Source organism: Moschus berezovskii, chromosome 5 (assembly GCF_049115385.1).
Source record: "Moschus berezovskii isolate FMDL1 chromosome 5, NW_MosBer_1.0, whole genome shotgun sequence".
NCBI classification, from domain to species: Eukaryota; Metazoa; Chordata; class Mammalia; order Artiodactyla; family Moschidae; genus Moschus; species Moschus berezovskii.
In genome coordinates this window covers 23,488,408-23,560,496 of record NC_142464.1, presented here as the reverse complement: position 1 = coordinate 23,560,496, position 72,089 = coordinate 23,488,408, and positions in this window count along the sequence as shown.

The following is a 72,089-nucleotide window of genomic DNA, read 5'->3' as shown; positions in this document are numbered from 1 at the left end:
GCCACACACCTCTATTCTTTTCCTCAATAAACAGGTCTCCGAAATTATATGACATTGTGCTGCTGGAAATTTGCATTTAAGCACTGAAAATTTTCCCTTTTCATAACTGTTTATTTAACACAACTCAGAGCAGAAAATGGGAAGGGCAGAGAAAAAACCCCACAAATCTCAGAAGTAGATAATGTTTTAGACCACCATGAACAGAGAGCATGAGAGCTCGGCCCATTCTCAGCTAAAACTTTAACATCTCATATGACCTTTAGTAAGTTAATTTACTTTAGCTCTCTGTGCCTCAGTTCCTTCCTCAGTAAAACGGATATAATCACTCTTGCTTCATGGCTCTTATGGGAATTAGTGAGTTAATGTTTGCTCAGTTCTTTGAGGTCCCTGGATGAAAGGTGTTATATAAATACTAGGTATCATTATTAACATTTAATGACCATATCTATACTTATGATACCAAGTGTCCTAAGAAACAAAAGCTGTTACAGGCCACAGAAAAGCTTTCAAAGACTGTTCACAGTTGTCTATGAAAACATAAGCTAGAATTATTGAGAGAGCTTTGTGTCTTGAGATTAAAAATTGCAGTTCCATGGATTCAACCTGATATTTATTCAACCTGATATTTAGATTTAACGGAGGCTTTAAAAAGCGTTTGTGCAGTATCTCAAACTGGTTTTCATGACTACTTTTAAACTAGCAGTAATTTTGTAATCTTCAAATTATTTCATTTTTGTTATCTAACTCTAGTCTCAGTGGAACCTTCTCAATGCTTGCATATGCTAAATGTGATAGTTTTTAATCTTTTTTTTTTTTCTTCTCTTGTGGACAGAGAAGCAGCTTTTGTCCTTAATGTAGGAAGAACACATAAGAATGGCTGTTGACCATGGTGGAGAAATAAAAATGGCCCCACTTCATCCCCTCTCCTGCTGCTTATAGCTCAAGGCTGCACCATCCTGCTCTAGTCTTCTCACTCCACTCCTTGGAGTTATCCAAGAGAAACAGCAGACGTTGGTGGGGAGTAGGGAAGGGGGAGGCCTTTCTTTGATCTCAGATGACAAACTTCAAAGATAAACATTTAAAGAGAAGGAAAAACAAATATAGAGAAAGGAACAACAACGAGACACTGAATAGCTCAGCTGTCACCTGTATATCTGCTTCAAGAGGACTGGTAGATGAGTCCTTTGTAGGAAAAGGCAAATCTCCCAATAGAAAACCAGGCAAATTGTTATGAACACACATGTCAAGAAAAGAGCCTGACTGATCAATAAATGTGAAAAGATGCCTGGAGAAATGCAAATGAACCAAGAAAGAGACACTTCCACACTTTAGGTTGCAAAACATTTTTGTTTAAAGAATGCTGCATATGGAAAAGAGAGTGAAGCAACGCTGCTGTTGGGATCACACAACTGACAACCCCCCGAGAATAACTGAGCACTCTCTAGGAAAGCTGAAGTGTGTACGTATGAACTCTTAGCCTTCCACTTTCAGACTCACACTCTAGAGAAACTCTTGTACGTGTGCCTGAGGAACTATAAACAAGAATGATTATAGCACCATTTGTTTGTAACGGTTAAGAATCTACCTCAGTTGTGGGAACAATCCAAATGTCCCTCAATACAGAAATGGTGATGTATTCCTGTAACAGTACCGTAGACACTAGACAACAGCACAGCTGAATTAACCAGAGCTATGTGTCTCTCTGATCTCTATGGAGAACTTTCCAGAAGCAACGTTCAGGACAAAAGAGGGAAAATAAGACATAGATGCAGAGAGGAAAAATAGCATTTATATAAAGTTTAAAAATATTCAAAAGAAGACGACTGGTATTATTCTAGAGAAATTCATCCTCAATCTGCATGTAGAGTCTGAATTCCCAGTCTTGGCAGTTTCTGTTAAGCATTTCAGCACGTTCTTCAAATTTTGCCCCTGCTAGTGCCAAGTCTACACTAACGGCTACAACCGAGATTTTTGCAAAATTCAGGGATTCCCCACGTCCCTCCAAAAAATATTTGTTCTAACCCAGAGCTATCCAACAGAAACAAAATGTGAACCACATATGTAATTTAAAATTCTCTAGTAGTCATGTTATAAAAAATTAAACATAAATGAGTGAAATTAATTTTGATAATAGATTTTTTACTAAACATATTCAAAATATCCTATAGGTAAATAAAATATTTTAAATATTTTTTACACTAAGTCTTTAAAATATGGTATGCATTTTACACCTAGAGTGTATCTATGTTTGGTTGATAAATTTTCATTGGAAATATTTGTATTTAGATTTCATAAAATTTAAAGTTGTAAAGATAGGTTTAAAATAACCCAACTTATCTCAAGCATACATGGAAGTTTTTAAATAACTGCATCAAGTGATGGTTTCCAAATACTAGTTTTAAATAATTAGAATTAAATAAAATGATAAATTCAGTTCCTTGGTCTCACTTATTGCATTTCAAGAGCTCACCAGTCACATGTGACTCGGTTGCTATTAATATACTGAACACAGCAGATCTAACCTACATTATGTCCACTTACCTTTCCTCTGCGGGAGTCCTCTTTTCATATAATTGAACTCAAACTAAAAAAGTATACAGTGGCCTTGCTGGACAAAGATAGCCACACAGAACCACCTGCAATGAAAGGTATATGTTGGCCAGCAAGATTCCAAGGCCATTCAATGAGAGAAGTCTAGCCTGATTATGCTCAGCCACCTGCTACCTTACCCTCTCAGCTGTCTGTTAGAGCTCTGGTCTCCCACAGGGCAAAGCTGGGGAGAATTCCCCGATGTTCCATCTGTTTCTGGGGTGTCTGTTTTAAATGGTTAAGTTCCCAAAGTGCGAGTCACTCAGTTTTACTGAAACACCAGCCCCCTCCAATTTTGGTGCTCGGTTGTTCTCTGGGACTCCTTGGTAATTTCTAGATTGGATAATCAAACACACGAATCTACAGAAACTCATCCGAGAGGAAGCACACTGAGGCTCACACAGGAGAGAAGATGGGAACTCAGAGGCTGTGATGGTAAAACAACGCGAGAGGTTGGTAAAGCAACGCGAAAAGTGGTCGAAGGAAAAAGGGGCACTAGAGGATTCCAACTGAAATGGAGTCTGTGAAATTTAATTAGTTGTCAGCAGGACGCAATTTGGGCTTCCCTCGTGGCTCAGAGGTTAAAGCGTCTGCCTCCAATGCGGGAGACCCGGCTTCGATCCCTGGGCCAGGAAGATCCCCTGGAGAAGGAAATGGTAACCCACTCCAGTATTCTTGCCTGGAGAATCCCATGGACGGAGAAGCCTGGTAGGCTACAGTCCACGGGGTCGCAGAGTCGAACACGACTGAGCGACGGAACAGAACGGAGGACGCAATTTCGCAGGAAAGGGTGGGAATCACTGGGACAGAGCCTTAGAACCAAAAATTCAAACTGATCAGAACCTGAAGTGAAATAGGGCTGTAGGGTTCTTCTGACTTTGCCACTTGGAGTCTTCTTGTAAGCAGCATGCCTGCTTAGGAGACAGCAACCACAGTGCCAGCGGTTCAAATGAAGGGATACTTGATTCTTAAATGGAGGGCTACCAGACTCCACAGTATCCTAAAGTACCCTCACATATTTTATTACGCTTAATGCCAGCCCATGCACAGAACATATCCACTCACACACACTCACAGAGCTGTAGAAGGGGCAGAGATTGGCTCTTCACGAAAACAACAGAAACAAAGCCTTGGAAACTATTGATAATTAATAAGCTAGGCACCAACAATTAATATGTGCTATGAGGGGATGCCTACTGTTCTCTGAGCCATAGCTCATTTAAAATACTCACCCTGTAATTTATGAGCGATATTTAATACCTCAGTGACCATAAACCTCAATGTTTTATTACCACTGCTTAGCATACCTTTGATGTGCTGCCCAGCACTACACAATCCAAAACAAATTACTTTCAGGAAGCTGGATATTATATAAATGCAGGAAAGTCATAAATAATGCACAGGAGGAACATTTTCGGTGGGTTCTGACATGCCACAATGGGTCTCTGTGAGTGTGATCGCTCTGGCGTCTCACTGGCCCTGGAGGAGGGCTGGAGGGCCGTCCATCTGAGGAGTGTTTGTCAGACAGGGTGGGGAGGCTGACTTCCAGGCACCACTGACTGACTTTTTAAACCTATAGCAGAGGCAGATGTGAATCGCATGAGAACCATTTAGAAAGCTACAGTCTTCTTAATGAACTACAGATGCATATGGAACGACCCTTTCATTCGTGTTTCTGGTGGGCCTCTAACAATCTTCTTCCCTGCTGTCATGGAACGTGTGTCGGCTCCCTTTCCCATTCTCGACAGCAGCTGTTCAAAACTCTCTGCAAGGCCCTGAACCCCCACACCTGCTGTCTTGGAAGATGAGATACTCTACAACCTCATCGGAAAGAACTCCTCCACCTTCCCTTTCCAGTATATCCACACTTTTCTGCATCTTCACATACTACTTTGATCTTGAACAGGACAATTCTCTCCAAAGGTGAGACACCTGAATCTTTGATCACGTGCCCTCCTGTCTCCTCTGGCTCCATGACCTCTAAATTATCCCCTGGCCTCTTCTGTCCTATCCCCTCCCCACTCCTTATTCTTTGGTCCTCACATGGGATCAGATAAACTGTGTCCTACAGCTGAACAAGTGAGTAAAACAAAATCTTCTCCATGACCACATCCCTTGTTTCTGAAGATGCACTTTGGTGCTCTCTGCCCCACATCTGGCTTCTTAAAAAGTGGTTGCCTTTGCCCGATTTGGACTTTGCCATCATTGTCAAGTAGATTCTGTCCTCAACTACCTACTGAGAATGTTATGGTGGCTTTCTACACACCATGACCTCCTTCAGACCCCCTGCAGCATTGGATGTAGTTTCCCTCTCCTACCTGCCTCCTGAAACTTTATCTCCCTGGCTTGTGTGTTCATATTCTTATTCTGTATCCTCGCCTCCTCTCCAGGTCTCTTGCTGGCTCTGCTTCCACTGCCCATGCCTAGCCCTCTTCTCTGTACACCCTTTCTGGACGAGCTCACCTTCTTCACCAGCTTCAGCATCCTTCAAACACCAGTGGCCCCCAGGCATATCTCTGAACCTCAGCTTCCTAAGCTCTGCCAGTTTCCCGCTGGACAATCTACCCCGTGTCCCATGGGTCAGCTTTCCAAAATACAATTTATAATGAAGGATAGATAGGTGCTAAAATATATAACTAGGTGCCAAAATAGCACTTCCACAAACCACTTGCTTTTGCAAAGGGGGAAATATATCTTTACAATGGAGAGTTATGATGGCCACCACCTTAACTAATTAATTGACCAAATGTAATATTGTTCCACTATTTGTTGTTGTTAAGTCGCTAAGTTGTACCCAAATTTTTTGTAACCCTATGGACTGTAGTCCGCCAGGCTCCTCTGTCCATGGGATTTCCCAGGCAAGAATACTGGAGAGGGTTGCCATTTCCTTCTCCAGGGATCTCCCTGACTCAGGAATCAAACCTGTGTCTCCTGCATTGGCAAGCAGATTCTTTTCTGCTGAGCCACCAGGGAAGCCCTATTGTTCCACCATTAGTATCCCACATTATACACTTGCTGATGGGATAAAATACAAAATATATGGCTTTACCTGTAAATCATTCTTGCAAAAAAAAAAAAAAATTAACCTGAATGTAATTAAGCCTTTACACCCAACTTACTGTTATATAAAGCCCTGGGGATAGAGGATCAAATTAAATGATACCAGAAAGTAACAATCAGGCAAATCCAGAATGTAAAACCTAAGAAAAGTGCTTGGTCTCTTCAAAATGACAATAAATAATAATGGTCAATATCATTTAGAAAGTGGAGAATGTTCAAGAATAAAATAACTAAAGAGAGATAACCAAATGCAATACATGAAACTTGACTGATCTTCTTTAAACGAAGAGCTGTAAAAGATATTTTGGGTATGGAAAATTTGAACATGTTTTTTAATTAGATAATATTAAAGAAATACTTTGCTAACAAAGGTCTGTCTAGTCAAGACTATGGTTTTCCCAGTAGTCATGTATGGATGTGAGAATTGGACTATAAAGAAAGCTGAGCACAGAAGAATTAATGCTTTTGAACTGTGCTGTTGGAGAAGGCTCTTGAGAGTCCCTTGGACTGCAAGGAGATCCAACCAGTCCATCCTAAAGGAGATCAGTCCTGGGTGTTCATTTGAAGGACTGATGTTGAGGCTGAAACTCCAATACTTTGGCCACCTGATGCGAAGACCTGATTCATTTGAAAAGACCCTGATCCTGGGAAAGATTGAGGGTAGGATAAGAAGGGGACGACAGGGGATGACATGGTTGGATGGCATCACCGACTCAATGGACATGGGTTTGGGTGGACTCCGGGAGTTGGTGATGGACAGGGAGTCCTAGCGTGCTGCGGTTCAGGGGATCACAAAGAGTCAGATACGACTGAGCGACTGAACTGAACTGAAAGAAATAGTGTTCAGTTCAGTTCAGTTCAGTTCAAGTGTAAAATGTCTTAAATGTGGTCATGGTATTGTGTTTATGAAGGAGAATGTTCTTATTCTTGGGAGATGCATGTTGAATTTAGGGATAAATTTTCATGATGCTTGCAACTTACTTTCAAATGTTTCTGTAAAAACACACACGTGTGTGCAATACAAATGAAAATAAATCAGATATGGCAAGGTATTAATAGCTTTTAAATTTAGATAATAAGTGTAGGAGTATTCAATTTACCTTTTCAATATTTTTCCATGTTTTAAAATTTCCATTTAAGAATCTAGGGAAAAAGTCAAAAAACATAAGTATAATTTAAACCTTGTCTTCACTCTCCCATCTTCTTCTTTTGTATTCACTATTCACTAAGCACCTCAAGCTAAACACCCTGGCATCATCTATAACTTCTCCCTTCTTCCTCACAACTTCTGTCTCCCTCCATCCTGGAGTCTCTCCAGCTGCTGCCCTCATCAGGCCTCCACTGTGAAACACATGGATTCCCCACCCCCCCAGGCGCAAGCCCCTCCCCCATCAGTCCTCCCCAGAGTTCTCCCCAATCACTCCCCTGATGAAACCTTTCGACAGGTCCCCACTGCCTGCAAAATAACATCAAATTCTCTGAAGTACAAATATTAAAGTCTGTCAGTTCAGTTGCTCAGTCATGTCTGACCCTGCAACCCCATGGACTGCAGCACGCCAGGCCTCCCTGTCCATCACCAATTCCCAGAGTTTATTCAAATTCATGTCCATTGAGTCAGTGATGCCATCCAACCATCTCATCATCTGTTGTCCCCTTCTACTGCCTTCAATCTTTCCCAGCATCAGGTTCTATTCCAATGACTCAGTTCTTAGCATCAGGTGGCCAAAGTATTGGAGTTTCAGCTTCAGCATCAGCATCAGTCCTTCCAATAAATATTCAGGACTGATTTCCTTTAAGACAGACTGGTTAGATCTCCTTGCTGTCCAAGAGACTCTCAAGAGTCTCCTCCAACACCTCAGTTCAAAAGCATCAATTCTTCAGCACTCAACTTTCTTTATAGTCCAACTCTCACATCCATACATGACTACTGGAAAAGCCAAAGCTTTGACTAGACCTTTGTTGCAAAGTAATGTCTCTGCTTTTTAATATGTGGTCTAGGTTGGTCATAGGGAGAAGGCAATGGCAACCCACTCCAGTACTCTTGCCTGGAAAATCCCATGGGTGGAGGAGCCTGGTAGGCTGTAGTCCATGGGGTCGCGAAGAGTCGGATATGACTGAAGTGACTTAGCAGCAGCAGGTTGGTCATAACTTTTCTTCCAAGGAGCAAGTGTCTTTTAATTTCATGGCTGCAGTCACCATCTGCGGTGATTTTAGAGCCCCAAAATATAAAGTCTGTCACTGTTTCCACTGTCCCCATCTGTTTCCCATGAAGCGATGGGACCAGATGCCATGATCTTCGTTTTCTGAATGTAGAGTTTTAGGCCAACTTTTTCACTCTCCTCTTTCACTTTCATCAAGAGGCTTTTTAGTTCCTCTTCACTTTCTTCCATAAAGGTATCATCTGCATATCTGAGGTTATTGATATTTCTCCCAGCAATCTTGATTCCAGCTTGTGCTTCATCCAGTCCAGCATTTCTCATGATGTACTCTGCATGTAAGTTAAAATAAGCAGGGTGACAATATACAGCCTTGACAGGCTCCTTTCCCGATTTGGAACCAGTCTGTTCCATGTCCAGTTCTAACTGTTGCTTCTTGACCTGCATACAGATTTCTCAGGAAGCAGGTCAGATGGTCTGGTATTCCCATCTCTTCAAGAATTTCCTATAAAGTCAAAGTCAAAGACTTTGGCATAGTCAATAAATCAGATTTTTTCTGGAACTCTCTTGCTTTTTCGATGATCCAACAGATGTTGGCAATTTGATTTCTGGTTCCTCTGCTTTTTCTAAATCCAGCTTGAACATCTGGAAGTTCATGGTTCATGTACTGTTGAAGCCTGACCTGGAGAATTTTGAGCATTATTTGCTAGCATGTGAGATGAATGCAATTGTGCAGTAGTTTGAGCATTCTTTGGCATTGCCCTTTTTTTGGATTGGAATGAAAACCGACCTTTTCCAGTCCTGTGGCCACTGCTGAGTTTTCCAAATCTGCTGGCATTTTGAGGATAACACAAATGGAAGCTGGAGCTGAGGACATGGTGGAGGTCAAACTGACATCCACAGACACCCTCAGGCCTTTGACTTCTAACCTAGAGTTCTGATCCCTATACTGCCCCACTCTAAGCTTCACATTTGTGCTGAGATAGCGAAGATGGGCCTAAGAAAAAGTACAGTGCTCCCTGTGGGGCCTTAAGCTGTCTGCTTGAGAAAGAGTTCACTTACACATCAGCAAGTAGTCTATAGTTTTTTAGGTCTATAAAAGAGAATCTTTTAAATTTCACATTCATGACCTCAGAGGTTCAATGAAAGACTCACTTTGTCAACTCCATAAGTGGTTTATAACACTCTGTAGGGGAAGCAGGCATTCTCATATGTTGTTAGCATGAGTGTAAACTGGCATAGTCCCTATGGAAGGCAATTTGGCACCATCTAAATGAGTATATCCTTCAGTTCAGTTCAGTTCAGTCACTCAGTCGTGTCCGACTCTTTGTGACCCCATGAATCACAGCACGCCAGGCCTCCCTGTCCATCACCAACTCCCGGAGTTCACTCAAACTCATGTCCATCGAGTCGGTGATGCCATCCATCCATCTCATTCTCTGTCGTCCCCGTCTCCTCCTGCCCCCAATCCCTCCCAGCATCAGTCTTTTCCAGTAAGTCAACTCGTCGCATGAAGTGGCCAAAGTATTGGAGTTTCAGCTTTAGCATCAGTCCTTCCAGTGAACACCCAGGATTGATCTCCTCTAGAATGGACTGGTTGGATCTCCTTGCAGTCCCTAGCAATGTCACTTCAGAAAATGTGTCCCACAGATATACTGACACGAATGCGAAATGATGTGTGGGGTATGGAATGTGAAGCATTGTTTGAATTGGCAAAATATTGAAATAAGCCAAAAGTCCACCAAGAAGGGACTAGTTAAATAATGAACACATCAACCTACAGAAATACAATGTAGCTAAGATAACAGATGGGGAAGATCTCTGGGCACAAGTGTCTCCAAAGTATTATATATTGTAACAGGAGAAAACAACATGCATCAGGGCGTGTTCAGGAGTCTATGGGTTCAGGAACTATAATGTCAAGAAGAAAGCACCAAGATAATGCAGCAAATAATTACTTGTAGATAATTCACTGCAAAAAGCACCCATCGTTTCTAAGGTTCAGAAAACATGGGGAGGACACAGGGTTATCAGAACCTGTGAAGCTGGGATGCAGACATCTGAGAAGGGGCACCGCCTGGCTGGGGCTGCTGTCTCTGTGAGGGAGGAGGGGCAGACACTGAGACTGAGGCTGGGGGTGCAGGCCAAGCTGGAGTTGGGAGCCAGTTGCACTGCCTGCTCTCCTCTTCTTGTCTTCCTATCTTCGTTTTCCCTATTGGCTGATTCTTACAGAGAGCCAGCTGACAAAGGAAGCACATGGTTTCCAAAGTCCCAGAGTGGAGCTGAGGAGGGCTTTGAAGCTGAGAGACAATAGCTGAGTGACTAGCACACTCGATTCAGTCAGGATGGCCAATTTGGATGCAAAATCCTCCACAGGGCTGTTGGAACTGCTTCTGTGAGTGATGACTGGCTCCCCACCATGTTCTGGAGCCACCCTTCCCCCAATAGTCTGGGGTCGGCCCTGGCACCAGGAGTGAGGTTTAGACTCCGGGCAGCTGATAATGTATCTTTTGGGATCCAGGGTCTTGGTGAATTTTTTTTTTATATGTTTATGCTTCCGATATCATTTGTGAGTAATAGCATTGTTGTCACACAAATGAGAAAGCTGATTGAGAAAGAGAAATACTTATAAGTAGAGGGTCTCCTTCCCCTTCTCTCCTCCCCCCCCCCATTTTTCCCTCCTACTCATTCTGTCAGATGATGGGGGGTTCGTTGAACTAAACAAATGAGTGGTTTTAGCCACTCACCTGAAAGCACCCCTGGTGCTTACTGGGGATGGGTGAGGAGGCAACTGTGCCCTGCCTGGGCTGTGGCACAGTCGTGGGGAGACCGATCCTTTCATCTTCAAGCACCTGGCCCTGGGGAGGCTGACTTCTCAAATGTCTGCCTGTCTGCGCTTTCCTGTATCCTCCTTTCCACATCCATCTTCAAGTGCCCAGTCCTGAAAGATGGCACAGGAGCCAGACAAGCTTTGCGACAGGAAAGACAACAGTTGACACATCTCCTTGAGTCAACAGCTGTGGCCGAGAGTAAATAAGTAGATAGCCCTGTGGTGTGGTTCCGAAGGAAATGCTCTGAGGAGTGGGTCTCCTGAGTCTCCTTCCCCAAAGCAGGCTCTGTCTGTCACAAGCTCTTGGCCTGTGTTTTTAATCAGGCCCAGGCTTGGCCAGATCCTCCTTCCCTTGTGTTTTCTATTGAGGCCGGAGAACATCCCCCCAACACGCTTCTCTGTGATGGTGTTTGGAGGGAAGGCTGATTGAAGTGTTTGTCCTCTTATTTTGAGGCCATGCTCCACAAAGGAAATTCTTAAAAATCAAAAATAAACTTATTTATGCAATAGCTGTGATGCCAAATGAATAGCTAGCAGCTCTTAACTGGGTTTTGTAAATAGAGTAGAAAGAATATCTTCACAGAAAAGATAAACAGTAATAAATTAACCAAGATATAAGCTTTGCCTTTCAAGTGGCTCACTTGGATACATAAACAACAGTTGTGCCATCTTTAAGAAATCTTATAAGAATATTCAGACTTCCAAAATAACCAAATTAGCCAGTGATTATTTGCTATCCCAAGGAATCTCTGCAAAATAACCCTAAGGATGCTTTCTGTTGCTTCCCAAATAAGAACCCCTTTCCTCTAGTCCCTTTCCATTCAGGTATACGCAAGTTCTTAGAAATAAATTTGTTTTGTGAAGTGAAGGGCACCAATACTCACTATGCATACATGCATGCTCAGTCGCTTCAGTTGTACCCGACTCTATGCAAACCTATGGACTGTAGCCCACCAGGCTCCTCTGTCCACAGGATTCTCTAGGCAAGAATACTGGAGTGGATTGCTATGCCCCCCTCCAGAATACCCACTGTGTGTGTGTGTGTTAGTTGCTCAGTCATGTCCAACTCTTTGCAAACTCATGGACTGTAGCCCACCAGGCTTCTCTGTCCATGGAATTCATCAGGTAAGAATACCGAATGGGTTGCCATTCCCTTCTCCAGGGTATCTTCCTGATCCAGGGATTGAACTTGGGTCTCCTGCATTGCAGGCGGATTCTTTACTGTCTGAGTCATCAGGGAAGCCCAGAATACTCACTGTAAGCGATTTTAATTTTGCCAGGGAAGGCTCTGTCTGAATCCTAGTGTTGAGCTCGGTCTCCAGGTCTATTTCGTACTTTGGTTTCACTACTCTCTACTTCCTGTGGAAACCTAGACCCATTCATGGAATGGGTCAGTCACTTCTGGGTAGGATCCCAAGACTCTTGCCATGGATCTACCGGCCTGTGGTGCTCTCCTGAATCTTGCCATTCTTGAGACATCTCTGAGTGACCACAGTCAGAGTGCACATAATTATCCGTCGCTTGATTACATAGGTTAAACATGAGTGACTCCACTTACCACCTAGCATGTCTAAGGCAACCTGAGTTGTTTCACTTTCCATTGCAGTGTTACTTTAGACAAGAACTAAGACTGTCTGAACTTGTGAAAAACTGGAATCACCTTTTTTTCCCCTTAATATATTTGGATCCCTATTCTTTCTTTCGCATAACATTTTTACATGAAAATATATGTATTGAGCTGGAGAAGGCAATGGCACCCCACTCCAGTATTCTTGCCTGGAAAATCCCATGGATGGAGGAGCCTGGTGGGCTGCAGTCCATGGGGTCGCCAAGAGTCGGACATGACTGAGTGACTTCACTTTCAGTTTTCACTTTCATGCATTGGAGAAGGAAATGGCAACCCACTCCAGTGTTCTTGCCTGGAGAATCCCAGTGACGGGGGAGCCTGGTAGGCTGACGTCTATGGGGTCACACAGAGTTGGACACGACTGAAGTGACTTAGCAGCAGCAGCATATGTATTGAGACAATAGCACAGATTTCTCTGACATTTTTCAAACCCGCTAGCCTCAAAACTGGGGGAAAAAAAAGAGAAAAACCTAGCAAAATTCGATAGTCTTGGTGGATTTCTAAAGTTTCAGGTTTCTAACCAAGCTAGAAATGGCATCAGGGAAAATCTTCAGTGTGATATGATGGCTCAGATACGATTCCTAAGTCACCCTTTAATAAGGTTAAGGTTTGAAAAAGTTGCAATAAAAAATGTTAACTAAATAGATTAAATTTTTAGAAATTGAAATAGTGTTTGAATTGTGTTAAAGATCTGTGTTGTCTTTTATTTTACCTTTATTAATTATTCCCCTTCCCCCAGCTAAAATGAATTTGCCCAGTAAATATAGGTGCTTCATGCCACTGTCTGTTGATAGAAACAGCTAAGGAGCCAGTGAAGCCCAGTGGAAAAGACCAGCTTCTTCTACTTTTTGGAAATGTTCAGTAAGATGGTCAAGTATATACTTGCTACCACCTACTTGTGATAAGGGACAAAAATGGTTTTAACATAATTTTTTCTACATTTCCAGTTTCCCCATTTGTTTCTCTCTCTCTCTCTCTCTCTGTGTATATGTGTATATACGTGTATTTAACAACATTTAAATTTCCTGAGAGGTACTGTGGAAGGAAGTCCTATTATTAATCTGCAAGTGGAAATTTGATTACTTAAAAGTAATCTCTCTCCTAAGACCTGAGTGGGCCCTGTCCAAGTCTGAGGAGACATTCAGACCACCCAAAAGCAACCGTAATGTGAATATATTTTGAATATGAATGTAAAGTAAATGTTAGCTTTCCCATGATTCCAGCTAATCACATAAACAAGTGAGTCCAGAAAAATCATAGGAGCTTTAAGAATTTTGCTTCAATACTATCAGCAATCAAAGATATCAGACTCACTTCCCGTATGAACAATTATATATTCCTCTTCCCTCAAGTTGAGTCTATCCACACAGGATGTTAGAAAGACCCTCAGTTGTCCTCTCAGCATAGGCAGAACCAGCTGCCAATGGCAAATAAGACACACCTCTCTGCAAGTAGGCAGAGTTCCACAGCTGGGCAAGAGAGCTTATCCTGATCTATTTGTTATCTCACGTACACTAATCTGCCTCAATCATCTATTTTTCCACTCTGTCTGAATGAGATATTAATACTAACTCCTGAGTAGAGACCATATTCAGCTCTGTTTGCCCCAACTACATAGGATCTGTGGGAAAATGTAGGTCCTGTGATGACATCTGACTCCAAGGAACTAGAGTACCAACAGACTGTGGGGCCACAAATTAGAAGATCAGAGGAAACCGGAACAATAGCAGAAAGACTGCAGAGAAGTGAAGGTGACCTCTCATGGTGTCAAGCCAGTGAGTAGGGGCCCTAAGACAGAAGTCAGAGGCTTCATGGCACATAGAGGCAATTTAATGAATGAAGAGCAATCTGGATGGAAACTGATGAGCTGGAAAGCAAAGGCTTTGTCTAAATGGGGCGGAGCTGCCGCACTCCAGGGTATTGATGTCTGCAGGAACACTGATCCAACGTAGAGAACTGATCTTCAGGAGAAGTTGGAGTTCAAAAAATTATGAGGACTCTGCCAGTTTTTTTTTTTTTTATATATTTTCTTCGCTACAGCATGCAGGCTGTCAGTTCCCCAACCAGGAATCAAACCCTCACTTCTTGCATTGCAAGCGTAAAGTCTTAACCCCTGGACTTCCAGGGAATGTTTTAAAATGTTTTTAAATGTTACAAGGTAAATTTTAAAAACATCTAAACACCAAGCAAGCTGAACAAAGCACTCAGTGGGCTGCCCGTGTGTAGTTACTGTTGTATGGAATGGACACCTTGGGGGAGGCAAGGAGGGATGGCAGCTTGTCTGAGTAAGCAGGCAGGACAGTAAAGTAGCGGTTAGATGTTACAACTCTTAGGGCCCTCGCTCACTCTGAGATTCTCATCCAGGACGATAAACCCAGACTTGGGGTCAACTGTGCTGGTGACAACTGATTCTGCTCCTCACTCCCGCCGTACTGAGTAGCACAAGCATCTCTGTCCGTCTTTGTGATTCTTCAAGAATTTCTTATAGGTTTCTAAGGAAGCCCATGAGAACAAAATTAAAATCAAGTCAAATGTTTGTGATACTTGACAAACACCAGAGGCACATCTTTGTCTTCCATAGACAAAACTCAGAAAATTATACTCAGAGGCTTTTAATAACAGAAATCATTTACCCAAAATGATTTCCCTTTACATGTCCATGACATGTAGACATGTTTCTGACGACTGAGACTGTGAATGGAGTCACAAACCAGGTACTTGATCTATTTGTTATCTCACGTACACTAATCTGCCTCAATCATCTATTTTTCCACTTTGTCTAAATGAGATATTAATACTAACTCCTAAGTAGAGATCATATTCAGCTCTGTGTCTTCCAGGGCTCCTGCATTGCAGGTGGATTCTTCATCGCTGAGCCACCAGGGAAGCTCCACTTACAAAGCAGCAAGTCCCAAACCCTTCTCAGACACCTGCTGCTGCTGCTAAGTCGCATCAGTTGTGTCCGATTCTGTGCGACCCCATAGACGGCAGCCCACCAGGCTCCTCTGTCCCTGGGATTCTCCAGACAAGAATACTGGAGTGGGTTGCCATTTCCTTGTCCAATGCATGAAAGTGAAAAGTGAAAGTGAAGTCGCTCAGTCATGTCCGACTCTAGAACCAGATTAAATCTGTAGAACAACAACAAAAATAATGTTATTATTTAAAGACCAGGTGTTTGTGGAATCAAAGAACCAAGACAGAAGACCACAAGCAAGAGAAAGCTGTGGCCTGAAGTCTTTTTCATGAACCATGACCAGTGCTTGCTTTCTCAGTGCACACCCTCTGGGCCTCTGATATGCAAAATCCCCAAGGCCCTGGCCTAGTGGAAAGAAGAGGTTACCCCTCTCATCACCATCATGGGTCATATACGTTCTGAATATGGGTAGAGGCAGAATGTGATTCAGAAAAGAGGTATGGGTAGCTGCGTAGGGACTTTCAAATTATGAGACATGGGACATTTGTCCTGCTCTGTTCTAAGGCCTCTTTACATCCTGGGCCACATAGATATACTTTCTGCATGTGTTTATGTGTGTGCTCATTTGCTCAGTTGTGTCTGACTCTTTTGCAGCCCCATGGACTACAGCCTGCCAGGCTCCTCTGTCCATGGGATTTCCCAAGCAAGAATACTGGAGTGGGTTGCCATTTCTTCCTCCAGGGGATCTTCCCGACCCAGGGATCAAATCTGCGTCTCCTGTATTGGTAGGCGGATTCTTTACCACTGAGCCATACTTTTTGTATAGGTAGCTGTAATTCATATATTGAGAAATGCGTTGTTTTTTCCCTTTTACCAGAGAAGAGCTCTTTTTTTTCATTATTTATTTCAGTTTTAAATTGGCTTTGCCATTCTTGAGTATGAAATGGTATATAATCCTTTTATTCTTTTATTGAATAAATACTGTGGGCGCTGGAAATACAGTCAAGCTAACCTAAACTGGTAAAATCCTTGCCCTTAAGGGGCTTATGTTCAAGTGGCTGACAGGGTGCTATTATTTTCTGTGTCTCAGAAGATGACACAGAAACTTGTCCTGAATATCTAGCTTCAGTGGAGCAGTTGATGTTTCTGACTGTGTTCTAAGGAGCAAAGAAAAGAATGGTTTCCTAGTTCATGGTGTTAGCAGCCGGGCTTCCATGGGGTCCCAAAAGGAAGTCGGATTTTAAGGGACAAGCTTATGTTTTTGGAATCTTGGGAAAGCAAATTGATTGATGCTCCCACAAACTTCCTATGGGAGTTGAGGGACTGGATTGTACTGAGAATCTGGCAAAACTAAGGTACATTATCTTCTGAATTGATTCAAATATTTGTAGCAAGCCCTTCTATGCAAATTTTCACAACTTCTTTATGGTAATTAGTTTCATGGAATATTGCCAAATGGCATATTTTTCTACTCCGAGCCTCTTTCTAAGCACTCCTGGGAATGTCTGAAATAGGAGATAAGCACTCTTAACCCAAAGTTTTATTAAAAACTTTAATTAACACAAATGCCAAATGACATATTGATTGCTATTAAGAGGGTAGACGACACGTAAATCTATGAACTACCAAGTGACTATCAAACCCATTTCCCTCAAAAACCACAGAGCTTTATTTCCCTTCCTGAGCAGGGAGGAGGGCCCTGGGGATGCTCGACCCCATCCTCAGCCTCACAGCTTCTCAGAACCTCAATGTGCAATGAAACCTGCTATGGCAGGGAATTATTTTTTACTTAAATGTTAACATATTGGTGTATAGTTGATCTACAGTATCACGTAGTCTCAGGTGTACAGCACCGCAGTTCACATTGTTGTGTTGTGAGTCGCAACACAACATTTACTTATGCATACGTTGCTGAGTTGCCAAGTTGTGTCCAACTCTTTGCTATCCTATGGACTGTAGCCCACCAGGCTCCCCTGTCTGGGATTTTACTGGCAAGAATACTGGAATGGGTTGCCATTTCCTTCTCTAGGAGATATATAATATTATATATTTATAATATATATATTCCAGAGTATTTTCCTTTATCAGTTCAGTTCAGTTGCTCAGTTGTGTCCGACTCTTTGTGACCCCATGGACTGCAGCACGCCAGGCCTCCCTGTCCATCACCAACTCTCGGAGTTTACCCAAACTCATGTCCATTGAGTCTGTGATGCCATCCAACCATCTCATCCTCTGTCATCCCCTTCTCCTCCTGCCTTCAATCTTTCCCAGCATCAGGGTCTTTTCCAATGACTCAGTTCTTCGCATCAGGTGGCCAAAGTATTGGAGTTTCAGCTTCAACATCAGTCCTTCCAATGAACACTCAGGACCGATCTCCCCTAGGATGGACTGGTTGGATCTCCTTGCAGTACAAGGGACTCTCAAGAGTCTTCTCCAACAGCACAGTTCAAAAGCATCAATTCTTCGGTGCTCAGGTTTCTTTATAGTCCAACTCTCACATCCATACATGACTACTGGAAAAACCATAGCCTTGACTAGACGGACCTTTGTTGGCAAAGTAATGTCTCTGCTTTTTAATATGCTGTCTAGGTTGGTCATAACTTTCCTTCCAAGGCGTAAATGTCTTTTAATTTCATGGCTGCAGTCACCATCTGCAGTGATTTTCCTTTATAGGTTATTACATAGTATCGAGCAGAGTTCCCTGTGCTATACAATGGGTGCTTATCTATTTTGAACACTGTAATGTGTATATGTTAATTTATCAAGCTCCTAATTTATCTCACCCCCTCTTTCCACTCTGGTAACCACAAGTTTGTTTTCCATGTCTGTGAGTTTTGGAAATATGTTCCTTTGTGTCTTATATATATTTATATATATATGAATGATATCGCTGTGATTCATGGGGTCGCGGAGAGTCGGACACGACTGAGCGACTGAACTGAACTGAACTGAAAAGATAAAAAAAGAAATTCTTCTTATCCAGGTGTCTGTCACCCTCCCTTGGGATGGGCCCCACCCTGCCGGTCCTCTGGACTTTGATATTCTTCAAGCTCCCTGCTAGGAAGCCACTGCCACAGAGGAACTCCATGCTCCTCTGAACATTGTCCCCACCTGAGAAATTCACACTTACCAAATCCTCTTTCAAGCCTCCAGAAAATGGGGAATTACTTAACTTTGGTGTTTTTTTTTTCCTAGTTTTCCCTCGACTAGAACTTTAGTTCTTCAAGGGCAGAAGCCATGTTTTCATACACCCTCACGTCCCCAGCACCTAATAGTGCATGGCACATCGTGAGGGCTCATTTACAGAATGAAAAAAAATGAAAGCATCATCTTGTTTCCCTGCTTTTCTTTTCTGATTTAAAAATCTTCTTGGAGCAAATCTTCCTTTCCCATTGTCCTCTGAAAACCTCTCCGTGCCCCAGCCCTGCACTCTCTAGATGATTCCTTATATTACTGTGTTAAACAAGAATATCCTAGGTACTCAACTTAATAAGCAGAGTAACTGAAGGAAAGATCTAAAAAGATTCCCTGGGATTTTAGGTTACAGTAAGATTGACAGCAAGGCCCCCTACACATTGCTGAGCATTTCCAGCTTGACCAGTGATCAGAAAAAAATCATAATATATTTATAAACACTAGCAGAGAGGAATGGGAAAAATGAATATGTACAAAAACAGTGTGGTGAAAGGAAGGAAGCGGAAAGAACAGAAATCAGAAGGGCTTGCAGTAACTGCATCAGTGACCTATGCCATAGAAGTGCCGCAGAGCCAAGAACAGTGGCGTTCAACAGCAATATTTATTTTTGTCCCATGTCTCTGGGTCTGCTGAGTGGTTATGCTAATCTGGGCCAGGCTTGGCTGAGAGTGGTTGGACTCGCTCGGGTTATCTGTGGTTGGCAGGGGCACCAGCCAGGTGCGGGCTGCTCTCTGGTGGCTTCAACCTCTAGGGAGCTCTGCTCCATGCCCCACAGCACACTAGCCTAGACTTGTTTAAAATGGGGTAGCAGACATCTGAGAGAGAGCATCCAAGTGTGTGCATGAGTGTGTGTGTGTGTGCGTGAGAGAGAGCAGAAGCCCACAAAGCCTCTTGGAGCCTAGACTCAACCCAGCACACTCACTTCCACCTCACTCTATCGGTCAAAGCACATATCAAGGTCAACAGAGATTCAGGAGATAGAGAAATACACTCCATCTCGTGATAGGAGAAGCTAAACATTCACATTAAAAAGGCTGTGGAAACAGAGAGGGCTGCAGAAATGGGGCCGTTTAGTCATCAAACCATCAGTGTCAGCTCAGCCCACACCTCCACTTATGAGTAACAAGGCATGCATACAACTGCCTTACTTCGAGTTCCTCCGGAAGCTGATCCTGAGATAAGGGTCCAAGTGCAAGTTATCTGGATAGCGCTGCGGGGAAACGCTGGGAGAGAAGTGGAGAAAGGAGAGAGAGAAGGAAAGAATCTTCTTTAGTTGTCAAGTTCCTGCTATGGACAACTGAAGCATATTTTAGCTGAGGACCTCAGTGCCAGTGTAGAAGACGTGACTTCGAGTGGTCCCACCTGACGGATGCATTGATAGGCCAGGCCCTCTCAGTCCTTGGTTAGCATCTGCTTGGGGGAAGTGGAGCACTTACGCGCGGACAACGTGCTGCAGGAGTAGAATGAGCGTCCAGGTCAACCAGAGAAAGTCTTTGGGCAAAGAACTGCCAACTTAGAGGCTGGGCAGCCTGCATGTAAGCGGTAAAGCCAGGAAGATGTGGAGGACCAAGAGTGTCTGTTGTCACATCCAACAGCTGCTGACTGCAGCAAAGTCTGCCGGAGTTTACAGGCTGTCAAAATGAAAAGATCATGGGTAAATTCAGTTTTCAGCCATGAGCAAATTCCCTGACATCACTGAAGCTCATTTTCCTCAATGATAGGTACTACGTAAGCATTTTATGAAGATAAAAGTAAGATAATGTGTTTACAGGGCCCAGTTGGTAAACAAAATGGTCAAGCTAATATCAACATATTTTTATTACCTTTCATTCATTGTTCAATAATTTGAGCGGAAACCAACATATCCTTTGAAATGTTGGCTTGGGCCCCCTGTTTTTTACACTTTGACCTTTCTTTGGCATCTACAACAGGCTTGCAACAGCAAAGGACAGAATGGAACTTGGAAGTTCAAGAAACTGTAACATCTTTTACATAGCTTAAAAACACGGTAAGTGTTCCCACATTCAACTTTTCTTCCTCAGAGAGACCAATCAAATGCCTGCAGTAGAGAAGTGCTCTGCTCCAGTAATTTTGCCTGGACAATTTCAAGGACAGAGGAGCCTAGTAGGCTACAGCCCATGGGGTGGCAAAAAGTCAGACCCAGCTAAGCACCCTGCTGCTTGCAGACAGGACTGAAAGGGCGCCCGCAGCAGTCAGCGCACACTCCACTATACCATGCTTTGCTCTGAGGCCACACCTTCCTCAGCCTTCCCGGAAGGCATCCAGACCAATGCTTATCTTGTTCGCTGACCTTTCAATGTTCATCCAAGTTTAATGAAATTAAAATGTTAAAATAGAATCCCCTTTGAAGTCTGTGTTTTAGACTTTTTGCTTCTTTCAAGGAACCCAATGTCACCCTGGGTATGAGGACTGCTGCTGCTGCTAAGTCACGTGAGACCACAAATGCATGCCGACTGCTCACACTCTGGGGAGAGGGCAAGGCGGAAGCATGGGGTGGGCAGGTTCTCAGAGGTTTATCTACTGATCATTCCACTAACTACCTGGAGGCTTCGTTTGACTGTATAAGTGTCATCAGTTTGCTTGAAGACACTAATTTAGTTTCACTGGAGGACTAGAAAAAGGCTTTTTCACAGCCTCAAAACCTGCAAGAGACTTGAACAGATTATTTGGGTCATTATATCGCTTCTAGGCAAGTCTTCCTGGAAGCCATCTGTGTTACATGAGAACCACCTCTACTGAGGGCCAGGGGCCTTGCTGAGTGTCCTGTAGACCACACTGTGGGGGCACTGTTTCTTTGGTCTAAATGAAACCCCTGCTGTTATTCTATAATTATTTTTTAAAAATCTATTTTTTGTCCCTTTCCTTGGTAGAAAGAGTACCAGCTCCTCCAAAAAATCTATGGTGTTTTTGAAATTTTTTTCCATATGTTCACAGCGTTCTTCTACCAGCATTTCTACAAAGCTCTAATTTTTCTATTTGTATTTTAACATAGCTCTTTCAAAATTTGCTTCAAGTACTTGGTAAACTTTCAATTTATTATTTTTTAAAAATTTTGGCCACACCAAGACATGTGGGATCTTAATTCCCCATCCAGGGATTGAACCTGGGCCCCCTCCAGGGGAAGGACAGAGTCTAAACCACTGGATTTGCAGGGAAGTTCCAGTACTTTTTAAATGTGAAGCCCAGCTCTGGACCTCAGGGGAACCTTGGGTGTAGATGAAAGTACATGGGTATCAGGGCATGAAATCTTCCAGGTCGATTTTTTTTTTTTAGAATTTAGAAGGAAGTTCTTCTCCACCTCTTTACACACCCACTTACAACCTCTCCCCACCAACACCACTGGGAACAAGAAAGTCTTTGACAGGGAAGAAAGCCTTTCTTCCATCCCATTATTATTATTAGAGATCAGATAGAGTGTGCATGTTCCAGGGAGTGATAATACCAGAATTTTGAATTCCCATAGACATACAGATGATGGACAACACAACTTGTCCAGTTAGTTTTTATTGAGTGGTTGCATACAAGGGTACCTCTGGGAAGCAAAAGGAAAGAGCACAACAGGGTGTTTGTCATTCTTAGAGGCCATTCTATATCTTTTAAACATCTTTCCTATGTCTTAGAAATTTCTCATAACATCTGTCTTGCTTTCTTAGTGTTAAAAAAAAAAAATCACTCAGTTTCCCAGCCAGGCTTGCAGCTGCGTATATTTTTACACAATGTCAAGATCTCCACTCAGAAAAGAGCACCTCGAGAATGGACATCATTTAGCAAACTTGTTGGTGAAGGCATCCACTGGGGGTGGGCTTAGGTTCTCACAGAACTTCAAGGGCTCCAGCCCCAGATCCTCAATGTGAGTTGTCCGGTCTGGCCCTCCAGTGGCAATAACAGGGGCTTCATAGAAAAGATCACAGGGCAGGAAAGTGAAAGTGTGAGTCCCTCAGTCGTGTCCAACTTTTTTCGACCCCATGGACTGTAGCCTGCCAGGCTCCTCTGTCCATGGGATTCTCCACGCAAGAATATTGGAGTGGGTAGCCATCCCCTTCTCCAGGTGATCTTCCCTGACCCAGGGATGGAACTCAGGTCTTTTGCATTCAGATTCTTTACCATCTGAGCCACCAGGGAAGGCTTCACAGGGTTTGGGCACAATTCCTTCCTGCAATCTATTCCTTCATAATTTATTTTTCTGCTTAGACTAGCGTTAGTGTGACCTCTTTACATCTGGATAGATTGACTGATACAATGTTGTTTCAACCACAGTATTCCACTGTGGACTTGCTTCAATTCCACTAATACTCAATGAACTTTTCCTTCTGTTGAAACTCCTACCAGACTCTTCAAAAATACCATAGCCATCTCCCTGTGGAGACAAACCCATGAGATCTGGGCATTGAAATGGTCCTTTTAGGAACTATAAATAATTCTTTCTGATATATTGCTTTCTGAATTTGAAGAATTAACACAACAGAGAAAATATCCCCCCAAAAAGTTCAAGTTTTGAACACTAAGTTAGTGTGACCTAAATCACAGACCAGGTTCCCATAAGTTTTCCACAAGTGTAAGAGAGAGAGAAGTCTGATGACAACAGGGTGTGGAGCAGGACAGCTGGTGCCTCCAGAGGTTCTGCGAAAACTGTGGCTTTCAACCTCAGCTGCACACTAGAATCATCTGGAAAAATTTTTTAAATCCCAGTGCTTGGGACCCACCCTTAGGGATTATGTTCCAATTGGTCTGGAGTGGGGCCTGGGCATCTGTATCTTTTAAAAGCTTGTCAAACTAATTCTAAGACCATGGTTGAGACCTCTACATTAATGCAAATTCAGGCCATATATATAAGCTTGTATTCTTTGGTGATCATTAGCATGACTACTTGCCATGACCTGGTATAGATGTGTCTCCGTTTATACAATAGAAATGTTTATACATGAGAATATATAGCCAATGATATGTTAATTGCCACTGGGAGTGACAAAGCCTCAGGTTTCCAAGGTGGCGCTAGTGGTAAAGAACCTGCCTGTCAATGCAGGAGACACAAGAGATGCTAGTTCAATCCCTGCGTTGGGAAGATCCCCTGGAGAAGGAAATGGCAACCCACTCCAGTAGGTTTGCCTGGAGAATCTCATGGACAGAGGAGCCTAGTGGGTTACTGTCCATGGGGTCGCAAAGAGCTGGACATGACTGCAGCAAATTAGCACGCACACTCACATGTGGCAAAGCCAACAACAATAACCCTTTCTGCAGCATCCACCATAGCCTAAGGAGCACTGCTCACCTGAACTGCCCAGTGTACTTGCTAGGAGAGTGATGGCATATGTTAACTGGATCCACTTGGTTCAGATAAGCCTCCTCAATAATACCTGCAGCACTTCATTTAACATAGGACTTTATAAAATAAACAGGAGGGTTAGTAAGAAGTGACCCTGCCCTGTGGTATGCATTTGATATCTCTTAGTACACAGTTAATGTGGAAACACACATACCCAGGAATAATTAAAATTAGCTACCAATAGGAACTAGAACCATAATGAGTCACGGGGAAGACAAAAGCACTGGGTTAGCTTGTAGTCTTGCCCAAGAAGCCAGCAGAGAGATGTTCCTGGGGAATAAATGATTGTCAGAGCAGCTAGAAGACCCAGGAACGGAAAGCCAGAAGGCAAAATGGCCCCAATTGAGATCATTCTAATATAAAATCAGAGATTAGAATCGTGTAGGACATTCACATAATCCAAATAAACCATTTCAAATAAACACAGGCACAAAAACGAATGCAAGGGTAAGAAGCAAGTAACAAAAATAAGGGATGCTGGGCTGAATCAATAGGTACACATTAGCCAGAAAGGGGGAAGCCGAGATTTGAAAGGAGGCAGAAATAAGGGGAAAGTAGAAGGATCAGTTTTATCCAAATCAAACCCCAAAACTTGTGTAACCCAATAGGATGGTGCTGCAGTCCCTGCCCCAGGGGCACCTTCAGACCCCTCTCCAGGGGCTGCTGACAACACCAAAGGCAGCTCAGACCATCTTGCTCCTGGCCTGAGCCCAGGTGCTTGATAAAATTGCCTGGCTCTCTGTTCTCTTCTTCCCAGCCCTGCCCACCCTGTCTGGTTTGGCTACATACCTGTCAATCAATCCACGTACCAAGGAGGACGGGGAAATGATAGAACACTCTCAGGCTCTTGTCTGCGCGATTGCTTACAGCTTAGTCCTTCATGCTTTCACTACACAGGCTACAGCCTATTTGCTATGTTAGAAATCAGTGACATGTAGCTTGTTTTTAAAAACCATTACGAAAACGTTCAAGACCTAGGAAGAAAACTATACGTTTTTATTAAAAGATATAAGACAAAATCTGGACAAAGACTTTCCTAGTGGAGAAGATACAGTATTGCAAAGATTCATGGAGAAACAGACAAATAGGTTTAACGAAACAGAAGTGAAAATCTACAGACTAACTCATGGGCATATGGAAAGTTCATATATGATAAACGTGACACTTCTGACCAGTGCCAAAAAGACTGTTTACCCAAAGTGTTAGGACGATTATTTATCCAGTTGCAGAAGTAGTAAGATCCCTGCCTTAAGGTCAGATCAGCCATTGCAGACAGACAGAGGCCTGTCTAGGACACCTGCAAGATCACTGTGTGCTGGCACCAGCTTACACTGCAGAGACGCCTGCTGTTGAAACAGGGAGAGAGGGGTGAGAGCAACCCAAGCCTGGGGCTTCGACACTGTTGTGTAAGGCTGGGCTCAATGAGGAGGGCCTCAGAAAAGTTAGAAGAGTGCTCAGAGAAAATACACACCTGACGTGGGGAGCTGGTCAATTTTCCCATAGAAACATCCTTATGACAACTGGAAATGTTGGTTTAGGTTAAAGGTTCCTTAATAATTATGGAAAAAATTACAGAGACCAGGGTCAGCAAATTATCATAGGCAGTCAAATCTGGCCCTTCAATTTGTAAACAAGTTCACTGGAATGCAGGCATACTCACTTGTAGAAGCATCCTCTATGGCTGCTTTTGAACTACAACCATGGACACTGAGTAGCTGCAAGAAAGACCTTATGGCCTAAACGGCCAAGAATATTTACTATCTGTCCCTCTATAGGAAAAGTGTGCGGAGCTCTGATACAGACCAAACCTTTCAAGAACTAACCTCCCAGCAAAAAAGCAAGGAAGCTCAGTGGAAAGGGTTCTGAGCTGGGAAGAAGAGAAGTGATCTGGTCTCTAGAATCAGATCTGCTTTCATTAACTAGGCCAGTAGCCAAGTGAAAACCTCACTTCACCCTCTCAGGACTCAGTTTCTTCATTTCTAATGATGGCATTAGAATAAGATTATTTGGGGACTTCCCTGGTTGTCCAGTGATTAAGACTCTGCACCCTCCATACAGGGTGTTTGGGTTTAGTCCCTGGTTGGGGAACTAGATCCCACATGCCTTACAGCCAAAAAAGTAAAAGGATAAGATTCTTTTGAGATCTGAAGATTATAAAATGGTCACAATGAGTTAAAAATGGAAATCTTTGTGAAATTTGTTGCACGCTCTTACATGTCATTTAAAAAAATGTACCTTCTTATTGTCAAAGAACAAAACTGTTTTGTAAGATTACTGTGAAGGCAAGAAAAGAATTTAAAAGACAGAAATCCTCAAATCAGAGCACAGATGAGAAAGAAAATCACACCTCACATTTTTCAAGGCTTTGATTTTAACTCTTCACCTACATCAGTAAGCTGACTCTTTGCCATAGAGAGACAATTGCATGTATTTGCATTTTTTCCTGTGTGTGAGAATTTAATTTTTTACAACCCGCTGTGTTTTTCAGGCCCTTTAACTAATAGGCTTTTATCACCTTATGATTGCCTGATTTTCTCTTAATTGCTTTATGACAATACAATTTATTTTGATGGCTCCCACCCTGCAGTTTTACTTTCTAATGAGGACTTTATAAATGTATTTGTGCAACTATGCATCTCCTTCATTTTTCAATCCTTCTTCTTCCCTGTAAGTGGAGAGTGGAACTGGGATATGACGCAGAGCCTGAAAAGCCCTTCCTGCTTCCCACGCGGGGAGATGCCTGCACATGGAGCTTCCCTTGTCCCAGTGAGCCTCACCCCTGTGCACGGGTGTGGGGAGGTATTTTCAGTCACCTCCACATGGCTCTTAGAGGCGTTTACACACACACACACACACTCATACACACATACACGTTGTATCTGCAGGAGACAACCTGGCTTGAGGCCATTTAGAGACAAAACCACCCCCCACCCCGGTCTGTAATTTGGACTTTATCTTCCCATACACAGCGTTTCTCAGATTTTTAACTTGGATAAGTGTAAGAGTTCATTGTTTTGAAACCAACCTGAATACGTTCAGAACTGATTTTCAAAACAGCCATTTTTTTTTCCCTTCATAAATTCTGCAGTTAAGGTTTCTTTAACAAGCCATTTGATAAGCATAAACACATTCCGGTTCACTCAGTTGAGCTCACCATGAATAGCATCACGCATCTCTAATTATTGACAGTGACCAGTTTCTAGAGTTGAAGGCACACAGGATCACAGACCCTGAAATCCACGAAGCTGGGGGAGTGATGGGACAGCACAAGGGCCCACATCCCTATTAATACAAAGCAGGTTACCATCCACTGTTTTTGTAAAGCATCTTAATGATCTGATAGCAGGTAGCATTTCTTGTTGAAGGCAAAAGGAGTAGAGGGCAGCAGAGGATAGATGGTTGGATGGGACCACTGATTCAATGGACATGAACTTGAGCAAACTCCGGGACATAGCGAGGGACAGGGAGGTCTGGCGTGCTGCAGTCCATGGGATTGCAAAGAGCTGGACATAACTTAGTGACTGAAAAACAACGATAACCATTTCTTGAGAGTCCACCTTGTATCTAGTACTTTATATACCGTTTCCTGAAATCTTTGAGCAGATTTAATAAGATGATAGGCTTTATTCCCACTTAAGAACTGCATTGACCAAGGGTCAACATATGGCAGAGCTGTATGACAAGTATGTTTTGATCCCCAAGCCCAGCTCTTACAATGGTCCGTTTGATCTTTCTTTCAGAGTCGTTTCTTCTTTATTGGGTCATCTGATTCTGTGGCAACCCTGCTAAGATGGCAGGGTGGGCACCCTGTTCTCCCTTTCACAGACAAAGATGGGGGAATAAGTATTGTTCCCAAGCCTGTAAGGGATAGCATCAGAAAACCTCGGCTTCCAGGTCCCTCATCTAGTGCTCATTCCATAAACACATTTTAAAAAATAAACACCTGTAATCAAAGTAGAAAGTTTAGTGGGAAATGTGCTTACAGACAAGTCAGAGGACTGAGCTCTCCCAAATCTTAACTCAGAAACCAACAGGTGGGGGAAGCCCCATGAGCAGTCATCAGCTCTATGGTCTCAGACAAGTGGCTTAACTTCCTTCGGTCTCCTCATCCTCACCTGGCAAAATGATGAGGCTGAACTAGTGGCCCCTGAGGGTCCTTCCGAATCTGGGGGCCTGTGAGTCTATGACCCACCACCATGGTGGAATGATCATGACTAACGTGGCCTGGAGATAAAAACTATTTTCTCAGATCATACCACAATGCAGAGAGAACACAAGGAATAGTTTACAGTCAAGAGTGGTGGTTGGATCCATCGGGACCGCACGTGCAATTACCTAATGAATTTGAGCTGTACAGATAGCTCATAGAAGTCACTGAAGAAGTTTAATGTGAGGATCAAATGAGATAGCAGATGCCCTTTAGGCAATGCTGCTTGAAGAGTTAAGGAATCACATCTAGTCTCAATTTGAGAAACTGGAATGGTATTTCAACTCTGCTTTGTCCTATTTGTAATGTCACAACATGACACTGAAGACTCCTATTCCTTTTAACTTTCTGTGGATCATGTTAGAGTGTCAGGCAACCTTTTCCACCAACTCTACCACAGGGGCTGGTGGAGGTTCCCAGGTAAAGATTATGGATGACTTTGTCAGCTCAGCCACAATGATAACTTTCTCAGCTTAGCCACAGTGATAACAACTACCAACTTTTAATTGAGCACTTAGTATATCGTAGTCCTTCTGCTTAGCTAACTTCATCTAATCTTCACAATCCTGGGAAGTCAGCAAGTGTCTTTCTTTCTTTTCTTTTAATGAGCTCACTAAGGTTTTAAACTGGAGCGTTTGAGTAACTTTCTCACCATCATACAGACCAGCAAAACCAGAATTTGAGCCCTTGGAAGCTGGCCCCTGGAGCACATGCTTTTAAGTGGAGAAGGCAGCTGTGGCCATCTCTAGGGAACACTGTTCACCAATCTCCAGGGAAGAGCATGAGGCAAGACAGGCATGGGGGCCCTAGTCTCAGGAGCTTACCAGCTAGTGGGGAAAAAGACTGACTTGGGTCATTATAAGCAGGATGACTACGATCAAAGGGAAGCATGGGTGGGAGATTAGTGGTTTAACTGGCTTGGGGTGCGTGGGAGGGGAGCAGTGAGAGCAGAAAACAGAGCAAGCTGTGTGGGAGAAGACAAAGAACACCCCACCTTCTTCAACAGGCCCACAAAGTAATGGGCAGGCGATGGGGCGATGGGGCGCAGAAGGAAGATGTCTGCTAAAGGCTCAAGGCAAACAGCAGTGCCCCCTGCAGGGCAGGTGGTTAGCTCGCTTGGGGCCCAGAGCGCATCACCTTGCCATCACTGAAGTCCCCAGTGATGACCCAGAGTCTGAAGGAAAAGGCCAAGTAATATTTAATGAGTATAATTTCAAAAGCACTAACATTTTAGGGAAATGTTAATAATTGTAGTTGGCGTTTATTAAGTCACTACCCAGCACTGTTCTAAGCACCGGTATGTGTTAAAACCCCCCAAGTCCCAGATACCATTAAAACCCTCAGGTGACACAGGAGAAATCGAAGCACAGAGAAATGTCCCAGCCAAGTTTCCTGGCAGGTGAGTGACAGAACTGGGATTTGAATCCAAGCAGTCTGACCCACAGCCTTCCCTGTTAACTACCACTTTGGGTCAGGTTTTCATTCAGCAAGGATGCCTACGTGCATTATAGAGTAAACCTTTCTGGATAACTAAGCAATTCCTTTATTAATACTTTGAATTTATGATTTTTGAAACGCTATTTACAAAGCCATCAGGGCACACATGGATGAAATTGTTTCTGACTTCATTGAATGCATACATGTTCTCAGACACCAATAAAGTCACTCCAACTTTCACCACTGCAGTTTAGTCAGATTTAAAGGAAGCAATCATATAGTAATAGTAGGAGTCCGTTGGTGTAGAAGCAATTATATCGTATTATTGCTGAAAAGAAGTGAAATGTGTATTTCCTGTGAAACACAGATCCTTTCATACATCCTCAGTTTGTAAATCTGGGTTGAAAAGCAGTGAAATACAATACATGATACCACATTAAAACAAAACCATAATGACCAGTGTTTGGTTCCTAGAAGAAAGTGGTGCTGTTATCAGTCAGAAATGATAAATAATGCAAACAGAAAGCTTTGAGATTCTAACCCTTCCAGTCACAGGCCCAGATCTGAAGCAGGAAAACGGGCCCCCTGGTTTGCCCCCCCAAAGCTGGGGGATAATGAGGCTGGCTTGCAGCCACCACTGTGGGTTCCCCCAGTCCCCAAACCCACAAGTCACCACCACAGCTTTTCTCCTGCCTCGAGGCAACCTTCAATTTCAGAAGGGCACAGAATCAAACAAAAAGCAATTAGTGTGGCAAAACCTTGAAAAGAAACCAATAGTCAGGATCTAGAGTTTTTTTACAGAAAGCCAGGATTTCCTTATTTGCAGAGAGAAACAACAAGAACAATTAAAAGTTTCAAATCATATACAATTACTTTCAAGTCGGCTTTGGTGAAACATAAATAAATTTCATATCAGAGCTTTAGCCCAAGTCCGGCGCTGTTTGTTTGTTTTAGGGAACACTGCTTTCATCTTGGAGAAGGATGTCATAAAAGCACATTTCAAAAAATTACCATTGGCACCCAGTTTCCTATTTGATTACATCTTGGCACACAGCCCTGCCAGTATTATAAAGCCCCTATCTTGGTCCCTCTGATTGGAAGATAATCAGAAGCACTACCTACCTTTCACCACTCCCACCCGCTCGGCTGGAACAACCATAAGCTGCGGAAGCTACAAGAAATAACTGAAATTATTTAAGAGAGTCGGTACTTTCCGTTTTAGTTTACCTCAGGCAAATTCAACAGGCCCCCCTTGAAACAGCGACACTAAGAGCTCTAGCAAGTTCGAAACACCAGATAGCAATTACAAGCTGAGAACTAAATGCCGTAATTAACAAGACATACACTTTAATCTAAAACAAGTCAAAAATGTTGCTGGATAAAGAAAAAAGTAAAGTAAAACTCCATAATTATAATAAATTGGTGTACGGTGGATAGATTTCTCCACCTATCAAACAACAAAGAATATTGTGTCTTTGGGAGACTAGTCAAGTGTTCTACAATTAACATTTAACTCTGATATAGATCTCACCCTTTAATAAATACACAAGTCAATTTTACACTTGAACCTCAGAGATTCATGCATATCAATGCTGCCTACCCCATACCCATTTCAAATGGATTCTTGCACGAGTTATATATCCTTTTCATAATCACCACTGGGATTAAATATCTTATGCATATTTTTTCTGGTTTCCTTTGTTCCTTGCAGATGAATTGATGGCTAAATACATTTGATATTTTTCTTATATATTCTTTTGTGCTTTCCCTAGAAATCTTTTAATTTCAACAAATTTGTTTCTGAAAATCAATCCTATATGCATTGACTTTTCATCAAAAGCAACATGTATTTTTCGTCTGTAGCAGACTTCTAGAATATGTGTAGAAAATACTGTCACACATCCTTGAGGGTTTGTTTTTCTTTGTCTTACTAAAATTGGTGAGTACATTGAGGGGAAGATGTGAAGGAGGAGGAGACAGAGAAACATAGAACCATTCTCTGATCATTTTAAGAGCTTCTGCCAGGATCAGGGCAATATGAAAAGGGGAAAATAGACTGATAGGCGAAAGGCTTTGTGATCATAAAATGAATGTGTCAAGGTTAAAGTATTCCTCTAATCCCAGGCTGCAGGAGGAAAGCCACTGCTAATAAAGTCCTTCCATGCAGTTTTATTCACCAGCTTGCTCTTCACATACAGAGACAGGAGTGCAGTCCGGAGGCCAATTACAAATCACTCTTCTGATTCCTTTAATCCCTTTGTTTCCATTTCTGATCAAAATAACTTTTTTTAGACAGTAAAAGGAAAGAACTTATAAATAGTCTAAATCTTCAGCTTAATAGAAAGGTCTTAGCTAGAGTTGTTTCTCCCCCTCAACCTTTCACGACTCCTGCTGACCCCTCCCACAGCTCCTTCATGATGCTGGGAAGTCAAGTCAAGTCAGTGCTGCGAGCACAGTAAAGCCTGCATTTTCCCTGCGACCGATGAGGTCACCAAATGACCCCAAACCTGAAAATAAGCCCTTGCTCAAATAACTCTTCAAACGTGAACAAAATTGGAGGAAACCATCCATGACTGTTACTATCAATATCTCCAAGGATAATGGTGACAATCACTCACAGCTACTCAGTTCTTATGTACCAGGCACTGTGCTAAGCACAGTATACTCACTCTCATAGCAGCCCTATGGGGTAAGTACTAAACAGTGTTTTTCAAGGAGAACTAGCTTGAAGCTAGCTAGTTGAAGGCCATACAACCAGAACATAAGAACACAGTGGAGCACAGACTTGAGATCTTGGGCAATGCATCGTAAAGCCCTAAGATTTCAAGAGCTTGCCTTAATATCTTTCAGTTTTTCAGGGTTCCAAAGGCCTAAGCAGGATATCCCCCTGTTCTCACCAGATATTATTACCCAGACCTAGTACGAAAGGCTCCCCACCTGAATAGCTTTTTATTAGCTGCACCAGCTTACAGCTGACCTGGTCTTCAACCCAATGGTATTTACCACCCTATCAGCTTACTAAATTAGTCCAACAAGCCAATCACATCCTCCTGTGGGAATCAGGGAACATCACACCCTCTTGTTATTACAAAGCCTGCTGCACAGGCTTCCCCCCGTGGCTCAATGGCAAAGAATCTGGCTGCCAATGGTGAAGACGCAGGAGACGTGGGTTCGATCCCTGAGTCTGGAAGATCCCCTGGAGGAGGAAATGGCAACCTGCTCCAGTATTCTTACCTGGAACATCCCCTGGACTGAGGGGCCTGGCAGGCTGCAGTCCCTGGGGGGTTGCATAAGAGTCGGACACGCGTGAGCAGCTGAGCACACACGCACACCTTCCAAGACCCCTTCTGGTTCACTCTGCTCCCAAGTGCAACTCCCACGTGGCCCTGGTTAGCACCCAGTGTCCTCCTGCCCAGACCTGGAGAAGAAGTGACTAAGGAACTGCCGTCGGTGTCGTGTGTCCAGACATCTTATACTATTTAGGCCAGAGGATCCCTCTGTCACCAACAAAGTGAGCAGGACGCGATTTGAACAGGCAAGTGACTCAAGTCCCTGAGGGAGATTCTTTGCCACCTGGGCCACCAGGGAAGCCAGGTGGAACATGAAGTGGAGGCAAAAATAGTAAGGATCGACCCCTCCCCTTGTAGCCACACTTTATGCTGCCTGCACCCCATACATAATCTTCCCAGCAGCCTTGAAAAGTACCTCATCTCCTTTACAGATGAAGTCACTGAGGCTCAAAGCCATGAGGGAACTGAGTAGCTGAGCTCACTTAGCGAGTGGACGCTCGAGCTGAGACTTGAGCCTGGACCGGGCTCTTTTCTCCGTGTGACTCTCCAGCTCCTGGCTCCGCTCACAACCGCATCGTCTGAGATGCACTCGAGATGCCTCTCAGTTGTGAAGTCTTCAGTTACCCCTGTGGGTGAAGACCTAAGGCCCACCTGGGAGAATCATTCTCCATATGGTAGTGGTTTCTTTCTCCCGAGAAGAGCCAGGGAGGGTATCCCTCACTGTGGATCCCCCAGCATGGGGATAGATCTCCCCAAGAGAAACGACTGTGTTTATTTGAAAGCAGCATCTGGCCTCGTGGCACAGTCGGTTCAGAGCTGTTGGCTTCCGCTCAGTAGCCCCAGCTCTCATCCCACCAGGACTGGTCAGCTCTCCTGGTGGGCTTCCTCGCCTCGTGGGCATGGACCCCATCCCTGAGCAGCACCACCCGGGCGGCAGGATGGGGAAGACTGCCCCTTGCTGAGTGGACACTAGACAGCAACTCTGTTAAAATGTGGAAGGGGTCAAGTTCTAAGATTCAGATGGGTTCAGTCTGGACAGGCAAATTCTCTCCCTCTCATAAGTTTTGGCCAATGTCTATATAACAATACTCCTTTTAATAAAATTAAATTTGGGGTTAGAGGAATTGTTTCATTTTGTGATGTTATATTTTTTGGTGGTTGCTATTTTATTTGTTTTAATGGGTTATATATATATATATACATTTTTTGTTGGGTCTCCCAGGGCCCGGCAGTTTAAGTGTCAGAGTCCTAACCACTGAAGTGCCAGGGAATTCCCTAACAGGGTCTATTTTTGTTTGTTAGTTTGAAAGAGGGATTATTTGTTTCCAGTATGGGACTGTCTTTGCGTTGAAAGGCAGTTCCCACTTTCTGAAGGTCCCAGAGTGGCATACTGATGAGTCATTTGCATATCTTCACGTGTTGGGCCACTTTGATAAAAATGGTGTGACCCTGAGTCCATCGCCATTTTCTTAGCCTTAAATTTGCTGTTATTGGGTTAGATATGCTGTAAGTTCAATGCCAGGGCTTCCCAGGTGGATTTAGTAGTAAAGAACCTGCCTGCCAATGTAGGATACATAAGAGACATGGGCTCAATCCCTGGGTCGGGAAGATCCCTTGGAGGAGGGCATGGCAACCCACTCCAGTATTCTTTCCTGGAGAATCTCATGGACAGAAGAGCCTGGTGGACTATAGTCCATGGGGTCACAAAGAGTTGGACAGGATTGAAGTGACTTAGCATGCACGCATGCAAGTTCAATGCCAGCTCCCTATTGATAGTATTATTGTAGTTATCTCAGGTTTATAAGGAATGCTTCTCTATAGTGTTACAGTGTGGATTTACAGTATCTGATTTCTAAGTATTGGGGTTTCTGATGGTGAACTTTCTGCTTTAAGTAACTTATCTCTTCCCTCAGGCAGAAGTTCCTCCACCCACTGCTGTTCCCCACTTCCATGGGGTGATCAACCTGCCTTACTAAATCTGAACTGACAATGCATTTACTTAACCTCTCATCTCAACCAGATTCCTGATGAAGGTGGGAATTCCTCTGGAAGGACATTCCAGTTGGCTGCCTTCTCTTGAGAGCATTAGGGAAGTTCTAAGTGTTTGGAGACCTTCCAAAGCTTCATGGTGGTAGCAGGACTCACTCAACCTTTCTTGCTGCTGCTTTGGAATAACATAGGCACTGCTGGTTGGTGACTCAGCCCAGCGGCTCTGAGAAGCCAAGTCTGTGTAGCCAAAGCAAGGTCAGGCCATTTCCTCAGAACAGAGTATGCCCTAACAAGCAAAGCAGGTGAGGTAAGCGCCTCTGAAACTCCCAGACAAGAAGCATGGCCTTCTGGTTCCCTCTATCGTTTCTCTGAGTGCTTCTCTTAGTATCACCGGGAGAAACTGGGACTGTTTTCTTTACACAGAATACTCCCTGGTGTTCTGAACGCTCTTTGCAGCAACACACCCCCCCACCTTGCGGACATGTCCCTTCCACACTGTAGCCATTGATCTAGAACATACCATCAGTTCAGGTGAACAGTTTATACTACAAGTCCAGAGAATCTCAAAGTCCAGGTAACGTAGAGATTAGGTGAGTTACAGCCACAAAGCCTCACATTGCTCAATTAGCTTGGCACCAGTTTAAAGCCTTGGGTTCCACTCAACAAACATTAACAGCCCCTCACTGTTTCCTTCTCCCAGGGGTCCCTCCCCCCATCTCAAACCCTAGTCCTTTGTATTCACTATCTTGTCTTTATTCTTGCTGAGGTTTTTAGCCTTTCATCCACAGTGAGGTTTTGTTTCCCGGGAAAACAAGGGTACATTCTGTCAACACATCAGTCCGCTGAGCTTCAGAGCAAACCCTTTTCTTCTTCTGGAAGACCTCATGGACCCTGACTCTGCCTTCTGAAATTGCTCACGGGCCTTTCATGTGTTGGAACAAACCCGGTTATGGAACCAGGTTCATTTGCCTGACACTCATCAAGTCAAATGTGAAAATGAAGAGCAGGGATGTATTCATGAGGCAGTCAAGCAAGTCTCACATCTGCCCCCTCAAAGGAGAGGGGCTTGGGATAGTTACAGATAGAGAAGCAGGGTGGTTTGAAGTTTGGAAAAAGGGGATTGGAGGTCAGGAAAAAGTGAAGTCATTAGTGCGCTGTGGAGGCATATCTAAGTTACATTTTTCTTCATGGGACTCATATTCCAAAAGTGACAGTGCTGGTATGATCTGAGGGTGGAGTTTTAGCCCTCTGACATCAAAAGGTCATCCACTGGACATTTTCACAGACCCAGCTGGAGGGTCAGTGGTCCTAACCAGTCTTAACTAGCTGGAACCTGACCTGGACCAGAGCTGACTCCAAGTTCCTGAAAAACAACTTAAGCAACGGTTACTAAATTGACCCATACGTCAGAGGTGTTTTCTATTCAGGGTGGTTAAAGGAGTCTTGTGACACATTGTCTAAGCTACGTGAAGCTTGGAGGGTATGCAATTGGCCAGAACAATTGAAGAGAGCTTAGTCAGTGAAGGCTGGTTACAGGATATTATTTATTAAACAAGTTACGGTTTAAGGGATCCAACTGATGACTACCTCCATTTCAGGACTCAGAACAGCCTCTTAATCTCTACTGAGCTCTGTCTCGGTCTTGATTATCCTGGATCTTCCCAGCCCACTCTGTTTACTGTTTTTCTTAGCCTGTGGTCCTATGAAAAGCCCCCTGTTTCCAGCCTTATCCCCTGCGTTAGCAGATAGCCCTCTATTTCCACAGGCACGAGTTCCTGACTGCATCCAGTGGCCGTATCCTGCCCTGGCATGTCCTAACAAGGCTGTGTATCTCACAGCCTCACAGACTGAGGCCTCTGCACATCTTGGATTCCCATCAGTCTGGGTCCCCTAAGACTTCTGAAGAAGTAGGAATTAAGAGTTTTACTACAGAATTCAGAGAAGAGAGACATGAAAATATGTAACTCTAACACAAAACTTAAAGAACAAGCAAACAATCCATCCATTGATTTATTCACTCCTTTGCTTACCCCTGCAAGAATCATTCATTCATTTGGCTCTATGCCAGATCCATGCCAGGCCCTGAGTAAGCAAAAGTGCCCAGGAACTCAAGTCCAGCAAGGCACACAGATGGGCTTTGGGTTCAACCATGTGGTAAGTGATCCTTTAGAGGGAGGAGCAGCATGTTCCCAGTGGGGAGAATAAGGAATTCTGTCTAAAGGGAATATTTGAGGACACATTAAAAAAAAAAAAAGCATGTTGCAACTGAATGATGGGAAAAGCAGGGGTGAAATTATACATGAAATCTTTCAAAAATTTTCCTAAATGTCCACATGCATTACGCTGTAGTTAGGAAAAAAGGCATTGTTTCCAAATTAAGATTAAAGTCAACCCTTAATCAACCATTAATGTCATGGGGAGAGGCCGGGTTTTGGTCTCCTGCTCTATGATGTCTTTGCATTCCTCAATAGTCTAATTCCTTTATTTATCCTCTCCTTTATCACCCATTCTGTCGTTTGGCTAAGTAGGTTAATATTTGCTGAGTATTCATGTGCTCTGCTTTACTCCCCAGATTCTCTGAACTGGACTGGAGCAACATGACTGTGAGCAGAAATAGCATGTCACGTCCAGAGTGAGTCACCTGCCCGGGCGCCTTTCCCTTCTCTCTCTTACCAGGCAGCCTCGGGAGCCATGTGTACGGAAAGCATACCAGGAGGTGATGAGAGCCTGTTTTCCTGAATTTCTGGGAAGAGGTGATTCTCCTCCAATGGACTTTGGACTCAGTGTAAGTGAGAAACAAGTTTTCACTCTGTGGAGCCCTGTGGCTTGGGAGCGCATTCATTATCACAGCATGGTCTAGCCTAACCTGAACAACATGAATGACTCTATCTCCACTGCCTTCTGAATATGAAATAGATTTCTGTAAACACTTTGTATGGCTAGTGTCTTGGCAAGATATAAAATTCTTCTTCCACTCTTTCCTTTTGACTGCATTTCTTTTGCTCCTTTTCTCTGTAAATGGGTTTGAGTTGGTTGCTCTCCCATCAGTCAGTCAGTCAACCAAGATGTGGATTTTAATTCACTTGTGCAAATACATGCACCCTACCCGGAAGTGCTGCTCCAGGTAAAACTGAACAAAGATATCTTAGGTCAGTTCGCTCTGCCTATGTGAACCCAGGGTCCTTGCATGCTGTGGACTGTCACTCCTCAGCCCCATCCAGGTGAGAAGTCTCCTGGGAAGACAACGGAATGTAGGTCAGCCTCAGGAGGAGTGCCCGAGTACGACACCTCACAGACAGCAGGTGACACGAGTTAGCCCTCACACCTATTCCCTGCCTGCTCCTGCCCATCCTGGTCCACACACCCGCCTCACACTGAAATTCCCTGAAGCTAATTGAAATGCCCTTAGGAATCTCTACTGGAAGTGATTCCAATGCTGCGTGGTTTCTCTACTGATACGTTCTTCATCCACATTTTTCAAATGTATGTGTGCATATAGGTATGTATGCGTGCACGCTAAGTCACTTCAGTCATATCGACCTCTTTGTGGCCCCATGGATTGCAGTCTGCCAGGCTTCTCTGTCCATGGGATTCTCCAGACACAAATACTGGATTGAGTGGCCATGTCTGCCTCCTGGATCTTCCTGACCCAGGGATCAAACCTGCATCTCTTATATCTCTGCATTGGCAGGTGGGTTCTTTACTACTGGTGCCACCTGGGAAGCCTGTAGATATGCATGAATATATGTAAATACTTTTTACAGTAAGTTTTTTTGTCATGAAAGGGTAGATTAAATCACCTCATTGACCTTGCTGAATAATTTGCTGCAATGTACAGAATTTCACCAGATAATACCTATCTCATAACATCAGGAGTTACCCTCTGAGTTTATATTAAAGAAATGCTTTATTTGCCTTTGAGTAGTCATAATAAATCATATCATACAATGAAATGTGTATCACTGCTTAATAAATGAGTCATCTTTTCCATTTCACTTGCCCAGATTCCAGCATGATCTGGTGCTTAAAATTCAAGTGGAGGGGAGAGAGACATAAATTGGGAGATTGGGATTGACATATACACACTATCCTATATAAAATAGATAACTATTAATAATAAGGACCTACTGTACAGCACAGGGAACTCTACTCGGTAATGGCTTATATGAGAAAAGAATTTTTTTTTAAGTGGATAGATGTATATGTATAACTGATTCACTTTGCTGCACACCTGAAACTAACTCAACATTGTAAATCAACTATATGCCAATGAAATTAATAACAACAACAAAAAAACACCTCAAAGTGAAAGTAATTCATGACTGTAAATGCATGACCAACTATTCATGAGCGACTTCTTAAAAGATATTTTCCTCCAGTCAAAAATTATTTAAATCAAGGGAACTTCCCTGGTGGTGCAATGGCTCAGAATCTACCTGTCAATGCTGGGGACACAGGTTTGATCCCTGGTCGGGGAAGATTCCACGTGCCATGGAGCAACTAAGCCCATGTGCCCCAACTACTGAGCCCAAGTGCCCTAGCACCCGTGCTCTGCAACAAGAGAAACTGCTGCAGTGAGAAGTCCTCACACTGCAAGGAAGAGTAGCCCCTGCTTGCTGCAACTAGAGAAGGCCAGCACAGAGCAGCAAAGAACCAGCACGGCCAAAATAATAAATAAGCATTAAAAAATTTTAAATTGTTTAAGTCAAGGGAAGACCCTTTGACGAGTTCTTCCCTCGTATAGTTAACTTTTGTCACAGGGCTTCTTTTTTATTCTCTTTTGGCCATTAAGTTTTCCCTTTAAAGTGCATTAGTTTCTATAGAAACAAGAATGTCACTAATATGGGAAAAGCTTAGATATGTCCAGACAAATGTAATATACAGTAAATTCCTGCAGTGTCTCAAAATGTAGCTCCTGGTTTGGTTTGGTTTGGTTGATCAAAGGATTTCTAGAAGGTCATTGTCACTACATCTCTGATGTAAAAAATTTATTTGACAGACTACACACTCACCTTTGGGTCTATCCCTAACCTATTTTATAGGTTGATGAAATATTTCCTGAGACCTAAAACTGTTTCTTAAAGTTTGCTTCATTGCTTATTTTGAAAAATGGCAGCTGAATTAAAGGATTGTTTATTCCTAGAGCAAAATGCAATTACTGGTATTCTAGCCACACCTGTGTTTGTTTTATTAGCCTCCAAACACTTTTTTAAAGAGTCACTGAGATTATCTCTAAAGAGTCCCAACTCAGGGCCTATCAGAGGTGAGTGGCAAGAATATAGATGAGAGAATGCAGAGATAACTTGACCTACTATCTTTCTCTATGGCTTCTGAACAAATGAAATCGATACAGCCCATCCAATCTTCAGAGGAATTAGACTTCCCCAAAGCTTAGATCTAGGATGTCTCTGGGTCCTAAGTAAGCTCCCTTAGCTGACCTGAAGCAGAAGACCCTGTGCTATTCTAAATGATAATTTATACACAATCTGCCTCTATTGCAATTTGCTAAGCAAGATTATACTTTATTCATTTGTTTGTCAAATATTTACTGAGTGTTTACTACTTATTAGGAACTGTTCTAGGTGTTGGGAATACAACAATGATTAAAAGAGGTTAAAATCCATAAGCCCATAGAGTTTACAATACTGCATGTATATCCCTGGATAAAATAAGTAAAATAAAATATGTTATATGTTGGTGACCGCTATGGATGAGAATTAAGAAGGGACATTGTTAGAGAATGTTGCAAGGGATGTTATAACTTCAGATAGGATGGTCAGAGTGTGTGTGTGTGTGTGTGTGTGTGCTCAGTCACTTCAGTTGTATCCTATTCTTTACAGTCCTATGAACTATAGCCAGGCTCCTCTGTCCATGGGATTCTCCAGGCAAACATACTACAGTGGATGGCTGTGTCCTCCTCCAGGGGATCTTCCCAACACAGGGATTGAACCTGAGTCTCCTGCATTGCAGGAAGATTCTTTACCACTGGGGAGACCCCATGGTTAGGGCACTTATCTTTATTATGTAACATCCTTCAGGGTAAAAAGGATATCAGGGTTTGTATCCAGAAGAACTTCTGTATATGTATTTAATTGGGTTTCACAAATTCTACTACCAAAATACTTCATTATAAATTGATGGCTTTCTCCAGTTTTGATTTTTCCAATTTTTCTATTTTTAATTCTTGTGAAGTATAGACAAAACAACTATATTTTCAGTCAGTATGAAAATTTCACTGTATAACTGATCAATCGCTCACTCACTTTACAAACTCATCGAATACCTGCTATGTGCCAGACATCATTACAACATACTCATGATGATACTTTCAGTTGCATAGGAAAATAAACGTGACTGAGAACAGCAAGGCCAAACAAGGAACCTATTCTCTTGCCATCTGTTTTTCTACTCTACTTTCTGTCATTTCTTCATAGTACACTACTGGTCCAATGATGGCTGCCCAGAGAAAATGTCATTGCCTCATAACGCCCAGCAAAAATGTGAACGAATGATTGTGACTGAGCCAGCTTGGGTCACATGTTCACTTGCGAGCCAATACCATGACCAGAGGAAGGGGTCCAGTGACTGGCTTGGCCCAGGTCATGCGTGTCTCCCCTCGAACCACAGTTTGTAGCTAGCCTCTCTGGTACCACGTGATCTACAAATGGTAAGTAGACCATTCTCAGAAGAAAGAACTTGGGAATAAATGCCAAGAACATAGTATTCACTACATCCAAATTAAAGATTTAAAGATGAATGAAATTGGCATAGTTCTTGCTTTCAAATAATTTTAAAAAATTTTCCAAACCATTTATTCATGTTGTTCTTTTCATTCTTCTTATTCATTTTTGAATTCAATATAAATATAGTTTTAGGTGGATTCAGTTCAGTTCAGTTCAGTCGCTCAGTCGTGTCCGACTCTTAGTGACCCCATGAATCACAGCACGCCAGGCCTCCCTGTCCATCACCAACTCCCGGAGTTCACTCAAACTCATGTCCATCGAGTTGGTGATGCCATCCAGCCATCTCATTCTCTGTCGCCCCTTCTCCTCCTGCCCCCAATCGCTCCCAGCATCAGAGTCTTTTCCAGTGAGTCAACTCTTCGCATGAGGTCACCAAAGTATTGCAGTTTCAGCTTTAGCATCAGTCCTTCCAATGAACACCCAGGACTGATCTCCTTTAGAATGGACTGGTTGGATCTCCTTGCAGTCCAAGGGACTCTCAAGAGTCTTCTCCAGCACCACAGTTCAAAAGCATCAATTCTTTGGTGATAAGCTTTCTTCACAGTCCAACTCTCACATCCATACATGACCACGGGAAAAACCATAGCCTTGACTAGATGGACCTTGGTTGGCAAAGTAATGTCTCTGCTTTTTAATATGTTATCTAGGCTGGTCATAACTTTCCTTCCAAGGAGTAAGTGTCTTTTAATTTCATGGCTGCAATAAGTATTTAATAAATACATATATAAGAACATATGCACATGGTGTGTTTTCCTGTCCAGAATCTAAGGTATATATACAGCTACCTCTATATGTCCTGGTTCCCTGAAGCCTACCCTATGGGGATGTAAGAAAACAAAGGACCATCATCAGGGAAATGCAAATCAAAACCACAATGAGATTATTACCTCATGCCTGATAGAATGGCTATGATAAAAAAATAAATAACAAGTGTTGGCCAGCATGTGGAAAAAAAGGGAATTCCTGTGCTTTATTGGTGGACATGTAAATTGGTGCAGCCACTCTGGAAAACAATATGGCGATTCCTCAACAAATTAAGAATACAACTACCATACCATCCATCAATTTCATTTCTGGGTATTTATTCAAAGAAAACAAAAACAATAATTTGAAAAGATGTATGTACCCCCATATTCACTGCAGCATTATTTACTATAGCCAATATATGGAAATAGCATAAGTGTCCATTAATAGATGAATGGATAAAAGTATATATGCACTTGCTGTATTTATACACACAGACACACATTCTGGGATAGAGACAGAGATATGTCTAGATATATCTCTATATAACAGAATATGATTTGGCCATAAAGTGGAATCTTGCCATTTACGACAACATAAGTGAACCTCAACAACATCATGCTCAGTGAAATAAGTCAGAGAAAGACAAACTGTAAGATCTCACTTACATGTGGAATCTAAAAATAAATAAATAATCAAGTTCATAGATACAGAGAACAGATTGGTGGTTGTCAGGCAGAGTGGGGTGGGAAAAATAAGTGAAGGGGGTCAAAAGGCAAAATTTCTTTTTATAAAATAAATGTCCTAGAAATGGACTGAATAGCATAGTGACTACAGTAAATAACTCCATACTGCATGTTTGAAAATTGCTAGGAGAGTAGACCCTAAAATTCTCACCACAAAACAACAAAGACCTTCTATGTAACACAGGGAACTATATTTAATCCAACCAGTCCATTCTAGAGGAGATTAGTCCTGGATGTTCATTGGAGGGACTGATGCTAAAGCTGAAGCTGCAATACTTTGGCCACCTCATGCGACGAGTTGACTCACTGGAAAAGACTCTGATGCTGGGAAAGGTTGGGGGCGGGAGGAGAAGGGGACGACCGACAATGAGATGGCTGGATGGCATCACCGACTCTGTGGACATGAGTTTGAGTGAACTCCGGGAGTTGGTGATGGACAGGGAGGCCTGGCGTGCTGTGATTCATGGGGTCGCGGAGAGTCGGACACGACTGAGCGACTGAACTGAACTGAATGACGTATAATGGAAAAGAATCTGAAAGTGACTAGATAAATATTGGGACTTCTCTGGTGGTCTAGTGATTAAGTATCTGTCTGCCACTGCAAGGGACGCGGGTTCAATCCCTGATCTGACAAGATCCCATGTGCCACGGGGCAACTAAGCCCATGTGCCACAGCTACTGAAACTGCGTGCCACAGCTGCGGAAGCACGCCTGGAACCTGTGCTCCACAGCAAGAGAAGTCACGGGCGTGAGAAGCCTGTGCGCTGCAAAGAGGAGAAGACCCCGCCTGCCACAACTGGAGAAAGCCCGCCATGCACAATGAAGACCCAGGGAAGCCAAAAAACAAATCAGTTAATTACAAAAGAATAGATAAATATATATAGAGTATATATATATATATATATAAAACCGAATCACTTTGCTGTATACTGAGACACTGTAAATCAACTATACCTTGATCAAGAAAACTTCTCATCACAAGGAAATGAAGTTTGTAACCATGTAAGGCAACAGACATTAACTAGACTTATGGTGGTCATTTCACAATGTGTACAAATATCAAATCATTGTGTTGTATACCTCAGACTAATCTAGCATTATATGTCAATTACAGCTCATTTAAAAATAAATTAAATCCCTCCCTCCCCCCCCCCCCCCGCCAAAAAAAAGCAATGCCACTTTTAAGATATCACCTCTTCCCATCTTCGACTAAAGAAAGATTCTTCTCTGGCTGGGAACATTCAACTGGAAGTTGACTCTAGAAACTACTGGATTGGTCAAAAACATTTTATGGAAAAACCCAAAAGAACATTTTGGCCAACCCAACACATAGGAGATTCTACTGGACTCCTGAAAACTTTTTTAGAAAAACAGGAATTGGAGCTGGCCCATGAACCACATCATCACTCAGATGGTAAAGAATCTGCCTGCAATGCAGGAGATCTGGGTTTGATCCCTGGGTTGACAATATTCCCTGGAGAAGGAAATGGCTACCCACTCCAATGTTCTTGCCTGTAGAATTCTGGACAGAGGAGCCTGGGGCTACAGTCCATGGAGTCACAAAGAGTCAGACACGACTGAGCAACTAACACCCACATGAACCACCCCAGACCAGGAACAACTGAGAATTCTGTTTTGTATAGCCTAAAGCTAGCTGCCTTGGCCTTGCTGAGAAAAGGCTGATCCTCAGGCGTTGTTGTACAAAAGGAACTAGGAAAACTCAGCAGGATGATGGAACCTGGGGACTGGTGACAAACTAGAAACAAGCCCAGATTGATGGGCAATCACTTGAGGCAAAGGGATAGAGACATTGTGGGAAATGGCTGCAAGCAGTGGAATTGGGGACATCAGACAGAATCCTATGGACAGGCCCAGGACAGCACGGGTGGCTGTGTTTGTGACATCCTCCCATTGCCAAGTGCAATGACATTGCTCTCAGTGGCCACACAGCAAATGTGGACGGAATAACTTGGATTAACCAAACTATTTGTTTAATTGTTATTTAGGGAATGGACTTCAAAACCCACGATTGGTTGCTCAATCTAAAAAAAAAAAAAAATCGACCTCCTGCCACTCCATAAATAATCAGCACCCGTGTGATACTAAACAGGAAATGAAAAAGCTTGGTTCATCCCTGGAGGGATGCCATGGATGTGTACTGTTAGGGCTGCTGTTATAACATGGATCATTGACTCGTCGCCAGATGCCCTGGTTGGTTACCATGCCCTCAGGGATAGAAAATAAGGTACAGTACCTGACTTTTAGCACTTAACAAGCTGAACGGAATCCACGTGGGAGGTAAATTATTGTCTCTGGGAGCTTTCAATACTCGATCTGATATCTGCTTTATTTTTGTATCATGTTTTCCAAGTCGAACATTGTTTTAGTTTGGTCTGGTGGTAATATGTTCCCACTAAATCATGGGCCAATTTTTCCTCCTACAGGTACATTCTTTGACTTTGATATAGCAGTGAATATATTTGCCTTATACAAAACACTATTTCCATGTAACCAGTTCTTCCTTTTTAGCTCCCTTTCAAACAATAGCAGCAGTTACTAGGTATTTAGTGTTTTCTATGTGTCAGATCCTGTCCTAAGGTCTTTACGTGGATAATCTTATTTTAGTCTTACTAAAGCTTGAATAACCAAGTGCTATGATCCTCATTTTTCAAATGAGGGAACTAAGTGATTTGCCCAATGACATGTCACTAAAAGATACTTGCCTTGAGATCTTTGTTAACTTAAAATCTACAAATTTGGGAGTATGGAGTACTTCCTAAAAGGCTGCATGCAATAGAATTATTGTTTCTTTACTACTAACACCTGGAGTTTGCTTTTTTTTTTTTTCTGAGGCAAGTAGGAGCTGTGTCGACTCACCTCCCCCATCCGCCATTCCATCACTTATAGGTGTCACCAGTCCTCCCAAATTGTCCCATCTGAACTCTGGGCCCAGATATCCAGTGCAGAAGCTGTGCTCACACTTGATTGCAACTCTGTTTGGAATCAGTCAGTATAAAACTTAGCTGATGATTTTGACCGAGAACTTTGAGTGCCTTTGCTAATCCAGCTTTTGGCAGAGTATTCTAACTGCCCACCTGTGGAATTCCTGGCTCCTAGAAATAGTTTAGAATGTCTAGAAAGTGCAGGTTCCACAATGGATAGTGTCACATTTGTTGTATTAGAGACTCTCGTCTGAAGAACATTAAAATTCATGAACTTTGGCTCCAATTCTCTTTACGTACTCAGGGCTAGTAACCACTGAGACCAGGCTATCCACACCCATTATCATTGTCCAAGTTTGTTTATAGTGATAGATGGACATTGATAAGGCTGCACATTTACATGATATTTTATAAAATAAATTATTGTGTGAAATCAGGAGAATACAATCCCAATATGTAGTTAAGGGGAAAAAGTTCATATAGAGCAGTAGGTTCCGGCCTTTCAAACTGTTTGTATACATATGTGAATATGGGGACATACCAGGAAGCATGTGGAATACTGACTTGTATGTGCTTCTCTGCATAAACCTACATGCACGCATGTGCTCAGTTGTGTCTGACTCTCTGCGACCCCACAAAGACCCCACAGACTGCAGCCCGAGGGGATCCTCTGTCCATGGGATTTCCCAGCAAGAATACTGGAGTGGGCTGCTGTTCCCTCCTCAAGGGGATCTTCAGACCCAGAGATGCAATGCACTGACTCCTGCGGCTCACGCATTGCAGATAGATTCTTTATCGTTGAGCCACCAGGGGCATGTTTTTCTAAAGTATAGTGTTCATATTGTTTTCTTTTAAGCATTGCATTTATAATTTGGAACAAAAACAGGCCTCTAAATTCATAATTTAGAACTCCAACTTCCGGATATTATCTTTAAAATGTATGATTTGTCACACTTGACTTCTACTCTATTTTGTTTGCTGTCAATGTGTTGTCGTAAGTATCATCAATGTTTTTAGATGTTTCGCAATTCTGAAAAACTCAATTCTAAAGAGTAAAAAAAAAAAACCCAAAGAATAAGCCAAGAGCTTCTTTCAGTGTGCTGAAACTGTTTCTGAAACAGATGGATGCTCTAGAAGATAAGCAAGGGTTTTGGCCTGCTTGCAGGCCAAAACTCTCCTGCTGCAGATCACCTAAGCCCGGGAAGAGATGGACCTGGAGTGACCAGGGTCTGTGGGGTATGGGTAGGGCTGGGAAAGGATGGGTCTAGGCTATGTTTTGAATGTTAAAATGTGCTTCTCAAGTGGCGCAGTGGTAAAGAATCCGCCTGCCAATGCAGGAGACTCAAGAGATGTGGATTCGATCCCCGGGTTGAGAAGATCCCCTGGAATAGGAAATGGCAACCCACTCCAATATTCTTGCCTGGAAAATCCCATGTATAGAGGAGCCTGACAGGCTACAGTCCATAGGGTCACAAAGAGTTGGACGCGATTGAGGGACTGAGCATGCAGATCACATACACAGACAATAAAATGACTTCAATTTCTTCACATTAAATACCAGGCCAGCAAGAAAGAAAGCTCCAAAAAGTTTTCCTGTAAAGAGTTTCAGCATTGAAAACTTTTTAGAAAAACTGTATATGAAATAATTGTATATTTTATAATATACTTTAAATTTCATATCAGGACATTATTAGTCTATTTGACAAATATGTTTTGAATACACACCACATGCCAGGCTCTGTGCAAAGGAGTGAACAAAACAGACAAGGTCCCTGCCCTCAAGGGACTTATAGTTTAGGCCTATGTTGATTAATAAATATGGTTGTTACTAGGCCTGTGTGGCTACTGATCACTCAATACATGGCCAGTCCAAACTGAAATGTCCTATAAGTGTAAAATGTGTACTAACATTTTACACAACAGGTATTTTAAACAACTGGTATAAACAAAAGTTATATACTCAATTTTTCTATAGATTACATGCTGAAATGATAATAGCTTGGATACACTGGGGGAAATAAAACATCAATATATTAAAATTCACTTCATCTGTTTCTCTTTACTTTTTTTATGTGGCAACTAGAAAAATGTTAATTACACATTCAACTTATGTTATATTTCTGTTGGACAACACTTACCTAGACCAAGGGTTCTCAAAATTCTCTGCACTCATAATTATATGAGAAGCTTTGAAAATCCAGATTCCACCCCCTAGAGATTCTTATTCTGTCTGAGCTGGGGCTTCTGAGCAAGCATCTCTTTTAAAAGCTCCCAGCTGAGACAATGTGCAGTTGTTCTATGGGCTATAAGAGACAGAGAGCCTACTAGGGCTTTGCCCCAGCCATCTGGGAGATAACCACCTCGCCACCCTCTGATGGCCATCTTCCTTGCCTGGGAGGTGGGAGGGGGCTTCAAGAGGGGAAACACCTGTACACTCGGGGCAGATTCGTGTCAATGTATGGCAAAACCAACCAATATATTAATGTAAAGTAATTTGCCTCCAATAAAAATAAATAAATAATATAAAATAAGTAAAATATGTCCGTAAATTGATACCCCTCTCTTCAAGAGGTGGAACCTAATTTCCCTCTTCTCTGTGAACAGAACTTAATGACAAATAGAATGTGGCCAAAGTGACCATACGTGACTTGCAAGCAGGTCACAAAATGTGTTGCGGCTTCCCCCTCCCTCCTTCCTTCTCCGTCTTTCTCTCTCCTCACTTATCCCAGGAGAAGCCTGCTGCCATGCTGTGAGGGCACTCAAGCAGTCCCACGAAGTCCACAGGGTGAAGAAGGCCTTCTGCCAACAGCCAGTAGAAACCTGCCAGGTACCTGTGTGAGCCACCTTCAGATGACATCTGGACTGTAACCTCATGAGACGCTCTGAGCCAGAACCACCCTGCTAAGTCACTCTCCAGTTTTTGACCCACAAAGCTTGGATGAGACAGTATCTCTTGTTTTAAGCGACTAAGTTTTAGAGTGATTTTAGCACAGTGATAAATACCTAAAACGTTGTGGCCCTGGGCCTCTCTGCTCCTCACCACTGCCTCCCCAGGGCCATCTGCCAGTGGGGAGCAGCCCCGGCAGCTCAGAGCCTATCTGTGGGAGTGCGGCAGGGCGCTCCCTTCCAAGGTGAGAGCCCAGTGACCACAGACACCCTTGCTTGAGCACCCAGAAAGGCACCTCAGCGCTGGCGTGAGTGATTGCACAGCAGCTCTGATGCCCTGCTGGTGGTTACACAGCAAGGCACTTGGCGAAAGTGTACCAGCACAATTTTCTGGGTCCTTGGGTGTTTGCTGTGGGTATGAAATCTGGTATGTCTCTACTCGCCTCCCGAACCTGTTTTCACTTTCTTCAGTCTCCATCCCAAAACAGAATGTACTTTTGGGAACACACACATGGTGCCCATGTCTACTCCTGACCACAGCCTCCTCTCCTCCAGCTCCTCACTCCCACCTGTGTTTTCAGACCTGCGGTCACACTTGACCACAATGAGGACCTCTCCCCTTTCTCCACTCCCTCTTTACCTCCCCCAATAATCCCACCATCCACATCCCCTACATTTCCTGGCACAAAGACAGTCCTCGACAGGAAATAGTACAATACACACGTCTACACAGGCTTTTCTCCCTGGAGGAAGCAATAAAGTCCTGGTAAACTGTAGAAAGAACTATTGTAGATTCATGGTCTTGGTCAAGAAATTCTGCTCTAGCTGGTTTGGCAATAATAACAACAGTAAAGTAATAATGCTTAACTTCATTTTTTGACACTGTTATTTTATATTAAAATTCTTTCAACTTGAAGTTCTTTAAGATTTATAAGGTAAGAAGTTAGTTTCAGTTCACTGGATCCCCCAAGTTGCTCTAAAATGAACACCTAAGTATCAACATTAATCAAACATCTCCTGCTTTTTTTTTGCAGTGCAAAAGTGAGACAAAGATTACTTTATTCTTAAACTTTTTTCTCTCCATGTTTTTGCCTGGCTTGAAATCAGACTCATTTTCTATAAAGGAGCAATTAAGTACAGACTTCTATTTTAACAGGATATATTTAAGGCAGCCACGAGCATTCTCCCTGCAAAAGTTAAAGGTCTTAATCAGAAAGAAAAATGTATTTCCCATATTGACATAGGCGTCACTTATTGTTACTGTCTATGAAAGTGTAGGCTATTTCAGCTTTGCATGAATATGCAGGTTCCAACAGAAGGGCATCTGACTCCAGGCTCCTTGTGTCTGAGTCTTCCACTTTGCTGTCAGAAAGAAATTCACATTTCTGTCCCTGAACACACACAGTTTTCAAGTGTTCTTCTACCTGGCTCCTTCCTCCTACTGTCTTCCACCCCAAACAGATCATCAGTGTATTTCAAAAGGTGCCTTGTTATAGACAGGGTAGCTGCAAGCCCACCAGCTTGCATGAGGTGCTACTAGGCGTCATTCCCTATAATAACAAAGGAGAAGTCTGCTTAATGATATTTACCCACCTCGGCTTGTGTTCGTCTAATGTTTAAAAAGGGTTCTGTTATCATTAGACATTCCTGAACAATCGCTCTCTCGGAACAGCAAGCACACTGAACGAGAGGTGGGGGTCAGGATGGAGGAGGGTGACCAGAAAACGAGGCTTCCTGGTCCAGTCCTCCCTGCTAGTTCAGCGCCATCTAGTGGGCGCTTTTAAAGTGACTTAAGAGATGAGAAAGCCCAGTTCAGTTCAGTTCAGTTCAGTTCAGTAACTCAGGCATGTCTGACTCTGCGACCCCAGGGACTGCAGCCCGCCAGGTTTCGCTGTCCATCACCAACTCCCGGAGCTTCCTCAAACTCATGTCCATCCAGTCGGTGATGCCATCCAACCATCTCATCCTCTGTCGTCCCCTGGCCCTGCCGCCTTCCATCTTTCTCAGCATCAGGGTCTTTTCCAATGAGTCAGTTCTTTGCATCAGGTGGCCAAAGTACTTCAACATCAATCCTTCTAGTGAATATTCAGGACTGATTTCCTTTAGAATGGACTGGTTGGATCTCCTTGCCGTCCAAGGGACTCTCAAGAGTCTTCTCCAACACCACAGTTCAAAAGCATCAATTCTTCGGCGATCAGCTTTCTTCACAGTTCAACTCTCACATCCATACATGACCACTGGAAAAACCATAGCTTTGACTAGACGGACCTTTGTTGGCAAAGTAATGTCTCTGCTTTTTAATATGCTGTCTAGGTTGATCATAGAGAAAGCCCAGCGTGGTCCTAAATACTAAGAAGAAGACCTTATACCCGTCTTCACACATAACATGAAGTCACTGTTCATCTAGTGTGGGGTGCGTGCGTGTGTGCTAAGTTGCTTCAGTCATGTCCAATTCTTTGTGACCCCATGGACTGTAGGCCTCCAGGCTCCTCTGTCCATGGGGTTTCCCAGGTAAGAATACTGGAGTGGGTTGCCATGCCCTTCTCCAAGGAAACTTCCTGACCCAAGGATCGAACCCGTGTCTCGTGTCTCCTGCACTGGCAGGCAGGCTCTGAAGCTGCACACGTGTTTAAGTGTACTATTTAATCATATACTGTCTCTAACCTGAGATTTTGACTCCTTAACCCTCTCTTGAGGGTGGGTGGGAATGTAAATACTACTAAGATTATAGCAAGCATTGGGCTTCCCAGGTGGCACTAGTGGTAGAGTACCCGCCTGCCTAGTGCAGAGGCTGCCGGAGACACAGGCTCGATCCCTGGGTCGGAAAGATCACTTGGAGGAGGGCATGGCAACCCACTCCAGCATTCTTGGCTGGAGAATCCCGTGGACAGAGGAACCAGGTGGGCTACAGTCTATAGGGTTGCAAAGAGTCAGACACAACTGAAGCACCCTGGCAAAGCAAGCATTGTCTGGGGAAAAAGAACATCCCAGAGAGCATTCCAAAGTTCGATAAAATAAATGTTCTAATGTGACTCTTTATAGTTTTATTATCTTTAAAACATTATTGTAAAATAAACTTGTAAATTTCCTAGATAATGGACATTTTAAGCACCATGATGCTTAATAATATTATTTTCAGAGGAATATTGTAGAAAATTAAATGTTTTTTTCATGGCCCAGAGTTGTTTATTATGAACATCATTTACTACACAAAGTCCTCAGGAACAATTGTATTATGTGGGACTGTTTGACCCACATGAAATGGCCTCTGTTCCTATTAAGTTCCGCGTCCTCTTTCCATAGTTTTTCTTCTTTCTTACTTACATCCAGAGCAATTCTTGTATTGTAGCAGACTGAAAGTGAAAGAAGGAAAGTTTTAGTCCTGCCAGACTCTGTGCGACCCCAGGCACTGTAGTCCACCAGGCTCCTCTGGCCTGGGAATTCTCCAGGGAATAATCCTAGAGTGGGTTGCCATGCCCTTCTCCATGGGAGCCTTCCAACCCAGGGATTGAACCGGAGTCTCCTGCATTAGCAGGTGGATTCTTTACCCTGCTGCTCCACAGTTCTTAATTGCTTACTACTTTTAAGCTTAACAGTAAGTAATCATACAGCTATATTTAGTAAAAAGTGTATCTAAATTAAGAGTGAGATCCTCTATGGCTCATTTGAGTAAAATATACCTGTCCTAATTAATGGAACCTTTGATGACACGTTTGACTATCTTTTTCTACATTATCCTGAGCTGTCAGATGTCTTTCAGAAGACTGAGATAGCTGAATAAATCACATTCAAATAAGTTAAGAGCAAAAGATTTTGGTATACTACTGGTTCGGAGGCATTTACCAAAATATATATATACATAGAAAATATAGAAAAGATCCGATCATCTGGTACCACAACCTAAGGAAATAGTGTCTTAGATGCTCCCAATAGTTCTGTCATGTTGATGAAATAAAATGTCATGTCAATGAAGTGTTACTCATTTCATGACTAATCTTTGGACTGTTTCATTTTTGAAACCCACTGTTTAAGTGAGAGTGAACTGGACATTCTTTACTTTCTACTTAGTCTCAGGTTCCTTTCGATACAGCAGTACAGCAGCTGATATAAGCTGGAAGACAGTTACTCATTATGCATGACATTCTAATCCAGTTCTAAGATAGCAAATGGCCCCCTAGAAAGTGAGAATAGTTGTATGCTGCCTCTACTTACAGGTTAGAACATTGGTTAAAACAGGATAAGAGGCCAAGATTATGAATGTGACTCCCCTCCCCTGCTTTCCCACCCGGGGTCAGGTCCCATTCTGTGAGATCTAGTGTCTGCATCACTTGGAGAGTTCTCTTTAAGAAACAGAGCACAAGTTGCAATTAGGTAAAAAAGTATTTATTTAAGGATACTTTCAAAGAGGTGATAAAGTCTACAAATATCACATATCTAAAAGGACAGAATGTTTTTATTAATTACTACCTGACATTTCCACAATATTTTTTCTATTCTCTTAGCTGGATGCTCTTTGACTGCCTCTTTAAATGACAATTCTGTGGGAATTCCCTGATTGTCCAGTGGTTTGAACTTGGCCCTTTCACTGGTGAGGTCCAGGTTCAATCCCTGGTCTGGGAACTATGATCCCACAAACCACTGGGCATTGCCAAAAAGAAAAAGAATAAACAGCAATTTTGTTGTACTGTTTTTTATAAAAACAATTACATATACTTCAGTCTTACCTGCTAGCATAGACACTTTTGGCATGGCAGAAATTTAGAAACAATGGAAATAAGGATGCTCCCTATGAATGAGAATGTGAAGTCTCTTCTGATGGATGAGCTTTACCACTTGAAGTGAGTAAACCAAGGAGAATATAATTTACTGTGGGAGGATCCGATTGGAGTTATTTTAGAAATGGATTTGGTCCCTTCAGTAAGCAGAAGTGACATAGCCCAGTGTTAAAGAGCTTGACTACTTACAAGTGTGTGACATTGACAACAATCTCTCTGCACTTCAGTTTACCAACATCTCACTCATGAAGTTGTTGGGAGGGTTAAAGGAGAAAGTAAATATAACAAATTTAATACAGGGCTTGTTTTGATGTGGTTTAGCTTTGCTTCTGAATTGTTTTGCCTTGAATACTAGCAGTACAAAAAACAAAACAAACAAACAAACAACCCAAGTGATGCAGACCCACAGTCAAGACTGGAAACTACCAGACTGCATGTGTACCAAGAATTTAGTTACTTTGATGGGAAATGAGATTGGAGATGAGATGAGAGACAAAACACAGTAAAATAGCCCTTTATACAGTGAAGAAGAAATATATTCATTTTAAACCAGACTTTACTGCCACAAAAATGATAGATTTAAAGACTTGTTCAATCATGCTTCCAAAGTAAAAAAAAAGTTTTAAAAAATGATTTAGATCAACCATATTAAAAACAAGCCACTATGGAGAACAGTTTGGAGTTTCCTTAAAAAACTGGAAATAGAACTGCCATACGACCCAGCAATTGCACTCCTGGGCATCCACACCGAGGAAACCAGAATTGAAAGAGACACATGAACTCCAGTGTTCATCACAGCACTGTTTATAATATCCAGGACATGGAAGCAACCTAGATGTCCATCAGCAGATGAATGGATAAAAAGGCTGTGGTACCTAGACACGATGGAGTATTACTCAGCCATTAAAAAGAATGCATTTGAATCAGTTCTAATGAGATGGATGAAACTGGAGCCTATTATACAGAGTGAAGTAAGCCAGAAAGAAAAACACCAATACAGTATACTAACGCATATATATGGAATTTAGAAAGATGGTAACAATAACCCTGTATGCGAGACAGCAAAAGAGACACAGATGTATAGAACAGTCTTTTGGACTCTATGGGAGAGGGTCAGGGTGGGATGATTTAGGAGAATGGCATTGAAACATGTATATTATCATATGTGAAATGAATCTCCAGTCCAGGTTCGATGCATGATACAGGATGCTCGGGGCTGGTGCACTGGGATGACCCAGAGGGATGGGATGGGGAGGGAGGGGAGGGGGGGGTTCAAGATGGGGAACAGATGTACATCTGGGGCAGATTCATGTCAATGTATGGCAAAACCAATACAATAATGTAAAGTAATTAGCTTCCAATTAAAATAAATAAAATTTTTAAAAATAAATAAACTTAAAAAAAACCAACAACAAGGTAAATGTATCTGGAAATTGCCAAATTTCTAGTGTCCCGAGGCTAAAGATTTTCACTATAAAATGTGCTTTTAAAGGGCCTTGAATGTGATCCAGCCCCTAGTGTTCTGTTCTGTCGGTAGGACAGGCTTGGGTGTCAGACAGGTCCATGTCTGGGTCTGAGTTTTGCCACTCACTCTCCAAGTGACTTTGGGGAAATGATTAAGCACTTCCAAAGTGGTTTACTTTTCTATAAAATAAAAACATTAATTGGCTCTACTATATATCTTTACTACAAGCCTTGCATGAGAGTGAACTGCGTGATTTTAGCGTGGTTCTGACACATTCTGGAGCTGAGTAAAAGTTAGCTGTTGAGAGCATTATCATTTTTAGTATTCTTATTCAGTCAGGAGTGTGAAGATTTTATTTTGCATATTGTTTTTCAGTTTATGGTAGTTTTGTTTCCCCAAGAGCTATATTGTGTTTTTGTATTATCTTTGGGGGCCTTTTCACTTATAACTCAACACTCTGAGGTACTGATAGAGATCTAAATACTCAGAGTGCTGAGCAGAAAGTAGAATGCATGGGCTGGTGTGTGTGTGTTCTGATTTCATGCATTCAATATAACTTTAAAACTGTACTTCCATGTGTATCAGGATATATATATATATATCACTCAGCACAGTGCCTACTTCATAGTAGGCACTTAGTCAAATTTCAGGCACTCTTCCATAATCCTCATGTATTCACACCCATTACCTTTGCTCTTGGGGCTTCCCAGGTGAGGCAGTGGTAAAGAATCTGCCTGCCAATGGATGAGATGCAAGACTTGTTCAGTCCCTGGGTTGAGAAGATCCCCTGGAGTAGGAAATGGCAATCCACTCCAGTATGGTTGCCTGGAGAATCCCATGGACAGAGGAACCTGGCAGGCTACAGGAGTAGTCCATGGAGTTGCAGAGTCAGACATGACTAAGCATACACACACACACACACACACAACTAAGCACACACACACACACACACACACACACACACACACACACACACACCTGACATGACCTTTGCTCTCATCAAGTCTTATCCGGGCTATTCCAGCAGCATTCCCCTGCTTAGCCCATCTGCTGCACAGCACCAAAGTTATTATCCAAAAACACTTACCATTTAATGCTCTATAGGTCTATGTCTGATTTTGGAGCATTTATTGAAGGAAATTTCATCCAGCTGTCCCACAGAAACCTAAAAACAAGGTCTGCTTCTTTGTGGATTGCTTACCGTTGGCCACACTACACCCTGTATTTGGAACACCCACTATGAGAAAGATAGAAGTTTTCTGAGCTTGGGGTTTGGTCTTATAGCAGGAACATGAAATATATCTTAACCCTGTCGGGGATGAAAATACATTTCAAACTTGAAATGTCTGGACTGAGGATTTGATAACCATCTATGGGATCAATAGGTTTCCATATAGTGTGTCAAATGATGGCAACAGATAACCCAGGATCAGGCGGAATCAGTGGGGGCAGCAATAAAGAAATAGATGCAATGACCTTGACAGCAGTGGGAGATTGCTATAGCAGTAATGAGTGACAGAGTATTTCCTTCAATCCCTTGACCATCTTCAGTCTACCTCAGAACAGTTTTATAACCTAGAGACCATTACTTCATGTGTAATTTTATTTTTTACTTCCAGTATTCAGTTGCTGTTTCAAAGCACAGAAAGTGGATTTTTAAGTCAAGTTGCTTCAAACTTGAAGGTTGGTTTTAATATATTGTCAGAGAAGCATCACCTTGTACATGATTTGGTTCCTCATTTGGCTTTCCACCAAATCATTGTTATACAAAATTTCCCTGTGCAATTGAAGCTGTGTGTGGGTTTTTAAAAATGTCCCCTCATATCCACTTGAAAATCATATCCACTTAAATTTGTGGTTGTTTAGTCACTAAGTTGTGTCTGACTCTTTTGTGGCCCCATGGACTGTAGCCCATCAGGTCCTCTTGTCGATGGGATTTTTCCAGGCAAGATTAGTGGAACGGGTTGCTGTTTTCTCCTCCAGGAATCTTCACAAACCAAGGATTGAACCCACGTCTCCTGCACTGGCAGGAGGATTCTTTAGCACTGAGCCACCAGGGAAGCCCATCCAATATTATTTCCACCCTAAAACACCTCATAAATATTAGTCCCTTTATGAAACATGTCCTCTTTGACAGTGAGCCACTTCTCAATTTTTGACTCTTAGAATATTGTATTTATGCCACTGTTACCATACACATTATGTGTTACAACACAGTACATTATGTGGAAAATGAGTTATTAGGGGATGGGAATCTCTCTTCCTGTCAGACTCTGGTCTCTCCGATAACCCCAGTATCTAACACATGACTGGCAATCGGTATATATTTATTGAACAACCTGAGAACTGATGTTATGCCTCATTCTTATTTGTACTTCCAACACCAAATCAAGACCAAAAGAGGTGCTCAAACACATTTGTTTGTTGTCCAGTCACTAAGCTGTCTCTGACTCTCCACAATCCCATGAACTGCAGCATGCCAGGCTTCCCTGTCCTTCACTATCTTCACATACACTGAATGAATTAATACCAAATGTTAAGATTTCCAACGTTTAATACCAGATCCCAGAGATGCTTTAAACTTCTTTCCTGAAATTAAGGGAACAAGGAGAGACATAGATCAGAGAAAAATGAGTAGTAACTGCAGTGGACCAAGGTCTTGGGCAAAATCAGGGTCCACTGGCCACCACTTACTGGGCCCTTTACTCTGTGAAACGCAAGTAATGGGCCAATTCCTAGTGGAGAGAGAGGACGGCTGGGGGCAGTGGCTCAGTATCACTGCAGGTGCCATCTTTCTGCCCACCCCAACATCTTGGATTTGTCTTCGGCTAGCTCTCTTCCTTGTTGCAAGATGATTCCAGAGTTTTCTGTTATGTAGGCTTGACAATGTCTGGAAGAAGAGGACCATCTCTCCTTCATAACTCTTGGAATAAAATGAAAAACTGTTCCCACATTTCCCCTCACATCTCAGTGACTAGAATGATCCTACCCAGGGGAATGAAACACCAGGACTAGCTAAACTCAGTCACTTTTTAGTTAGGAATGGATGCCAGTAAAGAATATGTGGACATCTGAACAATAATTGGGTTTGGATTGCAAAGAAAAAAAGAAAATTTACTGTATGGACTCTTTTGTCATTCGAGATGGAGAATAACTGCTGGAGCAATGAAAGAGTTGCAGCCCAGGGAACTTCCCTGGCAGTCCAGTGTTTACGAATCCACCTTCCAATGCAGGGGTGTTCAGTTCAGTTCAGTCGCTCAGTCGTGTCCGACTCTCCACGACCCCATGAATCACAGCACGCCAGGCCTCCCTGTCCATCACCAACTCCCGGAGTTAACTCAAACTCATGTCCATCGAGTCGGTGATGCCATCCAGCCATCTCATTCTCTGTTATCCCCGTCTCCTCCCACCCCCAATCCCTCCCATCATCAGACTCTTTTCCAGTGAGTCAACTCGTCGCATGAGGTGGCCAAAGTATTGGAGTTTCAGCTTCAGCATCAGTCCTTCCAATGAACACCCAGAATTGATCTCTTCTAGAATGGACTGGTTGGATCTCCTTGCAGTCCAAGGGACTCTCAAGAGTTTTCTCCAGCACCACAGTTCAAAAGCATCAGTTCTTTGGCACTCAGCTTTCTTCACAGTCCAATTCTCACATCCATACATGACCACGGGAAAAACCATAGCCTTGACTAGACGGACCTTGGTAATGTCTGCTTTTTAATATGCTATCTAGGTTGGTCATAACTTTCCTTCCAAGAAGTAAGCGTCTTTTAATTTCCTGGCTGCAATCAGCATCTGCAGTGATTTTGGAGCCAAAAAGATAAAGTCTGACACTGTTTCCGCTGTTTCCCCATCTATTTCCCATGAAGTGATGGGACCAGATGCCATGATCTTCGTTTTCTGAATGTTGAGCTTCAAGCTAAACTTTTCACTCTCCTCTTTCACTTTCATCAAGAGGCTTTTGAGTTCCTCTTCACTTTCTGCCATAAGGGTGGTGTCATCTGCATATCTGAGGTTATTGATATTTCTCCCGGCAATCTTGATTCCAGCTAGTGCTTCTTCCAGCCCAGCATTCCTCATGATGTACTCTGCATATAAGTTAAATAAGCAGGGTGACAATATACAACCTTGACGTACTCCTTTTCCTATTTGGAACCAGTCTGTTGTTCCATAACCAGTTCTAACTGTTGCTTCCTGACCTGCATACAGGTTTCCCAAGAGGCAGGTCAGGTGGTCTGGTATTCCCATCTCTTTAAGAATGTTCCACATTTTATTGTGATCCACACAGTCAAAGGCTTTGGCATCGTCAACGAAGCAGAAATAGATGGTTTTCTGGAACTCTCTTGCTTTCTCCATGATCCAGCGGATGTTGGCTATTTGATCTCTGGTGCCTCTGCCTTTTCTAAAACCTGCTTGAACATCTGGAACTTAAAATGGAGAAAGTATTGTTTGGGCATCAGAAGAAGGAAAGCAGAACTCTGACCTACTTCTGCCTTGCCTGGAACCCTGCCCAGATTCTGTGCCTGCCTGCAAGCACATCAAGTCAGGTGGCACTTCAGATAAGAAAGGGAGTGGGTCTTGGAATTCTTGAGCCCCTGGAGCTCTGGCCAAGCCCCCAGGGTCTAAGAAGCCTTGTGACTCACAAGGTGAAACAAATAACATTGTCATTGTAAAAAGTTAAAAAAAAAAGCTGCATTTTTGCATGCAAACTGATGATGATAACAGTTTTGGAGTTACAAGAGAGAGCCCCCCAAACTGCAATTTGAGGTCTCACCTGTCAGGTGGACAAACCACCCAGGACCCTCTCCCAACTGGGACTCCAAGTTGCTGATAACAAGGGTCTTTCCAGCACTGTTCAAGCCTGAATGTAGGTTGTCCTAATTTGATGATATATATGCTATTACTTCTGTTGTTTCTACTTCTTTTCTTTTAATGACTGTATGTTGAAATTAAGTCAAATAACCTATAAAAAATGAAACTTTATTTTTGAGTAATAAGTGGGTTCTTTTGTTAACGAACCCTTTGAAACTAAAACAAAAATAAAACTTGCAGCAAAGCAAGGGGACCTGGGTTCTATCACTGTTCGGGAAACTAAGATCCCACACTCCAAGGGGCAACTAAGCCCACACACTGCAACTTAAGAGACTGCACGCCACAATTCAAGCCCACACCAAAGACCCGGTGCCGCCAAAAAAAAGAGTCACAGCCCAAAGCGGGAGATAAGATCCTGTTGTAAAGAGATTCCAGTTTAGAAAGGCAGTATCCACATTTAAAAATCCTGTCTTAATACTCTATGGAGAAAGTAAGATATGAATGTGTTTATATTTTATAATTATAACTGCATAGATTTTGAGATTTGCTTAAGAAAAAAGATTGGAAAGAAATAGTCCAAAATGGTGGTGTGTCGGGTGGTTTGATATAGGGTGATTTTTTTTCATTTGTTTGTTTCAAAGTTTTGTAGCATGATTGTATTACTTTACACTGATAAATATAGCACTAGTATACTGATATAGTACTTCATATTGATACATATTAGATCATCATCAGTTCAGTCACTCAGTTGTGTCCAACTCTTTGCGACCCCATGGACTGCAGCATGCCAGGCTTCCCTGTCCAAAACCAACTCCCAGAGCCTACTCAAACACATGCCCATCAAGTCGGTGATGCTATCCAACCATCTCATCCTCTGTCGTCCCCTTCTCTTCCTGCCTTCAATCTTTTCCCAGCATCAGGGTCTTTTCCAGTAAGTCGGTTCTTCGCATCAGGTGGCCAAAGTATTGGAGTTTCAGCTTCAACATCAGTCCTTCCAATGAATATTCAGGACTGATTTCCTTTAGGATGGACTGGTTGAATCTCCTTGCAGTCCAAGGGACTCTCAAGAGTCTTCAACACCACAGTTCAAAAGCATCAATTCTTCGGCACTTGGCTTTCTTTATAGTCCAATTCTCACATCCATACATTACTACTGGAAAAACCATAGCCTTGACTAGATGGACCTTTGTTGGCAAAGTAATGTCTCTGCTTTTTAATATGCTGTCCAGGTTGGTCATAGCTTTTCTTCCAAGGGCAAGCATCTTTTAATTTCATGACTGAAGTCACCATCTGCAGTGGTTTTGGAACCCCCCAAAAGAAAGTCTCTTACTGTTTCCATTGTTTCCCCATCTATTTGCCCATGAAGTGATGGGACCGGATGCTATGATCTTAGTTTTCTGAATGTTGAGTTTTAAGTCAACTTTTTCACTCTCCTCTTTTACTTTCATCAAGACGCTCTTTAGTTCTTCTTTGCTTTCTGCCATAAGGGTGGTGTCATCTGCATATCTGAGGTTATTGATATTTCTCCTGGCATTTTGATTCCAGCTTGTACTTCATCCAGCCCAGCATTTCGCATGGTGTACTCTGCATATAAGTTAAATAAGCAGGGTGATAATATACAGCTTTGACATACTCCTCTCCCAATTTGGAACCAGTCTGTTGTTCCATATACAGTTCTAACTGTTGCTTCTTGACCTGCATAAGATTCATAGAGACAAAGAAATTAAAAGACTGATATAAATTTACCATAATCTCATTCTCTCTTTGTCTCTTTATGATTTAATCCTACTGAAGAGAATACAGTTGTATAATCTAGTGTCAGAATGCATTCTCAGAAGGAAGCAGTTTTTAAAAAATTTTATTTCTAAATTACTCAAAGTCTTCATATATTGCCTCTCACTGCCCCTCACTAATCGGAGAAGGCAATGGCAAGCCACTCCAGTACTCTTGCCTAGAAAATCCCGTGGATGGAGCAGCCTGGTAGGCTGCAGTCCGTGGGGTCGCTAAGGGTCGGACACGACTGAGCGACTTTACTTTCACTTTTCACTTTCACACATTGGAGAAGGAAATGGCAACCCACTCCAGTGTTCTTGCCTGGAGAATCCCAGGGACGGGGGAGCCTGGTGGGCTTCCGTCTATGGGGTCACACAGAGTCGGACACAACTGAAGTGACTTAGCAGCAGCAGCAGCAGCCCCCCACTAATGGCAATTTGTTTCCTTCTTCTGCACTTTAAAAAAAAATTAAAGCAATATCCCAATATAGAAAGTGAACCAGGACTTTAAAAATGTACTTGTGGCTTATTCTTGTTATGTATGACAAAAAAAACACAAAATTCTGTAAAGCAAATATCCTTCAATTAAAAAAATGCAATGGAAAAAAAAATATTCTGAAACCCTATAATAGCCTTGATTGCTGGTACTGACTTATGGTCGATGTTTGACTAAATCTGTGACAACTGTATTTAAATGTAGCTTTTGATTGGTTGCGTAAGGTTTTATTTGGAGCAAAGAAAATGCTTTTTTCTTTTTATTTTTTTCTGATTGCATTTTGTTTTCTTCTCTTCTAGTTCCGGGCCGTGTATTTAACTTTTTCTGAGCTCCTCCTCCATCACGTCTATGTGTCAACCAAGTCAGCATCTATGACAGGATTCATTGTCGGATTCCTTACCACTACCATTTGTACACATTTCTCATCATTTCCTCCAAAATGCCACTTCAAAAGTGACCAAAAGAGGTCATCTGTCATTTAAAAGGACTCTCACACCAGGAGAAAAGACCCTGACCTACAAGACTTATTCTACCCTCTCGGGAGTAGTTACATCTTAACTGAACCAGAAAGAGATTATTTAAATCACTTTATTTGTGGCAAGTCATACAGGGAGTGGGTGAATTGCTGTTAGGTTGATTTTCCATCACATTTTTGGCAGGGGCAACTTGGTTTCCTCCTGTATTAAGGAAGGAAGCTTGTGGAACTACCATCATTTCATGTGGTGCTGGGCAGACAGAGGCTGTCAGAGTTTGAAAGCAGCTGCTTGTGCAGACCTAGGTGCCTCTTCACTTGGTCTCCAGGGCACCATTCTCTCAGAACTCTCCTTACTCTACTGGCCACTCCTACAAAGTCTCATTGGTTGGTTCCTCCTCATGGGCCCAATCCCTAAGCATCAGAGCACCTGAGATTTCAGTCTGTGGGCTCTTCTCTATGTATCTGCATAACATTCCTTCTCTGATTTCATCCTCTCCTGGCTTTGAACACCACCTGAAAGTAGATGCTCCCAGACTTTTTTTGTGTGGCTGCACCACTCCTGGCATATAGGATCTTAGTTTCCCAACCAGGAATCGAACCCACGGCCCCTGCAGTGGAAGCACAGAGTCTAAACCACTGGACCACCAGAAAAGTCCCAAGAGCAACCAAAATTTCTATCCTTAGTCTGGACCACTTTCTAAACTCCAGACGCCTCCCCTTGGACGTCTAATAAACATCTAAAACTAGACGTGTCCAAAACGGAACTCTTTATATTTTCCTCCCTAAATGTGCTTTACCCACAATTTTAGCCATCTTAATAAGTGACAAATTCACAATTTCAGTTGTTCAAGCAAAAGTTCTGAGTCATCTTGAATCTTCTCTATCACAATTCACCATTCAGTCTATCATCAAATCTTATACATCTATCTTTAATATCTATTCATCATCTGATCACTTCTTACCACCTCCACCACTGCCTTAAGTACAAGCCACATCATCTCTTTCCTAGATTATCAGAATAGTTGCTTGACTCGCTCTGATTTTCTTCCTTACCTTCTATAGTATTTTCTCCACAAAAGAAACCACCTCCTTAAAATGTGAATCAGATTATGCTACCTCTCTGTTCATAATCCTTGAAACATACCATCCTATTCAAGAAAATAAATTCCAACATCCTTACCATGGTACCATGGTCTGCTGCTGCTGCTGCTGCTAAGTCACTTCAGTCGTGTCCGACTCTGTGTGACCCCATAGACGGAAGCCCACCAGGCTCCCCCGTCCCTGGGATTCTCCAGGCAAGAACACTGGAGTGGGTTGCCATTTCCTTCTCCAATGTGTGAAAGTGAAAAGTGAAAGTGAAGTCGCTCAGTCGTGTCCGACCTTTAGCGACCCCACGGACTGCAGCCTACCAGGCTCCTCCATCCATGGGATTTTCTAGGCAAGAGTACTGGAGTGGCTTGCCATTGCCTTCTCCGTACCATGGTCTAGAGAGCTTTATGTAACTCATCTCTTGCTACTATTCCTTTTTTTTTAAAGTAATTTTTTTTTACAATAGGTACTTGATAGTTCAGTTCAGTTCGGTTCAGTCACTCAGTCATGTCCAGCTCTTTGCTACCCCATGAATCACAGCACGCCAGGCCTCCCTGTCCATCACCAACTCCCAGAGTTCACTCAAACTCACCTCCATCGAGTCGGTGATGCCATCCAGCCATCTCATTCTCTGTCGTCCCCTTCTCCTCCTGCCCTCAATCTTTCCCAGCATCAGGGTCTTTTCAAATGAGTCAGCTCTTCGCATGAGGTGGCCAAAGTATTGGAATTTCAGCTTTAGCATCAGTCCTTCCAATGAACACCCAGGACTGATCTCCTCTAGAATGGACTGGTTGGATCTCTTTGAAGACCAAGGGACTCTCAAGAGTCTTCTCCAACACCACAGTTCAAAAGTATCAATTCTTCGGTGCTCAGTTTTCTTCACAGTCCAACTCTCACATCCATACATGACCACGGGAAATACCATAGCCTTGACTAGATGGACCTTGGTTGGCAAAGCTCTGCTTTTTAATATGCCATCTAGGTTGGTCATAACTTTCCTCCCAGGGAGTAAGCGTCTTTTAGTTTCATGGCTGCAATCAGCATCCACTTGATAGTTATCTATTTTAAATATATCAGTGTGTGAGTGTCAGTCCCAAACCCCCAGTCTATCCCTCGCTACTGTCCTTATTCTGCTAGTCCTCCCCTCACACACCACCTTCCAGGCAGGTAAACTTATCTGCTAGGCAACAGGCACAGTGCTGAAGGTCCACAATGCATTTAGGGCAAAAACTGTTCATTTCTTTTAAAACAGAAGAAAAAAATTTAGGTTAAAGACAGTATTTTATATATAATATTAATATATTTTTCTTTATACCCACAGAGTCATAGAATATAATTTTTAGATGTTTTGTTTTGTTTTATGAAAGAAGGAACCTGCAAAGGCAAAAGTGCCTAGAAACCATGAAAACCCTAATGCGACCTTGGGAGAAGTCTAGGCTGAATCCAGGCTGAGCTAGGAAAAGTCTTACTATTTCATAAAGTGGGAAAGCTAAGGAATTTTTTCCTCCTTTTAGGTTTTGCATCTCCCATTGGATTCCACGTGTCATTGTTCAGTGATTGTTTTCCTTCTTTGTGCTAAGCACTTTCCCAAACGAGTTCAGAACTCCACACAAACAACGAAGACCTGCTATCACCTAAATGGACTCCTACATTTAGGTCTTGAGACAGGGCCACGTACACCTTCCTTCAGTGCTTCCACTCACCCTCTGGGTGCAGTGAAAAAAAACAAAAGGAAATGACCCTAAAGGAATCAAAGAGTGGAGATCATCAGACTTGAAGCTCAGCCTATTGATTACCTATTTAGCTACTAAAAGAAAGTATTTCTTCCTATTATATGTGTCCAAATTTCTTTAATTAAGAAAACAGACCTTATATATTTGACCTCAACATTTAAATGACTTTTTTTTGTCTTTCCTTTCATAAAGGTTTTTCATTCTTTTGTATCTCAGTGAAGATGGAAGCTTTACTTTTAATTTTTTCCTCCAATAATTAGATGGGAATCCCAGACCACCTGACCTGCCTCTTGAGAAACCTGTATGCAGGTCAGGAAGCAACAGTTAGAACTGGACATGGAACAACAGATTGGTTCCAAATAGGAAAAGGAGTACGTCAAGGTTGTATATTGTCACCCTGTTTATTTAACTTATATGCAGAGTACATCATGAGGAACGCCGGGGTGGAAGAAGCACAGGCTAGAATCAAGATTGCCGGGAGAAATATCAATAACCTCAGATATGCAGATGACACCACCCTTACGGCAGAAAGTGAAGAGGAACTCAAAGGCCTATTGATGAAAGTGAAAGAAGAGAGTGAAAAGTTTAGCTTAAAGCTCAACATTCAGAAAACGAAGATCATGGCATCTGGTCCCATCACTTCATGGGAAATAGATGGGGAAACAGTGGAAACAGTGTCAGACTTTATTTTTTTGGGCTCCAAAATCACTGCAGATGCTGATTGCAGCCATGAAATTAAAAGACACTTACTCCTTGGAAGGAAAGTTATGACCAACCTAGACAGCATATTAAAAAGCAGAGACATTACTTTGCCAACCAAGGTCCGAAGAGTCAAGGCTATGGTTTTTCCAGTGGTCATATACGGATGTGAGAATTGGACTGTGAAGAAAGCTGATCGCCGAAGAATTGATGCTTTTGAACTGTGGTGCTGGAGAAGACTCTTGAGAGTCCCTTGGACTGCAAGGAGATCCAACCAGTCCATTCAAAGGAGATCAATCCTGGGTGTTCATTGGAAGGACTGATGCTAAAGCTGAAACTCCAATACTTTGGCCACCTCATGTGAAGAGTTGACTCACTGGTAAAGACTGATGCTGGGAGGGATTGGGGGTGGGAGGAGATGGGGCTGACAGAGAATGAGATGGCTGGATGGCTTCACTGACTTGATGGACATGAGTTTGAGTGAACTCCGGGAGTTGGTGATGGACAGGGAGGCCTGGCGTGCTGTGATTCATGGGATCGCAGAGAGTCGGACACGACTGAGCGACTGAACTGAACTGAACTGAATAATTATAGTTTTCAAATATGAGTAAGTTATAGGTTATTGCTACTACAACTGGAAATTACCTATAAATCTAGCCAGACCAATACTTTTACAGTGATCAGAGAAATGGCTAAAACACCTTCTCTGGCATTAACTAAGAAGAAAAATTTTGGTAGAGAGTTCTAAGAGCATTCATAAATTGGTTTTGTGAAAGTCAGTTTTATTTGTAATATGCACACATGAAAATTTACCCATGGTGCACAGTTTCAAAGCAATCCTAACTTCACCTTTAATTCCCTTTTTATTTTCTATAAAAATAAGCTCTTTCTATAATGCATTTTACTACAGGTCTGCCGCTGCTGCTGCTAAGTTGCTTCAGTCGTGTCCGACTCTGTGAGACCCCATAGCAGCCCACCAGGCTCCCCCGTCCCTGGGATTCTCCAGGCAAGAACACTGAAGTGGGTTGCCATTTCCTATTTCCTTCTCCAATGCATGAAAGTGAAAAGTGAAAGTGAAGTCGCTCATTTGTGTCCAACTCTTAGCGACCCCATGGACTGCAGCCTTCCAGGCTCCTCCGCCCATGGGATTTTCCAGGCAAGAGTAATGGAGCGGGGTGCCATTGGTCTACTTATTTGCTTTTCCACCCATTGCAATGTTTTGAAATGGATTACAAAATATTTGAAATCTATATGGGAAAATAATCTTTTAAAAAATGGACATGTATATGTATATATTGCCATTTTCTTCTCCAGGGGAATCTTCCCCACCCAGGGATCGAACCCAGGTCTCCCTCATTGTAGGCAGACGCTTTACCCTCTGAGCCACCAGGGAAGCCCATATATATATATCTTATATATCACTTATTCACTTTTCTGTATAGCAGAAACTGACACAACATTGTAAATCAACTATGCTTGTTGTTTAGTTGCTGTCGTGTCTGACTCTTTTGCCACCCCATGAACTGCAGCTCACCGTGGGATTCTGCAGACAAGAATACTGGAGTGGGTTGCTATTTCCTCCTCCAGGGGATCTTCCAGGATCTCACCGGAGTCTCCTGTGTTTGCAGGCAGATTCTTTACCGTCTGAGCCACTAGGGAAGCCCCCAAATCAATTATACTCTAACAAAAAATTTTTTTAAAAAGATACTTGGATACCTAGCACTGAAAGCTATAGAAAATAGAATATCCATTCCTGGAGTATGGTCCTATCTAGATGCACGTGAATGAGACAATCAGACCCTCAGAGTTCTTTTCACGCTCTTAATTCAAGGCAGCAGTTGATCAAGTAAGAGTATTATTTCATAGCGCCTTTACCTGTGTCCTGTTTCTGACCAAGTTTCCTCTTAACTAATACCAGTCCAAAGTGGTAAAACTTCAGACAAGCAGTTTCTCAACTTAACTGCACAATAGAATCTTCTGAGGCGCTTTAGAAAAATGTGGAAGATCTGGACCCCCCCCGAGACTGATTCAGTGTATTTTGAGTATAGATGCACAGCTTGGTTATTTGGTTACCATGTCATCAAAACAGATTAAAAAGGAGGGGGAAAGCTTTTTCTTCTGCTTGGCTATCTTGACAGCTAACAAATTAATTTTTACCCCAGAAAGAAAACTGGTACCAAATTTTTTTCTTTTTCTTTTTTCTTATTTTTAGTAAATAAAGCATGTTAACTCTCAAGAGGTGATCAGCCCCTTCTGGTGGCACAGTGGATAAGAATCTGCCTACCAATGCTGGGGACACAGGTTTGATTCCTGGTCCGGGAAGATGCCATGAGCAACTAAGCTTTTGCACCACAACTTGGCACGACAACAACCAAGCCTGAGCCCAACTGAGCTGCAACTACCAAGCCCAAGTGCTGCCTCTACTAAAGCCCGCGTGCTCTAGAGCCTGAGGTCTGCAACAAGAAGAGCCAACACAATGACAAGCCCACATACCACAATGAAGCGTAGCCACTGCTCGCCACAACTAGGGAAAGCCTGTACAGTAACGAAGGTCCAGCACAGCCAAAATAAATAAATAAACGGAAAAAAAAAAAAAGAGGCGGTTGGCCCTTTAAACAGTATGGTAATGCACAGAAAGACAGTTGGGCAGGTCTGCATGGCCTTCGTATAAATGTCAACACCTACTTTCAGTTCAGTTCAGTTCAGTCGCTCAGTCGTGTCCAACTCTTTGCGACCCCATGAATCACAGCACGCCAGGCCTCCCTGTCCATCACCAACTCCCGGAGTTCACTCAAACTCATGTCCATCGAGTCGGTGATGCCATCCAGCCATCTCATCCTCTGTCATCCCCTTCTCCTCCCACCCCCAATCCCTCCCAGCATCAGAGTCTTTTCCAGTGAGTCAACTCTTCGCATGAGGTGGCCAAAGTATTGGAGTTTCAGCTTTAGCATCAGTCCTTCCAATGAACACCCAGGACTGATCTCCTTTAGTGATGGACTGGTTGGATCTCCTTGCAGTCCAAGGGACTCTCATGAGTCTTCTCCAACACCACAGTTCAAAAGCATCAATTCTACGGCAATCAGCTTTCTTCACAGTCCAACTCTTACATCCATACATGACCACTGGAAAAACCATAGCCTTGACTAGATGGACCTTGGTTGGCAAAGTAATGTCTCTGCTTTTTAATATGCTATCTAGGTTGGTTATAACTTTCCTTCCAAGTAGTAAGCATCTTTTAATTTAGGTCCCCAAGTAAATATTTTTAATATTGTCTCATTCTGCGCTGTTTAAACATGCACTATATCAGCTTGTCTGCATTTCCTAATGTATCAGCACGAAAATTTCCAGCAGTTCATTTGGTAATTTTTTACTAGATGTTAATTCTTCATTCTATGTATTTCCCCTCTGAAAAATTACATCCATAAACATTTATAAGTGATATTAACGAGCACAGTATTCTTGAGGGGTGAAGACCCAAGTCTCTGTTAAAGAAAACACTTCAGTTTTCACACAGATATTAACTGAACCTGAGCCTGTGTCCCTGGTTTATTCCTAGTCCCCAACAATACAGGTTGCTGCCATTTTCCAGGAATTATCAGAATCAATAATAGATGTGATTGTCCTGTTCATCTTGGTTCTCAGAAAGTAAATGGAGCAGAGGAAGGAAGATGGAGCTCTCTTTTGCCTCCAGCATATTCTTCTCGTCCTGCTAATGCGAAGGATGAAAGCAGTCCCACAAGAAACTTTTCCCCCACGCCCTTTTAGGAGCCAGGACTGAGAGTCCAGTAGGCCAACATCACCAACCCCGATCTGTGCCGCCTCTGGGCAAAGCCTTAGTTCTTGGGTCTCAACAGACTGTGATAGCATAGGAAGCCTTCTTACCCTAATAAGACGGCTTTTAAGAAATGGTTTAGGTTGTCTGGAGAGGAGGGAGGGGGAAAATGGAGTTTAAAAAAAAAAAGAAAAAACTCTGTAAAATTTTTTTCTTATGAATCTGGATTTTAAAAATTCTACCACAGCATTTTTCTCTTTTTGGCCCTCTCTTCTCCCAAATGGTATAAAATAAGCAACAACACCCTCCTTTGTAGTCTGCGCCCTCTGTGTGCAGCCCTTGGTTTGCAAGAGGAAGTTTTAACCCTCTGTGAGGTGAATGCCAGGAACCGTTCTAGGATGATTTACCAGAAGTCAGTCAGGAAGCTGACATGTGGGGCCTGTTTCTAAAGGAAGAAGTACCGAGCCAGGCCATTTTCTGTCCCTGTGAGAGCCCACACTGACCTTTGGTACAGAAACAGGTAGGGCTATTACTCCAATATCACACTTTCAAATGAGCAACTGAACCTCACATCTGACCACTCCCACAGCCCTCGTGGCACCATAAAGAGTCCACACTGGTTTAATATAGAACCACCAACTCTTAAAAATGTTGAAGGAGCTCCCCCAATAGTCCCTCTCCTTTGGGTTCCCTTGGGAGCACAGATAAGCTCAGTTGTTTTCTTAGGCCGGCCAGCAACACAGGCTTAGAACCAAGTACCTTCCTTGGTTTTCTCAGGGCTAATTCATTCCCCAAACTACTCCTTTTTCTGGGAAAAGGACATTTTAAAGTGTAAGCTACTAGAAGACAGAGACTGTGTTTTAAACTGAGTAGTAAAATGCCCAACTCAAAGCAATGGAAAATACCAACCTGGGAGACAAGAGCCCTGGAATCTTGGCTTCACTGTGATTCTTGCCCTAGCCAATTATTTGGTAAAATGAGGGCATTGGTTTCTATGAAGTCAAAGGTCTTTTGAGCTTATGGTTGTACACTGAAGAAATATTCATCAATGGATGTGGACTGCCAAACACCATTCACAAGCCTTTCCATCATGGCGCCAGCTGCCTCCCCGCTTTTCCTCACCCCTGCGCAGTCACCCTGCCCTGGTTGGACAGACCCCACCCAGCCCAGAAACTACGACTAGCCCTGTTTTCATTGGCTCTTTTCAAGGCTATGTGACTTAATCACTGCTGTGTGTTTGGGCTGTTTTCTTACACTAGCGTGATCAAAACACTTGTCATCTTCCACGTTTACATTCAGAAATCACAGGAAGGGTGGACAGACACAGAGAAAGGGGTGTTCTTGAAGGAAGGGATAAAATGGGGCTGTTGTATTTCTCCATCCGTGTTTTTGCAGCCCTTGAGAGAGCAGCATGCTTGTTATTCAAAAGGTTACGATATTCAGAGAGAAAAAAATATCGTCAGGGTACAGTAGCTGCACTGGTTTTTGCTCCAAAGGCAGGAAATAGCTTGGCCAACCTGAAAATAAAATATGCTTCTCCTAAGCGGCTAAGCTTGTTAGACGCCCAGCCTGGTGGCAGGAATAGCGTTGCATACATAATGTGGACGCGCCAATGCTTGTTCTTTTTCCAGAGATTAAGAAAAAAAGAAGTCTTTCTCCTATTTTTCAATTTCACAAAATGATTCCAAACTACAGAAAAAGATTTTGCGTCTATATTTCAACCATCTTTGTTCCTTAAATTTATTGTTGTTTTTTGTTTTTCCCAGCAGACATTACCCAACACACCCTCAAGGGAAAGAAAGCTCTCAGTCCATCAACTTTCTGAAGCCTCAGGAACCTACTTTTTCCAGAGAAGAGTCTAAATGGGTCACTTCCCTCTTCTGGCCTCGCTACAAATGCTATCCACGCTTGCCCCCCGATCCTATTTTCAGAATTGAATGACGAACTCCGTTCTGTGAGGCCTTGACTACATCCCGTTAAGGTCACGGTTGGTACTTAAAAGCAGTGGTCTTTTTTTATTTCCCCCAAAGGCTAGTTTTTATCCCTCCCTCCGCCCTTCCTCCCTTTTCCTTTGCGCTCCTTCAATAGAGCTGTGTTATGAAGGGTCTGGCCACACACAGAGAATATTACAGGAATAAAACCTGGGAAAGAGCACACGGTTATGAAATATTAAACTTAAACTTCTCTTTATTTTGCTCCCCCAATTCTCCTCCCCCTCCAAGAAAACACGAACCCCGACAGATTTGCGGTCCGTGTTATCTTCAGCTGTAAAAGCCAGCTGAACCAACAGAGCAGGCTTCTC